The 72,089-nt window shown below is 34.6% G+C and overlaps 2 protein-coding genes across 4 annotated transcripts; both read right to left on the bottom strand.

The window, feature by feature from the left end:
* Nucleotides 1-31,002: 31,002 nt before the first annotated feature.
* Nucleotides 31,003-36,700, bottom strand: LOC127838120 (G2/M phase-specific E3 ubiquitin-protein ligase-like). Of its 3 annotated transcripts, XR_008029679.1 has the most exons (6): nucleotides 36,438-36,700; nucleotides 35,154-35,305; nucleotides 34,130-34,368; nucleotides 32,366-33,152; nucleotides 32,062-32,218; nucleotides 31,003-31,904 (listed from the first exon to the last, which is right to left on the bottom strand). XR_008029679.1 is itself a non-coding variant. In XM_052365693.1 (4 exons), the coding sequence occupies exons 1-4, from the start codon at nucleotides 36,594-36,596 to the stop codon at nucleotides 32,881-32,883; spliced, it is 822 nt and encodes a 273-aa protein (XP_052221653.1). In that variant the 5' UTR covers nucleotides 36,597-36,700; the 3' UTR covers nucleotides 32,283-32,880. The 3 variants fall into 3 exon arrangements, 1 of the variants encoding a protein (XP_052221653.1); XR_008029678.1 differs by having other exon boundaries at nucleotides 31,003-32,218; XM_052365693.1 differs by lacking the exons at nucleotides 31,003-31,904; nucleotides 32,062-32,218 and having other exon boundaries at nucleotides 32,283-33,152.
* Nucleotides 36,701-36,987: 287 nt separating this feature from the next.
* Nucleotides 36,988-47,722, bottom strand: LOC127838578 (uncharacterized). The gene is made up of 9 exons (XM_052366405.1): nucleotides 46,770-47,722; nucleotides 45,432-45,996; nucleotides 43,709-43,801; nucleotides 41,623-41,682; nucleotides 40,943-41,002; nucleotides 39,481-39,540; nucleotides 39,038-39,135; nucleotides 37,765-37,869; nucleotides 36,988-37,203 (listed from the first exon to the last, which is right to left on the bottom strand). The coding sequence occupies exons 2-9, from the start codon at nucleotides 45,726-45,728 to the stop codon at nucleotides 37,077-37,079; spliced, it is 900 nt and encodes a 299-aa protein (XP_052222365.1). The 5' UTR covers nucleotides 45,729-45,996; nucleotides 46,770-47,722; the 3' UTR covers nucleotides 36,988-37,076.
* Nucleotides 47,723-72,089: the final 24,367 nt, after the last annotated feature.

Below are 72,089 nucleotides of genomic sequence, written 5' to 3'. Positions count from 1 at the left end.
TTTTACACACATAAATGGCAGTCAAAAACGCACTTATAAAAAGCGCACGTTTAACGCACATAAAGCGCACATTTATCCACAAAAAGCGCACATTTTCTAGTTTGTTTGTTTTTGTTAAAAACTCACTCGGTCAGAAAAAGCGCACATAAAACGCAGTGCCAATACCGCCACGTTTAACACACGCAAAACGTACTTAAAACGTACATTTCACACACTTTTTTGAGAAGGGAGCTCTTGTTAATTGCTTGTTTGGTACAACATAACAAAAGAATACCCAACAAATGCCCATTTGTAAGAAAATTTGCCTACCGTCCAGCCCACCTCTGGTAAAATACATTTTACCATTTAATCTAGCCTGAATACTGCTTGCCGCGAAGGATTAGGTACTTCCCTTGAATCATTCTCAATACCCTCTTATGATCAGACCTCAATTTGACCTTGACATGATGTAGACTTTATATAATGTTTAAAAAAAAATGGGCACTTCTTGGTTGATATCACCAATACTGCTCACTAGAATGACTTGATACTGATACAGTTGTTGCCTTTGACTATACTGAATCCATTTTTGTCAGGCAACCTCGGTCTGACCTTGATCCTATGCAGACTCAATATCTCCTGTCAAGCATGCTGGGGAGGAGCATTTTCTTTGTTTAACTTAGCGTCCAGTTTCTCATTGAAAGAGGGGTGAACAAAAGTTGCATAACATGTAATTTTGAAGATCTTCCATGTTATTTTAATTAGATCTATTTAAATATTATTTCAAATTGTCGTCCTATTATTCTGCGATGTAATTAGAATAATTAAATTTTAGGGGTACGATACTGTCATTTCATGTCTATATTAACAGACTGGCCAGGTTTTCCTATCATAACAACAAACATGAAAATATTGCCAACTATTTCCGACTAGATGGAAATGGCCACTTATTCAGTGTTCTAAAAAGTTATCAAATTATTAATGAAAAGTTACGAAACAAATCTTCATGTCGCTTCAAATGAGTGACCCTGCTACCTAGTTCTACATTTTTAATAAATGTTCTGTTCAGGAAAACAAGATTATTACATCCAGTAGTAAAGAATATATCAAGAAGCCTGAACAAAGAATATATCAATAGGGGTCAGCAGCAAATAATATATGTATTTCTTTTATACTTTGTAGCAAAATATCAATTTTCTGCAGTAGAATATCACCGTGAAAATAACAAGAGCAATAGTGAAAATAACATTTTGTATATTTCGGTGAAAAAAGCATAAAAGAAACAGAAACTTTGTTCCAATCAGTGTAAGATCTATTTTATTTCACTTGTGATGATGTGAAAACAAATTTGTATGATCATTCGTAAAATGACAAACAATCTTACACAGATTTGAACAAATATCCTCTTTGTGTATTCTTAGTTATTCAATCTTCAATTAAATAACGTCAATGCGCATTCATGTTATTCTCTGTAAGAATCCTTAAAGCATTTTGATACACATTGATTCCAAAGTTGGGACAATTCCATTGACGAGGGCACTCTTGCGATAGTTGATGCAAACACTCTTCACTTATGAATGGGTGATCTGCCACAAAAAGGGAGTACGCCAGATGTCCATAATCGCAAAGGAAATGATCCTATCGTCCGAATTCTGTGTGTAGCCCAGGCTTCTCTCCAGATAAACAGTTTTTCGTTTATTTTATGCATATACACGAAATGAAGAGCATACAGGTGTACAGGATTCAAAACATCTAAAATATGTTCATCTTCCATGAAACCAAATAACGAGTAATAATGAAATAGAACCCCATCATGCACATCACGCCATAATCTCTCGATTCTTTGGTTGTGTGTGCTTTTCCCTGTAAGAATACCACGATCGCCCCGTTTCTCTTGCATGTATTCTGCTATTTGAATATTTTCCAAACCCATATCTGTTCGCACGCATCTTGGTGTACCGAACTTTCTTGTAGCTTCGACAAACACCTGCAGTAATGAATCAGATCTGTTATTGTCCAGACATCTTAATGCAGTCACAAGTCTACTGAATCCATCAATTCCTCCAAAGATTATAAAGCGACATCGGATAAGTTTATGATTTGTATCAACATGCCAAATGTGGTTAGGACATTGCACATGGTAACTACGCCGATGAAGTCTGCCTATTTTCCTTTCTTTCACCCAAACTTCATCATGTTTATGTAGAATGTCTCGAAGTCGGTATCGTTGTATCTGCAAAAAGAACAAACAGGGCACACTTTATTTCTATACTTATAGTCTTAGAGCATGGTAACGGGAAAAAGAATGTGCCGATTTTAACCCACATTTACATTAATTAACTTCCATTCTATTGAAATAAGTACATGTTTGGGGGAAATTCGTGTACACACTTAATCCTATTACTGAATAATAGTATTACTTTAATACAGATGGGGAAAGCTGCTTGTTAAACCAGTTATTCAATAAACCAAAAGGTTAAATAAACTAAACCGGTGGACAACTTTGAAAAATATTGCGTTGCCATTGGTCAAAATATAAATCCGAACACTAATTATAATAATAGCATTATTTTTATAATACAAAATGTTTCTTTTTCACGTTTCCAACGTATTTGTTGTGTATGTGATAAATAGAATATCCTATTCGTGTTGGTTAAACTGCATGAATCGCGTCAGAGGCTCATTTGCGACTGTTTAAACTCAACTCTTTAAGATGAAATAAATTAAATACTAAACCAACACCCATTTACCATCTATTGTATAGATTCAGTCTTAAAAAATCATCTAAACAGGGCACTGCCTCATTCTGAAAACTACCGTAATCCAATAGTGTTTTATCCTTGATCAAATAATTTACTAGGATTGTATGAAAACCCCCGTTTATAAAAAATGTTTGTAACAGATATAAACAATCTTTTGAAAAACACAAAAGCAGATCATCATTTGTAACACTTTGTGAATAGCTACATCTTATTCTAGAATTAATTAAAAGAAACTAAAATAAGTAAAATGTTGAGTACAATACTAAAACTCTCTATACTCGGTTTATGTACACAAGTAATTTTGGAACGGGATCTTGATTGACTGAACCTTGCAGAGCGTTTGATCTCGTGTATACTAACACGTAGGCCTTTCTGGTGTAGAATTGCAATCAGCATTCTTCTTCCAGTTTTTGGGAACTCCTCCAACGTTTGTTTTACAATATCTGTTAAGTCCTCGTCGCTTATATCTGAGAAAATGACTTTACTTAATTCAAATACACGCATTCGTCGATACAAGGTGCTTTCAGACACACCAAGCAACTAAGACATTTCTTTTATTGTAAATCCTATATTCAGGAGAACTTCTAAATTGTCTTTCGGAATATTATAAGAAGATACACCCCCATTTAATCCCTGAACAAGAAATGGTTTAGACGTTCCATACGGAAGGCAAGCTGTTCTCAGTCTCATAATGTCAGCCCTTTCATAAAGGCCTACACAACGCATATCATACAACGACATCTTGTTGATAATATCAGGAGTAATATTTTCCCTTTTGAAGGCTGGAGAAAGCATTTTAGTCCCAATTTATTTAAAATAGACTCCATTTCTGCGTTGCAGTCCGCCATTTTGTCCAATGAATATACGGAACAAATAAACACCAGTAAAGTATTTTTTATCAACAACAAGTCAAAACCACATCTGGACAAGATAGCACAACTGTTCGACATAATAGGACTGTATTTTGACAAGTCAGCACATGATTTTGACAAGATAGCACGACTGTTCGACATAATAGGACTGTATTTTGACAAGTCAGCACATGATTTTGACAAGATAGCACGACTGTTCGACATAACAGGACTGTATTTTGACAAGTCAGCACATGATTTTGACAAGATAGCACGACTGTTCGACATAATAGGACTGTATTTTGACAAGTCAGCACATGATTTTGACAAGATAGCACGACTGTTCGACATAATAGGACTGTTTTTTGACAAGTCAGCACATGCTTTTGACAAGATAGCACGACTGTCGACATAATAGGACTGTATTTTGAAAAGTCTGCACATGATTTTGACAAGATAACACGACTGTTTGACATGATAAGACTGTATTTTGACAAGTCAACACCACATATGGACAAGATAGCACGACTGTTCGACATAATAGGACTATATTTTGACAAGTCAGCACATGATTTTGACAAGATAGCACGACTGTTAGACATAATAGGACTGTATTTTGACAAGTCAGCACATGATTTTGACAAGATAGCACGACTGTTCGACATAATAGGACTATATTTTGACAAGTCAGCACATGATTTTGACAAGATAGCACGACTGTTCGACATAATAGGACTGTATTTTGACAAGTCAGCACATGATTTTGACAAGATAGCACGACTGTTCGACATAATAGGACTGTATTTTGACAAGTCAGCACATGATTTTGACAAGATAATATGACTGTTTGACATGATAAGACTGTATTTTGACAAGTCAACACCACATCTGGACAAGATAGCACGACTGTTCGACATAATAAGACTATATTTTGACAAGTCAGCACATGATTTTGACAAGATAGCACGACTGTTTGACATAATAGGACTGTATTTTGACAAGTCAGCACATGATTTTGACAAGATAGCACGACTGTTCGACATAATAGGCCTGTATTTTGACAAGTCAGCACATGATTTTGACAAGATAGCACGACTGTCGACATAATGGGACTGTATTTTGAAAAGTCTGCACATGATTTTGACAAGATAACACGACTGTTTGACATGATAAGACTATATTTTGACAAGTCAACACCACATATGGACAAGATAGCACGACTGTTCGACATAATAGGACTATATTTTGACAAGTCAGCTCATGATTTTGACAAGATAGCACGACTGTTAGACATAATAGGACTGTATTTTGACAAGTCAGCACATGGTTTTGACAAGATAGCACAACTGTTTGACATAATAGGACTATATTTTGACAAGTCAGCACATGATTTTGACAAGATAGCACGACTGTTCGACATAATAGGACTGTATTTCGACAAGTCAGCACATGATTCTGACAAGATAGCACGACTGTTCGACATAATAGGACTGTATTTTGACAAGTCAGCACATGATTTTGACAAGATAGCACGACTGTTCGACATAATAGGACTGTATTTTGACAAGTCAGCACATGATTTTGACAAGATAGCACGACTGTTCGACATAATAGGACTGTATTTTGACAAGTCAGCACATGATTTTGACAAGATAATATGACTGTTTGACATGATAAGACTGTATTTTGACAAGTCAACACCACATCTGGACAAGATAGCACGACTGTTCGACATAATAGGACTATATTTTGACAAGTCAGCACATGATTTTGACAAGATAGCACGACTGTTCGACATATTAGGACTTTATTTTGACAAGTCAGCACATGGTTTTGACAAGATAGCACGACTGTTCGACATAATAGGACTGTATTTTGACACGTAAGGACATGATTTTGACAATATAGCACGACTGTTCGACATAATAGGACTGTATTTTGACAAGTCAGCACATGATTTTGACAAGATAGCACGACTGTTCGACATAATAGGATTGTTTTTTGACAAGTCAGCACAAGCTTTTGACAAGATAGCACGACTGTTCGACATAATAGGACTGTATTTTGACAAGTCAGCACATGATTTTGACAAGATAGCACGACTGTTCGACATGATAGGACTGTATTTTGACAAGTCAGCACATGATTTTGACAAGATAGCACGACTGTTCGACATAATATAATAGGACTGTATTTTGACAAGTCAGCACATGATTTTGACAAGATAGCACGACTGTTCGACATAATAGGACTATATTTTGACAAGTCAGCACATGATTTTGACAAGATAGCACGACTGTTCGACATAATAGGACAGTATTTTGACAGGTCAGCACATGATTTTGACAAGGTCACACGACGGTTTGACATAATACGACACCTTCTTAAGAAGACAGAAAGAAATGTGACAACGTGAGACAGCTATGGCGTTCCATATTACTCCATACAAACCATTATAGTCATCCTATGTCATAACCACTAATAGTTTGGGGAGACTACTACTACAAGAGAAATTACACTGGTCCTTTTGTAAAGTACTGATCTAAAATTCCCTCTTATATGCTCTTGTGACTTTTGATTTCCGGAAAATGTTTATCCCGAAACATGCTAGTACTTCGAACAGGTTTCGACCATTTTCATGACAGAACTACTGACAAACTAACTTATGATTCTTATATACCAACCAACCTCCATCTCCACCTCAACAAAACCAACACCTATTTATAGTGGAGTTAAAAACATTATTCTTGCAATGGTCGCTTCGCATCTAAATAGCCAATATTTATGGGGAGTGGGGCAGTGTAAATAACAGTGGAAAACTTGAAGCGAAATTAAATCAGACAAAATACATGTACCATGACAAGGATGCTCTTAACCAAGTTAGTCTTTTGCGTTGTATCTTTTATTCAGATCAGACGCAAGCAGAAGGAAAGAATTCACCTTTGTATTGCTTAGTAACTCACACAATGGTAAATGTGATGTGCTACTCCGATAGCAATATAGAAAACAAAGTCATTCAGGGAAGTTATTTTTACTTAAGCAATAATAATACAAATACATCCACAGGGAAGTGATATATCTTGATAATGATTTAACAAAAACAAAAAGCAGAAAGTTTTTGTTTTATCTGATGCAAAGCTTTACACGAAAGAGATGTTAACAGCCACTCTCAACAATGCAATCTGAACTAGCATCCCACAGGAAACAAATTATCATCACCCTGCACGCACATGGTCGCTTTTGAACAGTTCTATCTCAAGCATCAGGAAATAAACATAAATACTTTTAGTCTGGTATTTGTATGACAAACGCACGTACATGTTGACTGACATACCAAAGAGGTTAGAAATAATCAGAACACCGTTTCAAAACCTGAGTACCGTTTCAGTGAAGCCTTGATCTAGTTAAGATTATGCAGTACATTCAGTGTGCCCTTAACTGTACAATAACAGAGCTGTGGAACAGAAGCTGGGCATGCGTAACAGCAGTCTTCAAATAGGTAAAAATGGATCAATTAGTAAAGAAATAGTAAGGAGTACTATTACTATTTGGGCAAATAATATATAAAGCGTTACAACGTAAAACATTAACTAAGCAATGAACATTTAAAGATAGGCATTACTTTTGCCTTATGACACGATTTTTAGAAGTTCTAAGCTATTCATATGTAATTTGGGGTTTCCTATTTTAGGCTACAATTAATTGTCCATCGGTACATTAATTCAAGTTTTTCCTGACAAGGAAGACCCAATTTCTATAACAGTTCTGCATGGCTGAGCAATAAACTGCTGTCCTAATAAATTTACCGAATCCGAAAGCTTGTTTTATACCGTGAACCAGAGTGTACACATTTCTTAAACAAATGCCACTGTAGTTAGTTAATTTACGCTTTATTGCACGAACAAGCATATGGATTATTGAAACGCTCTCGTGTCCCCCCCCCCCTCTCGCCTTTTCAGCGACCTGTTAAGATCACCTAAGTTATTTTAATTTTGTTATGCGGAATAGCAAAATGTTTTTGTTATTAGGTTCTTTTTCCTGCGTAACTCGTATGTTTGATGAATAAACAACTCATCGTTTTAAAGGGGCCGTTTCACAGATTTTGGCGTGTTTTGAAGTTGTTCAGTAAATGCTTTATATTGAAAAATGTAAAAATAGGGTATACAAATCTTCAGTAAAAAAAGAATACAATTAAAGAATTCTAAAAAAAGTAACCTTCAACGGGGCTCCAACCACTGACCCCTACCGACATGGAGCAAAAAACCCACCGCTCTATCCACTAGACCATCCGCTCTTGTACAATCTGCCTTGTATTTTTCACCTCATATATGCAATCCTCGTAGTATCAAAAAATACAACGACAACAACAAAATTCTCCAAATCATTCAATCGTTTCGCGTTGCAACGCTTTATTATTTTCAGGTTTTTAAATCGTCAAAAGATGCACATAAAGGATATTTTAGAGCATGGTTAATGTTCAGTATTACTGTTTCTTCACAAATATCATATTTTCAAGAACAATTTGCGAATCTGAATTTTGTTTCAATTATGTCAATTTACCAAAGCATGAAAAGGCCCCTTTAAGATGGGTGATAAGTTGGTTCATTTTTCCTAGTACCTTATTCTTTTTTCGAATAAGGAATAAGGAACTGTTCCTTATTCCTTATTCACGCGTAACATATTTGTTATAGGGTTAAAAAGAACAATAATGCTAACATTTTTTAAGTAAATCAAAACAAAATAACTCGAATACATTTACTTTATGTATAGCGTTACATATTCATGTTTCTTCTACGCGCTTGTATATGATTTCTTGTTTAAACCGAAGCGATATTTTCTAATTCGAATACTTACTTCACATCAACAAAACCTAAAGCATATACAATCATTTTACATGTATGTGATAAAATCAATCTTGTACATTTAAACATGTTTGTTTTATCGATAATCCAGTTCCTTGTTCGAGGCTGAATAAGGAAAAAGGAACCTGTTCCTTATTCCTTATTTAAGCCGAATAAGGAACTGGCATTTTCTTACTTAAACATCAATGAAATTGATCCAAAATTAACCACATATAAATAAACATATTATCTATATATTGGTTGTTTATGTAAATTTCTAATTGCAATACATTTCTACAAAGTTTTAAGTGATGATTATCAAGTTCCTTATTCAGTGTGAATAAGGAATAAGGGACTGGTTCCTTATTCCTTATTCAAATCGAATAAGGAACTGGAATTTTCTCACTATAAATTATAAGTCAAAATGAACCAACGAGACGAATAACTCAACGACAATTATCGTAAATGTATGTCGGGTGTAACACATATTTATTGTAGTACATTTCTCCTTTTTTTTATTTAATAATAACATAGTTCCTTATTCGGTTTGAATAAGGAATAAGGAACTGGTTCCTTATTACTTATTCATATCGAATAAGGAACGCGAATTTTTATACAAAACAAAATATTAAAATAAACAAAAGAGACCAATGAATCAATGAAAATCATTGTAAATGTAGGTTGGGTATCAAAAACATTAATTGCAGCACATCTCTATTAAGTTTCATTAAATGATAACATAGTTTCTTATTCGGATTGAAAAAGGAATAAGGAACTGGTTCCTTATTCCTTTTTCAAATTGAACAAGGAACTGGCATTTTCCTACTTAACAAACAATTTAAATGAACCAAAGAGGCCAATAAATCAATGAAAATAATTGTTTAATGTTGGTTGGGTATAAAAAACATTATTTGCAGTACATGACTAATAAGTTTCATTTAATGATAACATAGTTCCTTATTTGTAATTAAAAAGGAATAAGGAACTGGTTGACGCATTGAATTCGCTTTGCAAACTTAATCATATCCGCTTGTTACTGTTTAGGTATAAAAAAGGAATGGGATAGCTAAATCATGACTGGTATTCAGCTATCGGAAAATCTTCTCTAGAAGTTAGGGTCAGAAAAAAAATCAAGAACTGTAAAAGACATATAAATTTTTAAAAATCTTACATTAAAAAAAGCCAATAATGTTCAGTTTCAGTTTCAATAATATTTCAATTATAACGAATATATAGCTGTGCTATTCTAGAATGATCCAAATTTAAATATCCGAAGTTATGGCCTCTGAATAAGGAATTTGCGTAAAGTTAGTTCCTTATTCGGAAGCTTGTATTTCGAAAAATCACTTTCGGATGTGATATATTTAAGATGTAGTGTGGGTTATTTCAGCATGATAATGTTATATGGACGTATTCTGTCACATTTCTTTTTATATTCTATGTCACAATACACGCTGAAAACCAGTATTACGAATAGGATAATTAGGAAATGGTATTGCCTTTCTCAATCATAAATTAAAATTAACCAAATTATATAAAAATTCGATGAAAATCATGGTTTATGTAGGATTGAAGCTAAAAATAGTTATTGTAATATATTTCTACTTAGTATTATTTAATAATAACACAGTTCCTTATTCAGTGCGAATAAGGAATAAGGAACTTGTTCCTTATTCCTTATTCAAATCGAATAAGGAGCGATATCATTATATGAAACATAGTAGAAATGTACTGTAATTAATGTTTTTGATACCCAACCTAAATTAACAATGATTTTCATTGATTAATTGGTCTCTTTGGTTCATTTTAATAGTTTGTTTAGTATGAAAATGCCAGCTCCTTATTCGATTTGAATAAGGAATAAGAAACCAGTTCCTTATTCCTTTTTCGATTAGGTTATGATTAAATGAAACATAGTAGAGATGTACTGCAATTAATGTTGTTGATACCCAACCTAAATTTACAATGATTTTCATTGATTTTCATTGATTTTTTGGTCTCTTTGGTTCATTTTAATAGTTTGCTTAGTATGAACAAGCCAGTTCCTTATTCGATTTGAATAAGGAATAAGGGACCAGTTCCGTATTCCTTTTTCGATCCGAATAAGGAACTAGGTCATGATTAAATGAAACATTGTAGAGATGTACTGCAATTAATGTTTTTGATACCCAACCTAAATTTACAATGATTTTTTGGTCTCTTTGGTTCATTTTAATAGTTTGCTTAGTATGAAAAAGCCAGTTCCTTATTCGATTTGAATAAGGAATAAGGAACCAGTTCCTTATTCCTTTTTCGCACTGAAGAAGGAGCTGTGTGTTGATTATATAAAACTAGATAGAAACATATTGCATTAAATATTTGTTACTTCGAACCTACATAAACCATGATTTCCAGCAACATTTAATATTTATGGTTAATTTCAAATTATGTTTGAGTAAAGCAATACCATTTCCTTATTATTGTCTTCATAGTACTTGTTTTCAGCGTGTATCTTCACATAGAATATAAAAAGAAATCTGACAGAATACGTCCATTTAACATATTCAAGCTTGAATAACCCACACATCATCTAAAATATAACATATCCGAAAGTTATCGTCCGGAATACTGGCTTCCGAATAAGGAACTAACTTAAGGCTCAATTCCTTATTCAAAGGCCGTAATTTCGGATACTTTAGTTCGGATCATTTTAGAATAGCACAGTTTTATATTCGTTATTATTGGCTATTTTTTGTGTAAGATGTGTTACTTATATCTCTGGTACAGTTCTTGAAGTCTTATCTGACCCTGAACTTTTGTCAAGACTATATAATAGCCGAAAACTCAACATGTTTTAGATATCTTGTTCCGTTTTCATACGAAAACTGTTACGAAGGGATATGATTAAGAATGCAAAATGATTTCAACACGTCTGCATAAAAGAAAGACTTCACCGGAAGCAGCGGTCCAAGTGCCTCTATATGCCTGAAAAGTTTCATCGAAATGCCTCAATATTTTATTTTATTTTATAATTTAAACGAAAAAGCGCGCATCCTTGCTATAAAAATATGTTTTCATCTGATATATTTTTAGTGCGAATACGCGTTTTCTCGCTAATGCAGACCGACGGTACATTCGGCGACTTTCAACCTCGGCACAAGACGAATGCCGATGTTCCGGACAGAGTTGTCATCAGTGCGACGTCACTGATGTCACAATAAAGCGAGACTGAAACGGAAGCAACGGCCACGGCGTCTCTATTATACTTGAAAGTTTCATCGAAAATCCTCTGTAATTCGTTGTTGCTGTTGTTTTTTTTATAATTAAAAACCAAAACTTACATAGCTGTAAGTGGGTGGTTTTATTTCAATAGATTTTCTATCTCCGAAAGCGCGTTTCCTCGCTCTATGATGCCTACGTTACATCCGGGCACCTTCAACATTGGCGCACGATTAAAAGTCGTGAGAACCGACAAAATGGCACTTTTCTCGGTGGTTGTAAATGATATCTTTAGATATTGCAACTAGTTTCCTTATTCAGCCGCGAAAACGGCACTAGGTTATCATTACACAAGAATACTAAAAATATTTGTACTGTAATAAATACAGATTTTTTATTCCCACCCTACACATACAGTGATTTTCCTTAATTTATGCGTCTCTTAATTCATATTATTTTATTTGTTAAGTAGGAAAATACTAATGCCTTATTCGATCTGAATAAGAAATAAGGAACCAGTTCCTTATTCCTTTTTTAAACCGAATAAGGAACAAGGTTATCATTAAATGAAACATATTAGTGATGTACTGCAATTAATGTTTTTGATACCCAACCTAAATTTACAATGATTTTCATGCATTTATTGGTCTCTTTGGTTCAGTTTAATAGTTTGTTTAGTTTGAAAAAGCCAGTTCCTTATTCCTTATTCGCACTGAATAAGGAACTGTGTTATTATTAAACAAGAGCACCGCATAACGAGTGTCACGCTCGGCTGCGGATGCAGTTTTGAATAAATGAAAGCTTGTCAGAATTTTTTTTTATGGGTCACAGTGACCTTGACCTGTGACCTAGTGACCCAAAAATGGATGTGGCATGTAGAACTCATCAAGGTGCAGCTACATATGAATTTTCAAAGTTATAGATTGAAGCAATTTGATTTTAGAGCCAATGTTCAAAACCTTGACAAAATGTTAAGGTTTTAGCACGACGCGGACCGCGGACGACACGACGACGAACACGACACGTCGAGCTGGCTTTGATAATACATCGGGTTTTCTCCAAAAATAGCCGAGCAAATAATACTAGAAATATATTGCAATAAATATTTTTAACCTTGAACCTACATAAACTATTGATTTTTCATCGACATTTTAAATTATTTGGTTAATTTTAATTTATGTTTGAAAAAGTCACTACCATTTCCTAATTATCCTCTTCATAATACTTGTTTTCAGCGTGTATAGTTACATAGAATATAAAAAGAAATGTGACAGAATACATCCATAAAACATAATCATACTTTAATAACCCACACTTCATCTTTAATATAACATATCCGAATGTGATTTTTCGAAATACAGGCTTCCGAATAAGGAACTAACTTTATGCCAATTCCTTATTCAGAGGCCATAATTTCGGATATTTTAATTCGGATCATTCTAGAATAGCACAGCTATATATTCGTCGGTATTGGCTATTTTTAATGTAAGATTTTTTTTACTTATATGTCTGGTACAGTTCTTGAATTTTTTCTGACCCTAATTTCTAGAGAAGACTTTCCGATAGCTGAATACCAGTCATGATTTAGCTATCCCATTGTGTTCTTATACCTAAACAGTTACAAGGGCATATGATAAAGGATGCAGAGTGATTTCAAAGCGTTAACCAGTTCCTTATTCTTTTTTTCAATACGAATAAGGAACTATGTTATCATTAAATGAAACTTATTCGAGATATACTGTAAATTATGTTTGTTATACCCAACCTACATTAAAATGATTTTCATTGATTTATTGGTCTCTTTTGGTTCATTTTAATAGTTTGTTTAGTAGGACAATACAATTTCCTTATTCGATTTGAATAAGGAATAAGGAACCAGTTCCTTATTCTTTATTCAAACCGAATAAGGAACTATGTTCTTGTTAAATAAAACAAAGTAGAAGTGTACTGCAATTAATATTTGTTACATTTGAAATACATTAACAATAATTTTCGTTGAGCTATTCGTCGCGTTGGTTCATTTTTACATATAATTTATAGGAAGAAAATTCCAGTTCCTTATTCGATTTGGATAAGGAATAAGGAACCAGTTCCTTATTTCTTATTCACACTGATTAAGGAACTGGATAATCATCACTTAAAACTTAGTAGAAATGTATTGCAATTAAAATTTTACATAAACAGCTAATATATAAATAATATATTCATTTATATGTGGTTAATTTTGGATCTATTTCATTGATGTTTAAGTAAGACAATGCCAGTTCCTTATTCAGCATAAATAAGGAATAAGGAACTGGTTCCTTTTTCATTATTCAGCCTCGAATAAGGAACTGGATTATATATAAAAACAAACATGTTTATATGTACAAGATTGATTTTATCACATACATGTAAAATGATAGTATATACTTGAGGTTTTGTTGATGTGAAGTTAGTATTCGAATTAGAAATTATCGCTTCGGTTTAAACAACAAATCATTTGCAAGCGCGTAGAATATGTAACGTAATACATTAAGTAAAATGTATTCGAGTTATTTTGTTTTGATTTACTTAAAAAATGTTTGCATTATTGTTCTTTTAAACCCTATAACAAATATGTTTCGCGTAATAAAGAATAAGGAACAGTTCCTTATTCCTTATTCGAATAAGGAATAGGTACTAGGAAAAAGGAACCAACTTATCACCCATCCCATTAAGAGCGCTTCAAATAGTTGTCTTAACTAAAACTATACGACATGTTTATAAGACGTTTCATTTATACAAACTCAATGAATCTCAAGGTTTAAATAATTATTTTAAACGCCGATATTTGTTAAAATTACAAAAATAAATTTGAAAGTATTCATTGTATAACAATGATAAATATTTTTATTATATTTAAAATTTGTTGTCAGAGTTTAAATGCGGTGGAACAAAAGTATGTGTGCATGTAGCATGCCGAATATATCTTTATTCCTTACTACAAGTTACTTCACAACAACTTATCAGAAAACATTTTTAAAGATTTTCACTTTTTCTGTTTTCCTAAAAATGTTTTATGTAAAAGATACTTTTATTAAGAGTCCGCAAATGTCTACAAAGTTCATTGAAATGCATCCAAAACAAATCCCGGTATAATCATAAAGGCTAACGGTCTAAAGAATTTCTTTCTTTTCATGGGAAGCATGAGCGCCATTGGTACAAAGATGCGTATGTACAGAAAGTTAGATTTATTTCGGGAAAATATAAGAAATCATTTTCTTGCTTTTAATTAACCTTCAAACTATATTTATGATATGGAGGTAAGGTTCTGTTCTTGCCTGCACAACTTCATTTTAGTAGGCTTTAAACCATTGTCAAGTCCTAGTTTTGCGCAAAGTTACGTTTTTCCATCTATTTTTTATTTTGATCTTGACAAAGGCGCTTGATTCATTTTTTCACCACTCCATCAAACAATGTCACGTCTTTTAAGTAATTTCAAAATCCTTAAGGAAATAGTTATGACTATCTCCTGAATTATTGATAAATTCCTCTATGCATTGGAACTTAATGCCGACCGAGGTTATGCAATGGACAAAGTGTAAAGAGTGAAAATCGGGCTCATCATGCTCATCATATCTCCAAGGTTAAATAAAGTAGTGATGTAGTGTTTGACCCTACGTGATCAAGTTTCAAACTTGGCCGATATATCATCTATACATTTCCTTAACAAGTTTCATCAAGATTTGGACGCAAAGTTCGCTTCTAAAGTGTTTACAAGCTTTTCCTTTAATTAGGCCAGGTGACCCAGTTTCAAACTCAGTATAGATATCCTGATGATAACCGTTCTGAAAGGTTTCATAAAGAATGAACAATACATGTGGCCACTACAGTATTAAGAAGGTTAATAAGTTTCACGCACAACACAGGAAGAACGACAGACAAAAGATAATTACAAAAAACCACCAGATGGGCTAAAACGATTTGCATGTTTGTGACAATTACCGTTTTCACTCCGTCGAAAGAAAAAAAATCCCATATACGTGCCGTTTTTAACGTCTATAAGACAAGTTGTTTCTGGTCAACGTAATAACAAGTTAAACAGTTAAACAAGATTGTAAATGATTGTTCATAAAATATATAAATGTTTTGAAACATAAAATTGAAATCGTTGGTATTTCATAACCCAAATGACGAGTGTTTGCTTGACAACAACGTTCTTCATGCAGCGGTCGTTTAAAAATAAATAGTTATCTAAGTATGCACATAACATACGCGAAATGTGTTTTTGCCTTTCAAAGTTATCAACATTTCCATTATGAATAATCCGGCATGGACCCAGTCCGCTGGCATTGTTTAAAGCAGCAGTCTAAAATTTAAATTGAGATTGAACATTCTGAAAAGTATGTGTTTATTGCTATTGTATTTTTATTATTTGTGAACATACTGAATTGTTTTATTGGAAGTATTTACATAAATTAATTTTTTTTCTTTGTAAGCTCTTTCAATGAAAGGTTCGATTATAATTCTGTAAAATGAAAAACTGATATGTATCATATTGGATAATATGCGCTTATAATTTAAATGTTTAAAAACGCCTTAAAGAGTTCTCCGTAGATACATACACACGTTTTAATCAATACAAAACATACAAAGATAAACTTTTGTTTGGTTATCCAGTATTTAATTTTACCATACGTTATGAGCAAAGTATAGAGAACCTGTTTTGAAATAATGTAGAAGATAATGATTACACTGTTTATCGGTATTCATTTCTATTCAGTAATCTCTAAGAATTAAAAATGATTGTCTTAATATGAATGTTCAAATATATCAATGAGTAAGTTTGTTTCCACTCTTAATGGTACTATACGAATAATTTGAAGGATGTCGGAGGTGTAAATATATTAATTAATGATATGATTTTTTCAATCGTAACCAACGCGTGTATTCATAAGTCTCTTGAGCGTTTGGCTACCTATTCAAACATAAAAATCACATACTTTCTTTCATACGCACTGACTTTACTTAGTCGTTCAATTACTCAATCACTACTTCAATTAATAATTTAGTCATTCCTTTACTTAGCTTTTCGCTAACGCATTCAATTTATCACGCCCTAACTGTTTTTTTACTTCCACCTCTACCCAATTAAACAATCACTCACTTTTTAACTTCTCTTTTCACTTGCAATATTGCGTATATTCTTTTAATCATTGACTTACGTTTACTCTCATTTAGTAATTGTTTTCCTCATGCGATCCTCCACTCACTCCTTCATTCAAGCCATAACTTCTGTCCTTCTTTCATTGAACCGATTATTAAATAGTTCACTCACTTCTTTACCTAATACTCCCTTCTGCATTAAATGTTTCGCTAATTCCATTCATATAACTATGTAAGTTAATTGTTATGTCATTGTTTCAACAACTTAGTCACACATTCTTTTGCTCCCTTCTTTCAAAAGTCAGTAATTTCACTCGTGAATATAAGCATTCACTCTCTTCCTCTCTTACTAGCTACGCCTTTTGATAGAAGTGGCTTAATAAATAAGCATGCTTAGATATTTGTTCAATAAAACAGTTTATATTGATGTCAGATATTTTACCTATTCTGAGTGTTGAAAGATTAAAACGCCATTCATTATTGTTTTGAATTTTTTTCCATCTGACAGGAACAAGTAGGCTTAAAGAAAGCTACTGACAAATCACACGCATTCTTTTTTGCAATGAGCAAGCCGTGCGATATGCTATTTAATTAAATATGCAATAGCAGTGGTTTATTGAGATGTACTTCTGTATAAATCTATATCTTCAATATAAATCTAAATAGAAACATTACACCTGAAAGCAATTGATGCGAAGTATCAAATAGGGCTCCTTTTAACATTTACTATTTCGGCACCAGCATTACAATAGTTAGCTTGACTATTATCCCTCGACATAAAACGTTGTCCGTTATTCGTTTCACAAATGTTTAAATAAGCGATAGACATAAAACATATAAGCAAAGTAATTCAAAACCCCTTTATTCGATTGAAAGTTTCGAGAGTGGACACAAGAATGGATTTCTACCAACAATTGAATCAAAAGTAATTTGAATCATATCCATGTATTGGGAGAGACAATTGTGGAAACTGAAAAGTACACAAAAATCGTATGTGTAAAAGCGTTTTATGTTTTATGTATAAACATATGATCTAGAGTGTTTTTATCAGGAAACGAAATATTATTTTTCTGGTTATTTTCTCAAGATTATGTCACATGTATTAAAACAATCAATTCAACCAATTAAACAGATCTATGATGGCGTCATTGTCTATATCAAACCAAAACTTCGCTTTGTTTATATAAAGATAATCAAATACTTAAACCATTCATTCCGGATATGATATTGTGGTTACATTGCAAGTTTAATTGTTTATGGTAGATTTCGGATGGAAATATGTTCCATATGTTTTGGTTAGACAAACGAACTAATAATAACGAACACGCAGCGGCATTCAAAACACACAAACAGGAGAATTTTATTTTAGTTAAACACAGTCGGTTTTTCTTCCAAATAAAAAAACAATATATATATATATATATATATATATATATATATATATATATATATATATATATATATATATCAATAAAATGATAACTATTCCTACTAGAGACATTATCAAAACCTCATTCTATATAGACCTTCAAACGGTACCTACACAAGAGGACTAAATTTATAATGCACTGAACCTTTAAAATAATAAAATACAGGTAAGGAGGGGGGGGGGCACAATAGACATGTGCATTTCGTGTTGTAATTGCAACACGTGTGCGTTTATTAAAGTGATATTATGGGCATCTAACAGTATGTACGATTTGAACCTAAATTTAGTTTTAGTGCAGATTCGTTCATACGACACAAAGACACAATTTTGTTTTAAGGATCATTTCGGCTTACAGGACTGGGTGGGTCACGAAACAATATCGAATATAAAATATATTTTTATAAACAGCTGGTAGCAAGATGAAATGCTGATAATTGATCAGTAACCACATTTTAACTACCTCTTTTGACCTGTTTATTTTTTTCAGCTCAATTCAACAGTGCAAAATGCCCATAATATCACTTTAATGTTGTTATCGCAATTTTTAGATTGTTGTCAAATGTTCAATGAGGCCCCTTTAGTGAAATTAAAAGCAATGAATGAGCACTTAGGGTCACATGGTACACCGTTATTTTCACGTGCTGCATCATCCATGTCCTCGTTTGTTTTAAGTATCTGCATTTGGAATGTTTCTCAGTAATTATTTCATCTCCGCTTGACGATAAGATTGGCTATTTTCGAGGCTTTCTGTCCCGTGTCAGTTTGTCTGTCGGTCTCTTTTTTTGTCTCTTATACGGACTTTAACTTCCCGATATATGGAAGAATTCCGAAATAACTTGGCACAAATCTTCACCTACATGAGGCGTTACAACTACAGCGTAGCTCATTTCAAGGTTAAGGTCTTACTTTTAGTACATATATTTACAAAACACTGGGCCTTATTGTAAAAAACGTCAGTATGCGGACTGCAACATCCCTATGCATTGAACGATTTTAAATTACTAGGAGCTATTTGAGGCGGTGCGTCACGCACAACAAACTTGAATTTGACGTGAAGGATTTCAAGACAATGTGCACATTTATATAAGGTGACGTGCCACGAGCAAAAGCCAAGTGGCTACCTTTATGATCAAGGTTAAACCTCACTGAGTAATTTACTATCAAAATACTAGCGGTAACTCTGCATAACTTGAATATGTGTTGAATTGATTTAATTTACAGTTTACGATTTTCATCCGTAAGAGACGGTTTGTCGTGTTAACAGCTTAACACATTTCTACCTTCAAGGTCACTGTCAACAATCATAAGAAAGCGCTTCATTTTCCACATATGGCTTTTATAAACTGCAAGTCACTCTTTCACTAAATATTTTGAAAAGTACTTGGCACCAATGGTTACGATTATGGGACCACACTCAAGAACAATATGGCCATTTGCAAGGTTGATGATACTTAAAGTTAAACGATCAAACTTCGACACAACTTTTAGAAAAAATGATTGTTCATTACTAAAATATATAATAAATGAATAGAAAATAGTATGGTACACAGTTTTAACTAAACGCAACGGTTTACGGCGCACAAGAACCACATGGCATACTTGAAACCCATACTTAAAGATTAGATATATAGAAATGCAGCATTGATTGTTTAGGCTCTAGGTCGGTATCAAAGCAGTATTTCGGGGTACAAATCGCTGCCAGTATAGTGGGTGAGGTATAAAGAGAACGTATACTGCCTTGCTACATGAGCTAGCTTTTATACCGATGTGGTAAAGGGTCTGCATTGCAACCGGGAGCTCCAAGGTTCAATCATCATTATTAGCGGGGATTCTTCTACCTGGGTTACATCGGCGCCAACGTAAAATATACCACCTATGGTTGTTTTTGTACGACGTCTCACAGATGAAATAGTAGAATGAAATTTGGGAAGAATAAAAAAAACGGAGGAGATGTATGTAGAAGGGTGACGTTAAATGATAACTTAAACTGACTCACTTTATGAGCTAGCTTATATAGCGATGGGGTAGAGTGTCTGTGTGCCTTGTTACCGGGAGGTCCCAGGTTCAATCGCCATTTAGAGCTGGGATTTCTCTAGCTGGGTTATACCAGATAGAGTTCTAGTTGATTATGCGTTTTCAAATGGTTGTTCTACACGTGTTCTTGAAAAGTAAGGCAACAGCTAGGTCAATTTTACATTGCTCCATTCAAAAAAATTACCACACTCCAAAATGGAGGTAAAATTTAGCACCTGGCGATCGTAACTGTTGCACCATAGTGCGTGTGAATATGCATTCATAATTAATTGTGTCATGATGTTAATGCTTCCATAAGCTCAGTTTGTGCAGTAATGGGCACTAAAATCGAGGATTCCGGCAAAATAATAGAATCAACTTCTGAACCAGTTTGACAGTTTTGAAGTAATTAAGATATCTAAGAGTTGTGATTAAGAATTTTTCTATTACCGCTTATAACTATTTATTTGAATCAAAAGTAATAATCACGAAATCAATGTAGTTTGAACAATGTGTTTATCTCACATAGCAAAATGTAAAATATTAAAAATAAATATATAACATAAATGAATAAAATCTATAAAAACGTTTGTATAAATAACTGTATGAAATAAATGTAAACAATGTATAAAAAATACATATTTTCCTTTTATCAATGCGAAACAAAGTTTAAAGGAAACAATAATCATAACATGTATTTAACATATTATATGTTGTACGATTCAAATGGAAAAACATCATTCATTAATTTGGTCAGCCAATTATTAGGTGAGTGCTGGATAAAGATAAAGTTTATCATAAATGACACGAGTAATCTTGTTATAGGCTTCGCATAAACACATCGCATAGTTTATCCAATACTCACCTAAAACCCTTTTGGCATTCCACCAAAAATGTTCCATTAACGTATATAATGTAGAAGGAAGCTATAAAGAGTGTCCTGAACACTTTATTTCTATGCTCCACATGCAATTCATTAAATGTCAGTAAGTAAACACACTTTATTGCACCTCCCGAGAATCTATTTAAAACTTCAAGGACAAAAAATAAAATTGAAATGTGACCTATGAAAATTGCAAACCCTTTGCCCAATATTCCCATTAAATCTTCGAACTGTTGTTGAGAGAAATACACATCTTTTATTGATTCGATTAAATGTACAACAAAAGTGAATAAACATGTAAGTAAGGGTTGATCGTCTACACGTACATGTACCAAAATCAATCCTTCAACTAGAAGCCTCGTAGGTGTTTTAGTCATTGCAGTAATATTGCCAAAAAAGTTGCGAACTTGTGCTGACACTTGTCTTCCTGTTTTCAAGTATGTTGCCAACGTTTCGCAGTTATTCCAGACGATATCATAACCTTTTTTTCCCACCATTTGTTGGGCACGTTCGATAGTTTCGTCTTCTGGAAGAGTGTGTGATTGATAATTTATTTGATAAAGTTTTCCGGAAAGTATTGAAGTGTCCCGATCCTCAGCGACAACATATAGATTTTTACTTTCTTATAATGAACAATATCGGCTTTTAAATTAGTAAAATCCAAATCCACGATGATAGCATGATGCCAATAGAAATAACGAAACCAAGCTATATGGTCGCCTCTTCTTAATTGTGAAAAATTGTGCATTTGTATTCTCTGGCGAGTTGTCTGAATATGATCATCATTTTGATTATACATTCTTAAAGCGAATAACACATTGTATTGCGATTGTTACATCCGTTTCACAAATATTCTATATTCACAACAAATAAAGCCTGTTCTTCTCTTCACCATACTATACCATTCTGGAAAGTTTAATATCCTTCATTTATATACTTATTTAGATTGTTAAAAAAACATATAGTATAGTTCAAGGAGCACATTCAACATCTCGATAGTTGAATATTCATTTCTCAACTAGTTTACACCTGACTAGTCCACTGTTTTGGGAACCCACTCAAATACTACACAAAAATTAGAATCAAAATAGGCTGGTTTCACGTACGCGATGCATGTAGTCATTTATATTCGTATTATAGGTTAACTATTGTGCATAAGACGGTACACGTGCCTATATTATTTATATTAAATTTATTTTACCAACAATCTACTCGTATTTTCAACTTATAGCTTTTATATTGTTTATTCATTATACAAAATTGAAAACATAAATTTTATGTATTGTCTAACAACTGTTCTTTCAGCGTCGTGGTTGTGTACGTCGCCACCTGACCGGATACTTGTGACGTCAACATTCTAAAGAAGCAATTTTTCCACATCCGGAAAGATAATGTTATCTGTCTATTATTTAATGACATTAAAAGGATATTGTACGTAATTAAACTGTTTGTACACCGTGGTCAGTCACAGCTCAAACGGGGATTGGAACATATCGAACATAAGGTCTGACTTGTTATTTTTGCAGTACAAGTGCCATGAGTTTTTATCGAGTACATTGGGGATATTTTATTTTGTCATCACTAGACAGACGGACGGACGGACGGACGGACAGACGGACAAGGCTTTTACTCAGGCTGGCTGGCTTGCTGGCCTGCTCTGGCTGGCTCTGGTTGGGCCTTTCTGGCTCTGACGGACGTTGCTGGCTCTGACGGGCGTTGCTGGCTCTTGCTGGCTATTGCTTGCTCTGGCTGGCTCTGGCTTCCATTGGCTGGCTCTGGCTGGCATTGGCTGGCTCTGACTGACTCTAGCTGGCTCTAGCTGGCTCTGGCTGGCTCTAGTTTGTTGTGGTTGGTTCTGGTTGGCTCTGGCTTCCCTGGCTGGCGCTGGGTGGCTCTTGTTGGTTCTGTTTGGTTTTGGTTGGTTCTGGCTGGCTCTTATTGGCTCTGATTGGCTCTGGCATATTGCTCAAATAAATTACGCGGTGTATATTATTTTTTCACATGCCATACCCTGTTTCCCATGTAATAACCATTACATAATATTTTTATCTTACACATGTGTAATATACTTTTTAAGCGTTTTCATTGGCTTAGTTTTCGTTTATTGACCAATCGCATTTTGTTATTTTGCTGAAATGACGTCGCAACGTCAAATGACGTCACGAAATGTAAACAACATTCAGGATTTATCATTATGTTTGCGTGAATATTTCTTTAATTTGCTCATTTAAAAGCATGGGATAAAAAAGATCTGACACTCGTTGCCATATCAAACTTTATTTTATTCAACTCGTCCAGGAAAATCGTTAGTAAGCTCGCTAAAGGCTCGCTTACTAACAAAATTCCTGAACTCGTTTAATAAAATAGGGTATGATATGACAACTCATGCCAGATATTATATGTACAGTATGCAGTTAAGACTAATAACGCTTAAATCGATCGATATGAATAAAAGATTGCACATTGGAAATAGTTCCAGATAAAGTCATAAATAACATCATTTAAGCACAAATTTAATCAATTGACAGTATTTATAGTCGGGTAAATACAGATGTGGCGAAATCTCAAAAAACTATACTTGTCCACGGACAACAATTTAGGAAATTTAACTTGTCCGTTGCTGAACTACAATTGTCCGTTAAACTTAATGTTTATATAAATTATAAACGCATTTATTGTTATACCTACACATGTACCATTCTAATCAGATAAAATAGTGGCCAGTTTCTTAGAAAACTGATGATTACAACGGTGTAATCCTCGTGGAAATTGTGCATTTCATGCGTAATATTGTCAAAACATTTTTCATCACGTTAAGCGTTTTAACAAAGACTCGTTGAATTAATTACACACAACTGTAAACGTTTTGTTTTATTCTCAAATGAGCATAAGTAAATGTGTAATCCGACAAACACTTCTGAATTTTAATGACAGCCATTTTCATATGCAACGTAACTATCCGGCAATGCTCGAATTTGTATGAAATAACATGAGAAAAAATGATGCTAGAATTTAGCCAACATTTGGTATGGGAAGGTATAAAACCCGGAAATGTCCGGAAAACCCGGAATTATTTTAGGTAAAACCCGAAAAAGGTAAAAATTGTTATAAATGCATTATTATTCGTCCGATATGAATTATAATGGTACCGTTGGAAAGAAGAGCCTCCAAAGCTTTTAACGATGTAAACGTATTGTATGGCAGGGTCGGGGTCGGTCTTTAAATTGCGGTCAAAGTCCGTCTATTTTTAGTTTTTTTTTTCGCACACAAAAATGCCTAATGGAAAACCCGGAAAAGGTAAAAGTGGTTTAGAGGAAACAGTTTTATTAATTCGATATTAATTATAATGGTACCTTTGTAAAGAGGATCCTGATAAGTGCCTACGAATTATTTTGATTTTTATCTTATATTGAGGGTAAATAGTATATATGATGGCTTTTGTTGTCGTGAGAGCTATTAGGAAAAGACAGCGGGTGGTTTGACTATTTTCCCTCATGATCTTATTTCTGGAGTTAACTTATTATTTTATTAAAAACATGCGACGTTGTTTTTGTGTCATTTCATTGTGCCTTAGAAAGTTACAGTTATGTTGCTCTGGTGAACATACAACCATTGAGTAGTTGAATAGTTTAATCAAATTAAGTGTATTCTCTTTTATTGTAGTTTGATTGAAATTGTCATGCAATTAGGTTAATTAGTGTTTTGCTTTTGAAGTTTTTTTTTTCTTTTGGCAAAGTGTAATGTTTCGGCGACCTTAAACCGGGTCTAAACCTCAGGCTATGCGTTGCTTTGCATTGGCCATGTTAATGCGGTGACCTCAGTGTGTGTCGTGTTTTTTGTCTTGTGTCTAATTAAATTGCAATTGGCCACATGCCTTAAATGACCGGCCTTGTTTTGACGATACAATAATTTCCTGCAGATGCAACTTGATATTAACGTTATGTATAATTGATATTGGACTCGAATCTGTTAGTTCATCCATAACACACAATTATTAAACAGCGTACATTCATCAGCATAATTCGCTAAACGTAATATGAAGCGATGTATCTTATTACAATTTTCAAAACCCTATTGTGTGTGTTTCCAAAATAATCGTACATTATGATAGTATGACGATATTTTGTACAATCCTGACAGACGCGTGAACTCATTATATTTGCGTATTGCCCTCTTTTCGTTATTATTGATGAAAACACTGAGCTTCATATCACGTTCGGTTATCTCTAGCGCCACCTCTGTTTGGAGTTGTATTATTTATTGAGTCAACTATACTTCCAAGATGGTACTTGTAACCGATAGTAAAAATGAAGATAAGTAAGTTTATATGTCTTCGACGATATCACAAGTCCCTTAAATGTAACATGTAGAAAACAGCAATTAAGATTAAAGAAACCTCAGCTAATGTAATTTACGTCATGCACAACACGTGTAAAACATTGCCCAATTACCGGGGTCTTTGTGCCGATGTCGTTTGAACCGATAACGAACACAACGACCTGTAATGATGGTTTAATGTACAATGAACAGGATTTGATGTGAATAAAATATAATATATCCCTTTCCGTATATACAAGAGAAATTGAGAAAAATAAGTTTCAGTCTCGTGAAAATGTGACATTTTAATGATTTTATTTCGTGCGGACAAAGCGTATGAAGATCCTTATCGCGCATGCATACCACCGCTTTAGTTTTACATGAAATTGGTGGGGTTATCACAGGGGAGGGGCGGAGGCGGGCACAAATCTTGACCAAAGCGTGACCAAACGATCGTTATTTGGGCATTCATAACGTTGAATATAAGTGACACGAGTGTGGTGCTTTATGAAAATTTCGGTTTGGGGACTCAAAAAATGTATTTGAAAATCTTAACAAGTATTATCAAAGTACGGAATCCGGCTAGAGCCATAAATAATCTCGTCCTCCTTTCATTACGGGCGATAGAACAAGTAATATCAAGAAACATGATGGTTATAATGACGTTTCTATGGTGTTTATTTTTTTCAATATCAAATATGTGTCACTATGAGTTGTGTATTGGCTGCAGCGAATCTACCGTGTATCTCATTTCTGGATAAGATCTTATCAGCAGCTAGGCCAGTGTTGACCAATTCTCAATGAATTAACTAATAAGGATCTTGTGTATTCATTTTTGATACAGTGTATTCATGGCTCAAATCTCATTATTGCTGGTATGACACACCGTACTTTGTACGACTAAACAATTTATATGAAAATAAATCCAGAAACAGAAACTTAAGTGAAATGGCGAGTTGATACGGATTAAACTGTATATAGTTCAATATAAGTATTTACAAATATACACAATCGATCTTTAAAAAAATAACATGTTTTTTTTTATTCCGTAGTATTGTTCTGATATTCTAGATGTGTTTAGAACATGATCATATTTGCAAAACATTTACAGGGATATTTTTATGAGATATAGAATAACATTATCACTTACAAGCGGGTTTAAAAATTGCCTCGATCAAAATTACATTCTCAACCTTATTCAACATATAAATTATTGTGTTCTTTATTAATTAGGAAACATACATGCATTCCTAAATGAAAACTTTATTTTTAATATACATTCTGTTTTTGACGGTAATAGCCGTTTTACTGCGACAGTGAATTGTTAGCATGAATTAGCTTTACACATAAGTATATAGCCTCTGTATGGGGGAATTAGTTAGAGTCCGACAGATTCCTGTACAATTGAGGTTAATAGAGGCAAATATTACAAGGGCCAGAACTTCCTAAATAATAGGCAATATATAACTTCCGGCATTAACGTACAACTGCATGTCGCCCTGAAGAATGTCCATGAGTATAAATGAAAATCCATTGAAATAATAAGAGGATATGCGTTCACAAGAAATTATTCTTATACTAAGTATATTGCAAAAATAATCCAAGGGTCATTATTTCAGTTTAACGGTAAGCGATATTAAAATTTCCGAATAAAAGACGGGAGAGCTTATGTCCGACCCTATGATATTGACGGGAGGGTTTTTATCCGGATGCTACGGTGGCATAAAGGGGACATAGGAAATATTTTATTTAACAGTCTCTATGACGTGCGCACGTCATAGCTATGACGTGCGCACGTCATAGAGTGGCATAAAGGAAATATTTTTTAACAGTCTCTTTGATGTGCGCACGTCGTAGCTATGACGTGCGCACGTAATAGCTATGACGTGCGCACGCGATAGATATGACGTGCGCACGCGATAGCTATGACGTGCGCACGCGATAGCTATGACGTGCGCACGTCATAGCTGACCAATGATAATACGCATCAGATCAGCCATTGATTATCAAAAAATGGAAATACTATGGGATTTGTTTGAAAAGGGTTTGAAAAACTGGGAAATTCAGCATGTATTGAGAATGGACTATGGTGTTCAAATAAGTATTCGCCATTTGAAAAGAAAATTAATTGAATTAGGACTAAAAAGAAGACAGTATTCAAACATGGCTAGCGTAACTCATTTTATACAAAACGAACTTCTTCAATCCGGTCAACTGCATGGATATCGTATGATGGCCGCCAGATGTAAAGAAAGTGGTTTGAATGTACGAATGGAAGATGTGCGTATCATTTTATTACACTTGGACCCAGTAGGCGTGTCTCTGAGGAGATCAAGAAGTATCCGCAGGCGTGCATATTATGCTGCTGGTCCAAACTTCATTTGGCACTTTGATGGCTACGATAAACTAAAGCCGTTTGGACTCTGTATAAGCGGGTGCATATGTGGCTTCTCCAGACGTTTGATTCGGCTGAATGTGTATCATACAAATAATAACCCCAGGGTTATCGGAGGGTACTATCTCGAGGCTGTAAAAATACATGATGGATGTCCTCGTTTTGTTCGTGGAGATTACGGGACAGAGAATGAACACGTCCGAAATTTTCAAACATTTTTCAGACGCGATTCTCCTGATCACGATAGAGCTTATATAGATGGAGCCAGTACAGCAAATCAAAGAATCGAAAATTGGTGGGGTTACCTGAGACGACACCATATGCAATACTGGATCGAACAGTTAAGAGACCTACAGGATATTGACAGTTTCAGCGGAGACTTTCTGGACAGAAGCTTAGTCCAGTTTTGTTTCCTTGCATTAATTCAGGTAAAAATCCAATATTACACATACTCCTTAGGAAAAAGAAAGTTGTCAGGTTCCAGTGAATTGACATACCCTATCTTTTACCACCCAACCCCATACATTATTCTGGAGTGCAGACACACATTTTGATGCCCCCCCCAAAAAAAAAATCAAATACAAATAAAAAATAAATAAATAAAATAAAAATAAAATAATAATAAAATAAAATAAATAAATAAAAATAAGCCGATGAACCGACACATTCTCTTTTTTTGAAGGGGGAGGGGGATTGGGGCGGGGACTTGTCATCGGAACCAGACGACTTTTTAGTACAACGATCATCACGTTCAATTGCTAAAATAATACACGCGACATTCAACGAGACCCGCATTGCACTTTTTTACTAATCGTCAAATTTAACGTCTTTTTTATTTCCAATATTTGATATTTAATTCCCTTCCATTTAAATGCTCCCAACTATATTCGTTCATGAGACTACATAAATTTATTTAAGTTATCTAATATAAATCCATGCATTTTCTTGAGAGGCCTTAATATTTCATTTCAAAAATGTATATAGAAATATTGTAATTGTTTATATAACGTGGAAAACGATTTGTTAAAAAATGTCCTACTAGATGTGTACCAAAAAGAAAGTGCCCGCATGTCGAACAAGTTTAAAGATGTTAGTTTGTGCTTTGATTTATTTAAACTAAGGCTATACAATTTACAAAAAGTACTGCCCACAGTACAAGTTTTAGTTGGATCAGTCAGCAGTTAGATTTGTCCGTCTTTCTGTCTGTCCGTATGTGGATCCGTCCAGTCCTTTCTTATGTTATAATTCCCCTTCTTCGTAACACCGCCGATATTAAATTTAGCAAACATTTCTTGGAGTAAATATTATCATGCCTTCTATAACATTAAACAAATTTCATTTTCACAATGCAATCATAATGTTGATCCATACATTAAAATATATTTTATTTAAAAACAACAAGAACAAGATACATAGTTTCGGCATACAGTATGGTTAACGATAAGGACTATTTTTGGTTGAGACGTTGAACATTGTCTTCACAGCACAATTTATATTGATCATGGATTTGGCTATTCTTACACGGAACCAGGATTCGAAGCAGCACTGCAATTCACCACAATATAGCTATGCAAAATATGTACTCCCTTCTGATATTTCTTTAATATAATCTATATATTTTACGTTACAGGACGAACTTGACCGGGCCTTTCAAATGGGGAACAATCACCACATTAGACGTTCGTCTAATAGTAACGTGCCATTTGGTCGACCAGAACAAATGTACCGCTTTCCGTCATTGTGGAGTGCTGAGAATCACATTGTAGCGGTTACGGAGATTGATATGGCAGCATGTTGCAGAGAATCAGAATTCAGATCAGTAATTCCTTGCGATGAAGATGTATATAAAGTGTGCGTGGCTCTCATGAAAGAACACAATCTTTCACCCGCAAAAACCTGCGTTGAGGCTACAGATTTATATTTGTTTATGAGACGAGAAATAGTGTCGATGTTATGAGTGCCACACGCACTTTATAATTATACATCTTCATCGCAAGGGACACCGTTGTTACATCATTTCCTCTGAAAATGATTGGTTGACTTCAAACAAACTAGGCAAACGCGTGCGACAAGTGCCTTAGTTGACTCTGGCTGAAAATCAGGTCCGGTGCGTCTAGTTCAATATCAAAATGATTCATAGATAATTATGCAAATATTGGCCTCATACAAACGTCTGTGTACATACGTGTCCTCGTCCTATCACATCAACTTGAGGGTACTATGTAAAAGGTCGTGGCAAGTAGAAGTTCTTGTAGAAAACATTTTCTTTTCCCATTAAACATAAGTGCTTCTACCAATAACCTCAAATTTTGACATGCTCATGCACTTTGAGGTCACCATGTCAAAGGTCAACATTAACCATTGTCATAAAATGAGTGCTTCCTCCAAACCGCCTCAAAATTTCACATGTATATGTACATTGGTTCTGTATTCACATTGTCATAAAATGAAAGTATTTGAGTAGTGTATTACGTATTTTGAAAACGTTTCTTGTTCATTTATGTACCATCTGTGTTGTATTTCAAATAAAATAAAATATGTGAAAGTAATCATGTTGCCACATAAAGAAGTTTATCCACCAGACATTCATTTTTTTCGATACATCGACTATACACGTCCTAAGCAAAATAGGGCAATTCTGATAATTTCGGATTCTATATTGTTATCACATTTCATTTAGTGAATTCTTGCACGATATACTTTACATTTTACCAAAGCAATTTTCAATGTGAGTTTGGTTGGTGGTCACCATACCGGACAAGTGGGATTTCCTCCGGGCACTCCGGCTCCCCCCACCCCGATACAAAACCACATCAAAAATTGAAAATATTTCAGTAACCACTAAATAGCAAGACACTGCACCTATAATTCAAAAACTCATCCCAACTTTCTTGCGTCTATTGAACAAAGTAAGTAGGAGTGCTTGGACACACTCCGGGTCCTCACATAATGCTGCCTCAGGCGCGGGAGGACTTCATAAACTTCGAAATACACACATAATTAGGAGTTTGCTAAGAGCTTCGCCGATCTTGGTTCCTATTATTTACAAGATTACAAAGGAGTCATGCAAGTGACTACTCTAACCAAGATTCAGTGGCTTCAGATGAGACACTTCGGGATCTAACAAACTCTTGTTTTCGAAGAAAAATGTTATATTAAAATGAACAGATCATTGGCAACACTGAATTCCAGCAATGGACATTTGCATTTTTAAAGATTTTTATTTTTTATAACAATAAATCACAGACTGAATCACATACTTAAACATGAACTAAATAACTAATTTTATCCAATTAGATTTAAGTACAAACATAAACCAACTTAACATTAATTCTGAAACAATTATAGGGTCAGAGCGCAGTCATGTACTTGACACACTACGATAGGTGTTTGTCAGAGAACTTCTTTGTTGACTGAAAACAGCAATAATTAAAACGTACATATGCAAAGCCAAAAGGGACTTGGCCATCAGGAAGATTAGGAACAACAAAATTCGTAACTTAAAAAATCGGTGTCTTCGAAAAAACTAGAGATTTATTTTTCTTCATTTTGTAAGGGGAATAACTGAATCATTTGTTAGTCAAGAATTAAAACTTAAATCAATTAATTTTTAATGACGGTGACAAACTATTCCTAATTTGATTTTAATATCTTTAAGAGTGCTTAAGTTATTGACTTTGATAAAAAACACAAACTATACAAAACAAGAACAAATTGTCACAATATAAACAAAATTAATGTAAAAGCTTTTACAAGACCATAAACTGGCTGTGATAATATCTCATGTTTTGTTCCTTAAACAGAAAAAAATGTTGTTTTTTAATGATTTTCTGTATGCACTCACATTAAAGCAAGCCTTTATTGTCATCTAGTAAATAACCAATAATTTATCAATTTAACATGCATGCCCCCAACACACAAGTTTGGACAAATCCACCAAAATGGTCTCACTTTAGTGAGAATCTTAAAACATACATACATACATGTGCATGTGTGCATAAAAAATGTAAATAATAATAAAACAAGAAATATGTCTACACGACACGGATCTTTGTCACTGCATTAAAGCATAACCTGAATGTTTAAAACGCACTAAGTGACCCCGTGACCTAGTTTTTGACCCGGCATGACCCATGTTTCAACTTGGCCTAGAGATCATCTAGAGACAACTTCTGACCATGTTTGGTGAAGATCGGATACAAAGTACTTAAATTATTGAGCAGAAACAATGCTGAATGTTTCAAACGCATTAAGTGACACCGTGACCTAGTTTTTTACCCGGCATGACCCATGTTTCAACTTGGTCTAGAGATCATCTAGAGACAACTTCTGACCACGTTTGGTGAAGATCGGACGAAAACTACTTGAATTATTGAGCAGAAACCATGCTGAATGTTTCAAACGCACTTAGTGACACCGTGACCTAGTTTTTGACCCGGCATGACCCATGTTTCAACTTTGCCTAGAGATCATCTAGAGACCACGTTTGGTGAAGATCGGACGAAAACTAATTGAATTATTGAGCAGAAACCATGCTGAATGTTTCAAACGCACTAAGTGACCCAGTGACCTAGTTTTTGACCCGGCATGACCCATGTTTCAACTTGGTCCAGAGATCATCTAGAGACAACTTCTGACCACGTTTGGTGACGATCGGATGAAAACTACTTGAAATATTGAGCAGAAACCATGCTGAATGTTTCAAACGCACTAAGTGACACCTTGACCTAGTTTTTGACCCAGCATGATCCATCTATAAACTTGGCCTAGAGATCATCTTCTGACCACGTTTGGTGAAGGTCGAATGAAAACTACTTGACTTATTAAGCGGAAACCTTGCTGAATGTTTAAAACGCACTACGTGACCCTGTGACCTAGTTTTTGATCCGGCATGACCCTTCTTCGAACTAGGCCTAGACATCATCTAGATACAACTTCTGACCTATTGGTGAAGATCAGATGAAAACTACTTGATTTATTGAGTGGAAACTACTCCGGACGGACTTACGAACGGTGCGATTTTAATATGCCTCCAGACCATAGGTTCTGGGGGCATAAAAAGAATCCGAGTATGTTTTTTGTACTTTAACCTTTTTTTATAGCAATTTTCATATTAAAAAAAAATCCCATCGACTCATTAACACTCTTCAATAGAAGGGTAGATAAGTTCTCGGGTGTCTGTCCTCTAGGCAGCCACAAGTCCAGAGAACATGTCGATGCATATGGAAGACGGGTCACTCCGTCTTCTTGCATATAGAAATGTATCTCAATCGGCTTTTGAAAGCCACAGGGGGGAATGCTGGCCGCTCCGGAAATGAACGACAGCAATTCTGCCATGGTTGTGGGAACAATTCCATCTGAATTATAAATTGTTATGTGTTAAATATTAATCAAGGCATGCAACATGCATTGTAACATTATATAACTAGTTCTAAACAGCCGTATGTTTTTACATTGTTCACATTCACTGTCTCTCACCGCCAGATAATCCTGTATTACGCTTGTTAATGAAGGCAAACATTTGTATTTGTATACTTTTTCTGTCTTAAAACGGCACCAAAACATAAACCATCACATCAGAAGATATAATCAGATTTACTTTTAATTAAGCTCGGGCATCCCTTTTATGCACTTAAAATAACTATGCTTTTGAAAGATTTTCAAGAAAAGTGTCATTAATGTGAATATATCAGTGTCTTTTTTAACTTAACATTATTTTAAATTATCCAGACCTTTCAAACCAACGTGAAATTCATTTTTCAAATCTGTTTTTAATTTCATTTGGAAACATATTTACTTTGTAAAATATTAATGAAACTAAATGTCATAACATGAAATATTTCTACTGACTTGTTTCACAACATATCTTAAGATTAAAAAAAACACGTCAATGTTGCAATTGCACAATCTTATCTATAGCATTGGCAGTTTGACAAGAATTATAAAGCATTTTTGTTCAGCAACAATACTTGATCCAAAGTAAATGCAAAATTCTAGCTGTGATACTACACATTGAGAACCCTGTAAATTTTGGCGACTCAGTGCCAAATACTTTTGAAGCTATGAAGAGATAACATTTACTGAAGGACGGACAGGCAAACAAAGGAGAATCTATTACACCTCAATAAACTGGAGGCACAAATGAAAATTATGTCAAAATAGATGTTGTAAAGGGTTAAGTTTATTATTAAATGTGTTTCAACTGATTCTGAAAACGATAGTTCCATGGCACTTGTTTTGCATGTAGATATGAAAGAATGTTTAATCAAACTGCGCGCCTGTGTATCAGTAAATGCTATTGATAATTGACTTTACCACCAATAAAAAAGATAACCTTCAATGTCCTGCAAAAAGAGCTCCCATGCGTAGACAGTTTCATCTTCAGACGTCCTGGCATTAGATCCGAGTTCACTGAAATCATACCGAATGATTCTGTCCATCTCCTGTTTCATTAGAGGTTTAGGAAGATTGCAAAACAGCGGTTGGAATACACTTACATGTTTTGTTACCATCCCCCACATGCTGCATACGTCATCCATGCCATTCTTAAATTGGGCAATCTCGGATGATGTTCTGTAATTGAAACAAACAGTTTTTGCTATTAATTTGTTTGAACAAGTTTTATGTATTTTGATACAATGCAATGCTGCTGCAGCTTCTGGAGTTTCACTTCTTTATATAAATCAACGTTAGAAATAAATATGTTGTTTGATTTGTAACAGTTATCACATAGATTATTGGACAAGTTTGTTATATATATTGCACATGGGATTTTACCTTGTAATCTAGGCTTTTGATATTTTTGATCGCTTGGGTTTTAATAATCCTTCATTTTTCTTATTTAAAGGTTGTTTTTTTATCATATGTATATTTTTGATATTGTTTTTTTCTTAAAATCTATGGCATGTGTGCATAAAAGCCATTTAATTAAGCGGAATGTTGTGAAGCCTTGATTGAGTTTTTCGCTTACAGATTTGGTCCGAGTTTAGAAAATTTGAAAAAAGTCAACATTTGCAAGTGTTCATAGAAAATGAATAGTTAGTGTTTTTGGTGAAACAATTCCCTATAGTTATTATTTTAAAGGAATAGACATGACAAGCACCTAAAATCATCTATACCAAGACAAACCTGGTAAAGTGTGTACATAAAATCACTTTAATCACAGCAGAATTTGAGTTTATTCCTATATATAAACTTACAGTTTCATTTCCAGTACAGTGCATTTTGCTTTTAAAATGTTTCTAATCATATTTGTAGATTTTGCAGAAATTTTATATTTTATCCCCTTTTGTAAACACGTTTTTCTTTAATATGAGAAGCTAGAGTTGATATGTAAAAAACTGGCAGAAGCTAGTTACCTATAAAAGACGTGGTACTTTATAACCATCTCCTTCATGGACTCCTTGTCCGCCACGGCCATTCTATAAGGGTTGATCCCTCTGTCAGCCAGCCAGTCCCCGAACTTTGCCAAGAACTGATCCCTTTTCTGAACGTCGGTGATTTTCTCCAACTGAAAAATACAATATATTGTAAAAATAGTACATCTTTGTTAGCCTTCCTCCCTAAAATTTATAAAACTTAAATTCGTTGGCAAGACTTCTTTTTTGTTGGTTATAAAATTTGATGTTCAACAATTTGGGCCTAATTTAATGTTCCCAATTCCAAATGTGGACTCAACATGCTCCCAATTGATTGCGCCATATATGGGTGACAACTTGCTGATAATTGACTACATTTCCAATCCATATTCCTTACTGCAAAAACTAAAGTATAAATATAACCATAAGCGTAGTTTTCTTGCATATCCAGATAAAATACATTTCCACAGATGACCTCTCGCTTATGTTACAACATTACAACAATTATTTTTAATCATTCATTGTTCTCTTGTTATTAAACTGAAAACATGAATGTCAATTAATGTATGTTGAAAAAGTGCTTTTACTGTGTTGGTTGATGCTCAAGAGTAAATCGCTTGATTTGAGCTTGCTAGCTGTTGTAAATACAACTTACATCTTGGCCATTGTTGATCTTCAGTTTACCTGCTCTCTTTGTCAGCGTACAGACACCAGTATTATTCTTGGATATTAAATATCTACAGGTTAAAGTAACATTACTAATCAAAATCAATGACAATTTCGTACAATATTTCGTAAAATAAACTTCCAACAATTCCACCAATTAAAAAACAGTGTTCCTTATGGCAATTGCCGAAATTTCAACGCCAGATGTGGTCTGATCAAATAGATGTTGGCTAAGATACAAAATGCTCGTTGGTTTTCCATTTTAATTTCCCGCAACAATATCTACTCATACGACACATGAACACTAACATGGTGTTCGTGTGTCGTAAAAATATATATATTCGCGGGAAATTCAAATGGAATTAATTGTGGTCCGAAATAAATAAAAACGAGCATTTTGTATCTACAAAAATCTATGTAATCATACCACATCTAGCGTTGAAATTGTGGCTATAGCTATATGGAACACTGATTGTTTAGGTGTTAACTTTATTTTACGAAATACTTAACGAAATTTTCGTTGATTTTGAGCGTAATAGAGACTTTAAAATAAATTCAACACAGTGCCTGTAAACACGATGGCTGTTTTAATTTATTTACTTAATTTAATATAATTACCATTTCAAGACATTCCTTAATATCGGGGTCCGTGATTTCATCAGGAGCAGTTGTCTCCCCTTCACGACCCGTCATCATTGCAAAAAGCTGCTTATTCAAGCAGTGAAAACCTGGTCCGTCCTGAGCGAGTGACATAGCCAACAGCCTTCCCACAATCATGTATTGCCCCTTTTCCACAAGTTGAAGATCATGTCTGAAAACCTTTGCTCCATCTGGTCCTTCAAAAAATTTCGAACCTCCCAGCTCTGCTATTGCCAATCTGCAAATATGTATACCTTGATTGTTCCTGTTCTAGAACTACACTGGTTCTGTTCAAGTAATAATTGGAATTGAATAGGCTTTGTGCCTGTAGTGTACTAAAACTGAACTGGTTTTGTATTGAGTTATACAAGTTTAGTACACGTTCTGTAATAGTTATGTACTGTTAATGCACAATTACTGATTGAATGTTCTAGTTTTACTACAGTATTTTATTTAAGTTTGTGTTAAATAATACATGACATCTTTTTTAATGTTAGACATGTGATGATATAATGAAGCATACCGGAAAAATTCCCTTCTTGGTCCACCATGGTCCTCACCAATCTCCCCGGAAAACTTGACAAACAATTTATTCTGAAGCTTGACCGTCTTCTTTTCTTAAAGTCGTATGGCACTATCTAACGGCTTGGAACGGGAGATCACACAGTTTGTGTGGTCATCTTTGATGTATCGGTTCCGAAACTCTTGTAAAATATCAGCCACAGACGGCTCTGTGGAATCATCGCTGAATGTAAAATAAAAGTTGAGGTTAATTATATTGTAATATTTTAACAACAGCTGTCCCTATTGTTCAGCATTGATAGTATACTGTACATTTTGTGTCTGTCACCGCATCTAATTACCACGAAGACATATTTGAAGCAATGGTAATAACGTTGTACATGATGCAGCTGGAGTTACAAATCGTGTGCACTCCACTCATTGTCTCCTCTTTATTACCCTACATACATAAACATGGTTTGAAGCCTATACCTCTACTACTATTGAGAAATAGCCAGACAGGGAAACCTTTTGGGAATTGGCATGACGTGACAATGAAGTAAGAGGGAAAGTAAGATGGAAAGAGACCGGACATTGTGTAAAGCATGGCGCGACTTAATGTGATGACATGCGTGATTCCTAATTAAAAATCCCCAAAACTTAACAAAGACGGGCAGATACAACTACAGCTTTGTCACAAGGGTGACTAACAATAACCCCACACCGCTTTGTCACAGGCATAGCAGCTATGCCCATGGTTTAGTTCAAGGGCACATAACTCTCAGGAACAGGTTACATGTTTCACCTTATGGTACTTGGTATCTGGTGCTGCATTGACTCTAGTAAAGCGCTCTGTATTTCCTCGCCCTCGCTGTCTAGAATCTCGATCTCTGTTATGATGCTTTGGCACCTGCATTATAAAAACATTTTCAATCTCAGTTAATGAAATCTCCAGTCAAGCAATCTTAACCCTTGCACCAATTTTTGTTTTTCATAATGACAAAGGCCAAAACTCCAAACAACTTAGGGGCGTAGCTTCCTTCAGGCACTATAGGCACCTGCCTATACATTTTTTTAAATCCAAGCTTTACCCCTAAAAATGTATAGTTCACGTTTGAAAAACTACCAGCAAGACAAGACTTCAATGTATCTCACGAAAAACGTTTGATTTTTCTGCTGTATGTTTCCTCATGCTTATATAACACAGTATTTAAATGTAGAAAAAGCAGGGCCTTATTTATGCAGTACACTTAAATACCCTTGTTTAGCTTTATAGTGTGGTTAATTGGTCTTCATGGGTGATTTCCCAGTGTAGTAATAGTAAGAATCCTGATTAATTGTATTTATATATAATAAGTACATCTATTAGTAAATATTCCAAACATGTATTACAGGTCGCCGTGGCGTAATGGATATGGTGTCCGCCTAGCGATTGGGAGGTCATGGGTTCGATCCCCACTGTTAGAGCGTTCTTTAGATCTCCCCCATAGACACCAAGTACTGGTAATAGTCCCAGGAAACGGACTCGAGCGCATTTCAAATAAGTCTTAGGCTTTCTATGCAATCGAGCTAAAATGAATAGATTTAAACTAAACTAAACATGTAAAACTGAAATAGCTTGGATAGAATTGCATGTTTTAAATGGTTTGTGACTGGGCCAGCTAGCTCAGTTTGTAAAGCGCTGGACTATAAATCCGAAGATCGCAGCTTTGATCAAAATAACTTGTGTGGGGATTTACCGGTAACATGAAATCCTTTCTACGGTCATTATCCCTTTTCCTCATATTCAAGTAGGACAGTTGTCAGTAACTGCTGTAAGTGTGTGCACTTAGTACTGGTAAACAATCTTACACAGGAAAGTAAGAGAAGGTTAACTGACCGCTATGATATAACTGGAATAATGTTGAACACAGCGAACAATCCAACTAAACAAACAAATGTTTTATTGTTGACATAAAGCTGTATTGCCAAATATTTCATCACATTTACTGCGGATAGTTCTAATAATTTCAATTTCATTTGATGTTATAAGGAAGTACAGTTTACTTAAGCTGTAAAGATGTAATCTTATTGCATACGTCAATCCTGCACTATGACTGCCGGAAACTGTTGTTGTTGCTGTAGTTCCCGATCGTCGCCGTAAACTTAGACCGTAGGACCTCGGATTGAAATTCACCTACGAACTGTCATTCAAAACAGGGTTTGGAGATTTATTTACAAATGAGTAATCATTTGATAATTGGGATATACACATTATATAGCATGCATATGAGAAATAAGCAGATAAAGCGTGCCAAATTATTCATGTCACTTACTGTAAGTGGAATTAAGAATTTTAGCCTGAATCTTATGCATTTGTGAAAAACAAATAGCACCTTTGTATAAATTTATATTAATATTTAGTCCCTCATTTTTCTGACTCCATGAATAATATTTGCTCATAATTTCATTCTTAAATTTGTGGATGGTTTTTATCTCCATAAATAACAACTTTTAGTCAAATACTTAGTGGTGGTCATACCTCAGGATCAGGTGAAGCAAGGTTGAAAGATTCTGGTGTTGACCATGTAGTATTGGTGGTCTAAACAGATGACATTATATAATTGAACATTTTTCATTTCAAATCATGTTTTAAGAATTGAGAGGTTTACATATAATATTGTAATCAACTTTAAAATCCATCACAGAGGAATTTTCTTGAAATGTTCTTGCTTTAAAATGAATTCAGGAAATCACACTTTTGAGTAAATACCTACATTTGACATATGCATTTATCAAATACTAGCAAGATGCCCGTCATTTGAACTTTAACCTTTAATGTGACCTGAAACTTTGCCCAAAGGTCGCCCAATTTGCATGTGACATGACTTCTCCATATGGTGGACATTTCAAGTAAATTATTTTATAAATGCCAAATGAATGATGTTACATTTCACACAATCTGTTATTTGTCAAAATTGGACATTTTCGAGTTTCGTTTTAGACCTGACCTTTGACTTTACCTTTGAGCTAAGGAGAAAGTTGTTACACATGACACGCCATCTCTACATGGTAAACATTTGCGTTAAATAAATTTTAAATTGCAAAATGAATGCTGAAGTTGTAGTCCTAACAATCTGTTTTATGTCCAAATTTAACATTTGACCTTTAAGTGTGATCTTTACCTTTAAGGTAATTAGACCTTTTTACACATGACACGCCATGTCCACATTGAGTTTGTAGTAAATCATCAAAAAAATTATGATGAAAGATGAAGTTACAGACAGGACAAGCATTTATAGCCAAACTGAGACTTTGACTTTTAAGAATGACATTGACCTTCGAGTTAGGGAGACGGTTTTTAATTGTGACACGTCTATTTGTGGTGGACATTTGCGGTCAGTTATTTTGAAATCGCATGTTGAATGATGTAGTTACAGCCAACACAAGCTATTTAATGGCCAAATTTGACCTTTGACCTATTAATATGACCTTGATCTTTGAAGTAGAGATGGTGGTCATTTGTGGTAAGTTATTTTAAAATTGCAAAATGAATGACGTTACAGTCTGGACTAGCTTTGTTTTGGCCTAATTTAACATTTAACCTCCAAGTGTGAGCTTTACTTCTGAGGTAGGGTGACAAGCGACATGTCGTCTCCTCATGGTGAACATTTATTATAAGTTATGTTAAAATTGCATAATAAAGGAAAAAGTTACATTCCGGTCTGAACATTATGGCTAAATTTGACCTTTAATCTCTAAGTTGTACCTTGACTTTTGAGATTGGGTGACAGATGTAACACGCGACACGTTGTCTTATGATGGTTAACATTTGTGGTTATTTTAAAATTGCACTATGAAAGACAAAGTTACAGTCAAGCTTGCACCACACACGCATGTACACTCTACCAATGTGATTGCTATATCGAGCTTTCTTCTAGCAGGCTCGACAAAAAACCATGATAATTGAGTAATTCGTAATGACAGGCATCAACATTTTATACCTCAGAATCTGGAGAAGAGAGGGTGAACGCTGCCTGTGTGGACCCTGTAAACTCGCTGGTCTAAACAGGAGAAACAAGAGATTTGTCACAGATATGACGAATACACTGCCCCTTTGAAACAGGAAATGTTGATATTGTTAATATTGTTTATCCTGTAATTTTAAGCAATCTGAATGCGGCAAACACAATTTAAAATGGACAGATAGACCTTTAACAGTTAAGTGGGCCTTTGACCGTGGAGATAGACAAGTCCAGCCAATGATGGCAATATTCCTGGCAAGTAATTACAAAAGCCTATGATGAATGACAAAATTACAGCCTGGAAACGCAAAACAATCCAAAATTATTACCATTGAACTTGAAGTGTGACTTTGACCTATATAGCGCCAAATATTCAGTGGGGCTATGACTACATGTTAATTTAATATTTAACAAAACCGATAATGCTTTAAGAAATTGGGAGGCTTTCAAATGACATTGTGATCAGACGTTAAAATACCTTCATATACATGTACACATATTCCTATTCACATCTTTCACAGAGAGAACTTTCTTTAAATGTTTTTGCTAAAGATGAAATCAAGAAATCTCTTGAATATTTGTGAATATGCTCATATTTGGCATGTACATTTATGTAATGTTTGAGTGGTTAATAATCACATGGCCAAGTGTTTTGTTACCTCAGACTCTGGAGAAGCAAGGGTGAAAGCGGCTTGTGTGGACACTGCAAACTCGCCAGTCTAAAAAGAAAAAACTTTATAATTAGACATGTCATTTTACGTGACCCAAGCTTTAATCATTACTTTATGTCAAATTTCGTATTGTATGTTTTATCTTGTATAGACAAGTAGAAAAAATGACTAGCAGATTAATTTCCCTCCCGATACTTATTCTTGAGTTTCACTATTTTATTATACATAATAAAGCCATTTCAAATGTATGTAATAGAAAATTGAAAGATTTGCATTTGACATTAAAATCAGATTATGATAGATACAGTTTAAACTAACGGATTTTTTTACACAAAAGGAGATGTAGGTCTCCTCCCATACAACAAAAATTAAATCTTTCAAAAAACTATAAACATGTTTAATATTTTGACCTTCAAAAGTGACCCTGACCCTTTTTTGGCAAAGCCAGTGGATGGGTTCTGCAAATTGGTTCTATGATGTGAATATTTGAGCAAGGTTTAAAAAAAACCTTCAACTTGGATATTGGATCTAAACAGTGGTTCTGCATGACACCTTAAGGTGAAGGATTGAGCAAAGCTTCAAGAAATTTGTTTAATTGGGATGTATGAATTAAAGAGGAGTCAAAATGCTTTGATATTCATGTATGACCTTAAACTTAATCTGCTGATGCATGGGTTCTGGACAATGAATTCATATAGTGACAGTTTGTGCCAAGATATTCCAAAATTGCTGCTCGATTACTCAGATGAAGGCAAACAGGGTTTGTGACAGTTACACTAATATACGTAAGTCTATATTATTCAATCGTCAGAGGTGGATAACAAAACAAGAAGGACAAGATGGTCATAGATTGAACAAATAGCCGCTGTAACTATGGGACAATTTTTTTTTACCCCAAGGCATGATTTAAAAAAAAACTTCACAATTTCTAGAGGACAAATATAGAATGTTTAATATCAAATATTACATCTGTAGTCTAATTTGTTTCACAGACGAAAACCTTAAGTAATTTTGCAAAATAAGTCTACATGTGGCCAGAGTTGAACAAACATAGTAATACATGTAGACCATTTTACAATTTTTCATACCAAGTATTACACCTATGTGCCTTGTCATTAAGAGAAGCATTTTAATTATTTTGCTAAAAAAGTATATATTAAACAATTGACCCCTTGGGTGTGGCTAGTTTTGACTCCAGGGGCATGATTTGAACAAACATAGCATCAGACGACTTATCTGATGTCACCAAACATAGCATCAGACGACTTATCTGATGTCACAAACCAATTATCAAAGCTCTGAGCCCTGTAGTTTCAGAAAATAAAATGTTTTAATTTATTCAGTGCCAATTTTGACTCTAGGGTCATGATAAGAAAAACTTTGCTGAGGGTCACTACATTATGTTTTATGCCAAAAATATAAGACCTTTTGGCTATGAAATTTTACAGAAGATTTGTAACGTTTTTTTTTGCTGGTGAACATAAATTGTGTGGCCTCCGGAGTATGGCAATTTTTCACTCCAGCTAGGGGCATGATTTGAAAAAAACTTTGTTGAAGACCAAAAATAAAATATTAAACCTCTGAGATAGCAGTTTCAGATGATAAGATTAAAAAAAAACACACTATTTTAAGTTCTGGTGAAATACATATGCAATAGAATAGAACAATCTAAACAACTTTGAAAGAGGATAAGTATCACTCCTATGTAGTTTTGTATGGCGGCATAAATGGGACACAGGATTTTTTTTATTTAACTATAGCTATGCGCACGCCATAGTTATGACGTGCCCATGCCATAGCTTTGGCGTGCACACGTCATAGAAATAGTTAAATAAAATATTTCCTATGTTATATTATTTAACTATTTTTATGACATGCGCACGTCATAGTTATGACGTGTGCACGTCATACAGACTGTTAAATAAAATATTGCCTTTGTCCCCTTTATGCCACCGTAGGTTTGTGAAAATCAGCCAAGCGATTTACCATTTTGTTTGGAGAAAGTTAACACCCACACACCCACTGACAACAGACAAACGTGCTCAGATGGGCCAAACATAACAATGCAACTTACCAAGTATTTTCCCATCATATATGGTAAACTTTCACTGTCAGATAATGTCCCACATTCTTGAACACTTGATGACAACCCAGGCGATCCAGGACCCTGAAACAATAAATAACAAGAAATGTGTCCATATGGCATGGATGCCCCACATTCCTCTCTTCTTGACTAAACTCCACTTGTCAAAAACAATCTGTTTTATGGTCAAACATGACTTTTTACCACTAAGTGGGGCATTGACCTTTAAGGTAAGGAGGCGGGTGTTACATACAACACCCCCTGTTATGATGGTTGACATTGACATTAAATTCCATCAAAATGACCCTTTATGACTTTATATAAATTTCTCACCAATATTTAAACAATTCATGAAAACTATAACCACACATTTATATTTAATCAATTTGTGAATGATGTTCTCCAGCCATTGCTAAACAGTAAACTGTAGTGTGCGAGTTAATTCTAAACAAGATATGTGTTTGTCAGAAACACTATGTCCCCTTCTGCTCCGCTTTGAAGCTATATATTTGACCTTTGACCTTGAAGGATGACCTTGACCTTTCACCACTCAAAATATGCAGCTCTATGAGATACACATGCATGCCAAATATGAAGTTGCTATCAGCAATATTGCCAAAGTTATAGCAAAATGTTAAAGTTGGGGCAAACAAACACACCAACCAACAGACAGGGCAAAAACAATATGTCCCCCACTATAGAGGGTGGGGGACATAAAAACACGGCTATTGTCAAGCAATATTGTCCCCTACCGGCTCCACCATTGTCAGAAATTCCACCCTTTTCAGATTTTTTTTTGTTGCCATAGAATTCACAGTTTTTGATGTAGGAACGAAATGAAATGACGTGCATAATGTCCATATTGCCATCTATTTATGTTGCAAGTTTCATGAAAAATTATTAAGAACTTTTAAAGTTATCACAGGATCCAGAAAACCACCATTTTCAGCAGTATTTCTAGTCTATTTGTTGCCATAGCAACCAGAATTTTTGACGTAGGCACAAAATGAAATGACGTGCATAATGTACATATTGCCATCTATCAATGTTCCATGTGACGGACGGACGGACTGACAGACGGAGCGCAAACCGTAAGTCCCCTCTGGTGAAATCGGTAGGGGACAATAAATACAATCTAGGATATTCTCACCGATTCGATTGAGTCATATTATCTGTGCAATGTTATTTAAAATCTTAATCACTTAATTCAGCCCAAAACACAGCAACACAACAAATATTCATACACATTGCAATTAAATTCCTAAACAATCGCGTTCTAGTTTGTAAACAACTAAACTGAATTACATAGGAATGACGCAATTGCATTTTCTAAAAGTCAACACTGCAGCATCTGAATTTAAATTAAAGACGGTTAATAAACTAACATGTGTTCAGCATTTTTCTAATCGTTTTAAGATATAACAATGACTTGAAGTGATGGGAATAATAAGATAACAATTTTAAGCTTACATTTAACTAAAGTGGTTACACAATGCAATTCAGTATAACCTGGTAAAATATAACACATGGTACTAAGGCGCCGGGAAGTATTGAGTTTATCCGGTCCGTTATGAAAACAAACATAGGGATCGCTTAAGCTCAACCTATTTTCATTTTCTAAGCCTCACCGGATAAACTTTTTCCATCCCAGCATCAACCATGTATTCTCTATAACTTCAGTATAGGCAAACTGATTCATGACTTCTATCAATACCTTTTCTGTCTTCTTCTTCGTATACATATACACCCTGAGGATCTTTAATTTTGATGCTATGTACAGATCATTGATGTTCATTTCTTTATCTATCGTCGTGCCCTGGAAGTTTCTTATTTCAATATCAAATTCTTCTACGGATCCAAGTTTCGAATTGCCGAAAGGAAAACAGGTTTCCTTAGCATGCTCCAATAGTGTTTGTACTACAAGTGTTTTATTAATGATCAAGTGTCGAACGCCTCCTCCACCTGTTTGTCTAACTTGTTTAAAGTCCTTTGACTTTTCATTGAAATTCATCCAGCCAAGTTCGACCCTTTTTGTTGTTCTTTCGGCTGATAAATTTCCTGGTTTGAAACTGCCAGGTTTAAAGCCTGGTCTGTTTACTTTTTTGACATTTACTCTTCCATTTTGAGCGCAATTCCGTTAACGCATATGAGACTTCAGCAGCTGCTGCACTAGACTGTTGACTGCTACAAAATGCATGAACGGCAACTCTATCCCCATATGCAGGTAAATATGTCTGTAATGTATGTTCTACCATAAGAAGAATTACACTGCAGTCAATCTACAAAAGCACAAAGCAAGTGTGTGATTTATTTCAATTTTTAAATAATTACAATGTATTTAATTCTGTCAATATTAATAAATACAAACATCTGGAAAGTTTGACAAATGCCATTGCATTTAACTGTGATACCTACAATAACTCCCTTGACCCTTATAATGTTAACAATTATGTTAATCAAGGGGACCTAAAGCCCAAGTGTTGCTCATCTGGGCAATAGGTCCCTGAGATATAGGATTTGAGAAATGTATAGTTCCTTTAGAGAATGTTATATGCTCTGGGTCTTTAAATTCTGAACGAGAAGATTAAAAATTCATTATAAAAATGTATGTTTAGATTTTAACTGATAAGTACATTAAAATATGAACCTTGAGGTCATTGTTTTGCCATTTATTTTAGAGGTCTATCTGCTTTCATACTATAGTTCCGAAAAGTTTTCTTCAGATTGTACATATTAAGTAAATGGAAACTGGTTACCATAAATGGTCCAGCATGGCCATGGGACAGGTTTTTTAGAGTTAAGAAAACTAATGCTTTATGAAAAACATTTAAGTTCTATTCCTAAGGATCTGTTATAGAGACGTCTAAGCTCTAGGCCTTGTAGGCCTTGTAGTTCTGGAGAAGAAAATATACAAAGTTATGCTTTATGGTTTCAGAGAAAAATATTTGTTAGTTTCTTATATGGATGTCACATGGCAGACTGAAAAAACTGACAACACGGAATCAAGTGACTAGTGCATTATGCAAAAATAGTCAATGTGGTGCAAATGTACCTTGTCGTCAACAAATCTTTGAATAACAGTTGATGCAATGCCTCTTTGATGCAGGAACTCTTTGAGTTCTTCAGACATTCTGCTGAAAATAAAATACATTATAAATCTATGATCATGTTTTATCACTAAAATATATATATTGCCAATGTTGTTTTCCTCCTTCTCTCATCCAAACTTTCTTCTTATAATGTTTGGAAAAAAAATCTTTGCGTTCAGCTTTAAATCACTTTGAAACCGTTTCTAAAATGTTGAAAGAAACCTTGTGATTTTACATATGATAACTTGATATCATTGAGGTAAACTTTCGCTTACCACCCAAGGGGTTGCTGAAAAAATTATTATAAATGGGACATTATCATTTTAATTTGTGCACATAGTTGTAGAAACTGTTAAGTCTGCTTGCTCTCTTTCAACAAACAATAATTGTCAATTTCAAAAGTTCTTATATTAATACTGTTTTTGCAATATTGGTTTATAAACCTTTCTTTTGGTAGGAAATTCAGAAAGGAAGCAGCATCAGCGATCCCTGTAAAATATACAATGTACATTTTCAAACACAATATTTTGTTTAAAAAAAAAGAGAAGAATACCTGTACAGTAAAAAAACACTTAAATAATTCATGTGAAATTATTATTTATACAATTTTCAAGTCCATGGGTGTCATAGTAAGACTTCACATTTTTCTGATATTACCAACAGATAAGCAGGTTTCACGTTTACGCTGTAAACATATCTAATTATTGAATGATTTTTCCAGGAACCCAAACATAAATTATTGCCCGTTTCATCCCATGGACGCAGTAAACATTGCAGCATAAATGAGTTAACACTAACTTAACAAGAGCTGTCAGAAGTCAGCGCGCTCGACTATTCAAAGTGCTTGACAGTATAACCTAAGCCATCATGGGGAAATTGTTCATTTCAATAAGGTCAAGGTAATATTATATATATATATATATATATATATATATATATAAACAAGAGTGCCAACTGTCACAAGATACGCCCTTTTGAAAATGATAAATCCTTGAAATGCACTAAGTGACCTCCTGACCTAGTTTTTGACCGGGCATGATCCATATGACAACTTAACCTAGATATTGTCTAGATACAACTTCTGACTAAGTTTGGTGAAGATCAGTTGAAAACTATCTGAATTAGAGAGCGGACACTGCTGTGGACGCCGCCGTCCGCCGCCCGCCCGCCAAGGGTGAAACTATAGTACGTCACATTTTGAAAAAAACGGGCATATAAAAAGGGATGGTTGGACGGTATTTCAAAAATAAAACATGCATGCCCCCCATATGGGCTGTCCGATGTACTGGCAGCCATTTTGTGAATACGACTTTTGTCACTGTGACCTTGACTTTTGACCTAGTGACCTGAAAATCAATAGGGGTCATCTGCAAGTCACGATCAATGTACCTGTGAAGTGTCATGATCCTAGGCAAAAGCGTTCTTGAGTTATCATCCGAAAATTATTTTACTATTACGGGACATCGTGACCTTGACCTTTGACCTAGTGATCTCAAAATCAATAGAGGTCATCTGCAAGTCATGATCAATCTACCCATGAAGTTTCATGATCCTCGGCGTATGCGTTCTTGAGTTATCATCCGGAAACCATTTTACTATTTCGGGTCACCGTGACCTTGACCTTTGACCTAGTGACCTCAAAATCAATAGGGGTCATCTGCGAGTCATTATCAATGTACCTATGAAGTTTCATGATCCTAGGCCCAAGCGTTCTTGAGTTATCGTCTGACAACCACCTGGTGGACGGACGGACGGACCGACCGACCGACATGAGCAAAGCAATATACCCCCTCTTCTTCGAAGGGGGGCATAATAATAAAAATATATATTTGTTGTTTTGTTTATACCATGTTTAAAAAAACAACAATCTTTTTATGTAGGGGGTTGTGGTGGGGTTGTGGTGGAGAGGGTATAATGTGGGGTGTGGTCATTTATTTGGGGAGATTCTGGGCTGGGGCGTGGGTTATGGTTTGGGTGGAGTCCATTGTGGCTTGTCAGTTAAGTGTTGTTTTGTCAAAGTATGAATCAAATCTGATCATAAATAAAGAAGTTATGGCAATTTCAGCAAAATTTAATAATTGAACCTTGAGAGTCAATGTAATTCAAAGGACAAGTTCAAATTCAACTCGCCAGGTATAGTACCCTCATGATAATAAGAAAGAACTTGAAGTTTGAAAGCAATAGCTACACGCCAGGAATGTGGATATTTTGATAACAGATGGCACTTCGATACCAGATAACAACAAAAGCCACGCGCGAGTGTGGAGTTCTTCAGCTTTTTTGCATTTATGTTTTCAGACACGTAACATTGTTTGGTCGATTAGTGGTATAGTACTTTGTATTGCGGAGCAAGAAAGTTTAGGACAAAAACAGTGGATTATAAAAAAAGAGATAAAATTTCATCGATAATCGCCATGAATTCGATTATCAGTACGTATTTCATAAAAATAAAAATACTTGGAAATAAATCAAGAACGTGCCAACTAATCGAAATAAAAGATCAATATGTCCATTCATGTTACAACATGTTAACTTTTAGTTGAATAACGTATTTGAGGAAATTCAAATGTTTTAAGAGTCGGATGCCAAATTTTCATGACACTTCTTTTACAAATCATCTGAAAGACAATGGCACTTCGATTCCAGATAACTCGACACTTTTTACCAGATATAACAAACTCTTTCAGTGAATCAGAAATGCAGAATTCGCTGTGGAATACTGCTACAGTAAGCAGACAATAAATAAAAATGACATAACTGACGTAAATTAAAAACGAATTACTGAAACATGTTCTTATCCCTTTGGAATATGATTATAAAAGGGAAAGAGAAGTGTAAAGCTCAATAAAAAGGGAGTTTTCCAATCTCTTATAAATTTTGTGGCTATGCATTAGTATCTTCTTCATGGTGCGATGATGAGGTGTAAAGGATTTTATGAGGTGTATTGGCGGCTTAAAGACCTTGCTTCCCTTATCTAGCGTCCTGCTATAAGTTCAATTGAACACAGTCGTGTTGATCTACATGATCCGTTGTATTTTCAATTCTCTTAATCGCAATTTACCACTTAAAAACTAGTTTATTATTAAGACAATTATTTTCGGTCGTCACTTGAATTATATTTCTTCAGAAAAAAGCATCTGAATCTTATTTAAAATTTGCACTTATAATATTAATTATATAAATTAAAAGTAATTTTTGAAAACGAACAACGCTATTGGTTATATTTTACATGTGTATGTAATTACGTTATGCATAGCTTCCCAATGTGTCGGGCTTGATAGTGCAAATTGATTCGTGCTTCAAAATGTTTGGTTATAATAGCCATAATGTACATTAATGCATTTCAGGTAGAATAAAAAAAATCGGTTATCAGAGTGCCCACATTCTATACATAGATGGTGACGTCACTACGTTATTGTCACCTCTATACTAAGACGCATCACATTCCCCTGGTTTGGGGAATAATGCTTCCGCCAAAGTAGTTCTGCGTAGGAATGAACATGTTAATAGTGAAAGAAAAATCGTTTTTTATTGTGTGTTTAAAGCGGAATGTTGTTTAAAGAAATGTTATTTAATTATATTTGAATGTGATATTGAATCTCTATTAAGACTGATAGCGATTAACAGAAGCACGATTACCTACTTTCGCTTTCACTTTTCACTCGTAAAAGAAGTGCTACCCACAATTCCTTTCGCGTTAGTACACAGGTCAATAACACCGGTGTGTACATAATGGAGTGCCCAATTTGTTGAAAGTCTCTGTTATCCGAAGTGCCCTATATCGGGAATCAAAGTATCCGCAACTTCGTGAATACCACCTATTATAGCATGCTCTTTCTTCGTTTTTATTTCATTCAATACTATCAAAATTTCAGTATTTGAAGCACAGTGATTACTCTACATGCTGGAATATCAAACAATTTCTTGCAATATTTCTAAGTAGTTTTATTTGGTTGAAATGTTTACTGTTCATCCAGTTTATGCTGTTTTGCGACCGAATTTTCTATTTTTTGGGGGAAAATCTACCATTCTTCCGTGATGTTTTTCTTTGCAATAGAAAAGGATACACCATTTATAAACTCGACCATGTGCCTTGTCTTAAAAAACTAATCTCTATGATATAACTTAAAAGACCCTGATGAACTGACCTCTCGCGCGTGGCTTTTGTTGTTATCTGGTATCGAAGTGCCATCTGTTATCAAAGTATCCGCATACCCAGCGTGAGCAATATACTTTAGAAGTAAAGTGGATCGAAACACAAAGTTTAGCAAAATATTCAATGTTACTAAGTCAACAACTTTTCCTGTACAGTCCCTATATGATAGTTAGATAGATAGCGAGTGTTCCAATTCTGAAAGCAATAGCTATGATAGTTCAGAAGTAAAATGGACCAAAACACAAAAGTTAGTAGAGCTATTTTTAATCATTTAACAAGAGACGAAACTGTGATATAGACATGTCATTAAATGCGCAAGAAATTTTAATATAAGAGCGCATAGAATCTGATAGATTCTTAAATATTCAGCAAAAATATTCATAGCTCAAAAGGTTACTAAATCTGGTGAGTGGTGTCAACCAAAAACAGGTACAGTAAACTCGCCAATAGGGGGTCACTATCGTGTATTTCATGAAAAAGTATAATCGATCAAAAACAATTGTTGCATAGTGTGTCCCTTGGATAAATGTACAATTTTACAAATTTGTGAAAAGATGCTCCAACTGTTGATCTGACAGGGGAGATAATGCTGTAAACAGTGATCCTTTATTGGCTACAGTGAGTGCTTTTATGTACATCATTGTATTATAGGAAATGTTTATTTATTTTCAATGAAACCTTTTTTAATCTGAAATATGGTTACATGACAGCGTTATAAACTGTTTATTTTACAGTTTTTTCGATCATATGATATTTTTTCATTTTCGTACTTTCAATGGTCATTTTGACAAAAAATCAGAAGTGTACTGCGGCAAAATAATAATACAGAAAAAAGGTATGATAGCATTTATTTTTATTTCTTGTCATATATACACAAAAGTCAAAAGGACGATTTCTAATGCAGATATTTAACGTTTTTGGCATGTGATGATTCTACATTGGCAAGTTGATAGTATAAACGTTCAAATCTTGATAAACCTCGGCTTCCGGAATGTAGACACCTGACCATTACAGTAATAGCAGAAATTCAATTAATTTCTAATACGATACAGAAATCAAGTTCTTTTTATAGTTAATAAAAACAGAACTTACTTCTAACCATTTTGTACTGAAAATGGCGTTATTTATCAAAGGGAATTAACTGTCTCTATATTTGTAGTTATTATAGTTAAGGCTCAATCCCCGAAGATTGTGGGTGTAAATGGCGTAACCTTGTAAAATGAATGTACTGACTACTAGTACTACTAGAAGTAAAACTTTTTAACTAGTCTACTGTAAAGTTGAGTCAACAACCTCTTTAATCCTTACAAAATAAGATAAATCCATAATTATAATAATCAGATATCAAATAAATCTGCCTGATTGCCCTATATTAATTAGGCTTAAATGACTTATTATCAGAAAGATAGCTTACCTATCTTGAAATCTTGAAAGGTTGGCTGCAAGTGATTTGTATAATTCGTTATAAAAACACACCATGTGCTCTGCACCGCTTGTTACAAAATTGCTGACATTGCGACAAATTTCATTGGTCGCACGCGCCACCTTTTGAGACCTGATACCATTTATGATTGGTCAGCTATGACGTGCGCACGTCATAGCTTTGACGTGCGCACGCCATAGCTATGACGTGCGCACGCCATAGCTATGACGTGGGCACGCCATAGCTATGACGTGCGCACGTCATAGAAAAAGTTAAATAAGATATTTCCTCTGTCGCCTTTATGCCGCCGTAGGATGCCGTATATCCCTATTATATGCGTGTAAAGTGATAATGTCAAAAGAAAAGCGTGTTGCACGAAAATCGACTTTAAATACTCCAAACTAAATTTTAGGGTCGGCAAGAAAAAAAACGCATGGTCGGGTTACCGGAAACAATTTTACGCTTAAAAACTGTACCTTTAAAACAGAAAATGTCATAATTTGGTAGGGAAATCAAACAACTTATACCAACCTACAGCGCACATCTGATATTGAAAAAATACTTTTGCATATTTTAGGAACGTTATACATTTTCCTTCACAACGATATTATTTTAATTCAAGTCGGTAGAAAATATTGCTTTCATAATTACTTTTATCTTTTCCGAATTTTACGCAAAACATAATTAGGCATTAGAAATCATAAAACTTTACCAACTTTGGACGCTAACAAGAGTGCTAATTTAATATTGTAAAACATTATTGTTGCATGTTTTACAAACCTTAGAGGGCCTCTCTACTAGGATACCGTTATAATTAATATGGAAAAAATAATAAAGCTTTTATAATCACTTAAACATAGGTTTTCCTTAAATGTCGGTATCTCTGTTTTTTTGTATTATATATTGTGAAATGCGCATTTTTCAGCTGATTCGTTTGATATAATTATCATGACGCTATGTTAAAAAATTAAAATTTTAGTAGGAAAACATGTACAGCACATGCGCAATTTTCTGGATGGACGGACTTTTTGACGTTACGTCATAGCATATTTTGATAATAACATGAATATAATATTGACACATCATTTAAATGTTATTAACCTATACAATTACAACTATTAATGTAACACTTGATCAATATCAAATTTCGTATTTTGCATGGTTTGTTTTTGAATACACGTTTAAAAACAACACATAAAATAAGTTGTAAATAAAATTAGTTTAACACAAGACAAACACATACCATATCTCCAGGTTAATTTCAAAACTGTGTTGACTACCATTACTACGAAAGTACAAGTTTTTAAATGAAATAACGAAAGAATCCTGAACTTCTTCCATTTAGCTTTTGTTTTGACATTTTTATTATCTTATATTTATTCAAACCAAGTTATACATGAACAGCACACTCGTCTTTAAATACTACTTGTATGCATACGCTGCCCTGTATCTTTTTGAGCAACAGTATTTAAAAGTATTTTATTAAAATAATAGACTTGCAAAATCAGCATAGTTGTTGATAACCTGTCATCAGGCTAACGGAGTTCACATTTTGCAAATGCATTTTGTGTTTTGACCTTTTTGGTCAGTCATCCTGGTTATTCACAATATCATGAGGCGTTAATGACACAAAGGTTGCATTATATCAAACCATTCAGAACAGTAGTATTATGTTATAACGTATTGGGTTGTTGGTTACATGGTTAACACGTACTACAGTATTTTTAAAATGTTATCAACGCCATTGATAAGAAATGAAGCATTAGGAAGACTAGCAAGCACTGATTAACAAAGTATAAAAATGAAGTGTCTTGAAACATTACACGTGTTTATATTTGCGTACACAACCGGATTTATAAGCGGGATATTGTGAGTAAAACGCCGAAATATATTGCTGACATAATTATTTTGTTTACCAAATATCTCCGCTCAATATTTACGCCATTGCCAAACGCGTCCAATTGTGTCGTATCATATGATCAATTGTTCAAGTTATCTTCTTTGTGAGGGAAAACTATTTATTTTCCTGTTTACGTGTTATTTGGTGTTTTATCTCAACATAATCTTCAGGTCTTTACATCCATGTCAGTTGGAGTTGAATGAATTTTCTTCCTGTCCAATTGTGTCGTATCATATGATCAATTGTTCAAGTTTTCTTCTTTGTCAGGGAAAACTATTTTTTCATGTTTAAGTGTTATTTGGTGTTTTATCTCAACATAATATTCCGGTCTTTACATCCATGTCAGTTGAATTTGAATGAATTTTCTTCCTGTCTTTTTTAGTTTCGGGTTTTAATTATAAAATTGGAAAACCAATCAAGCACACGCGAGTAAGTTGTACTTCAGAAAGTAGTGTGATTTTGCTTTAAATGTATAATATTGCTTCAAAAGCTCACCTGAAAATACGTCATGATGTTATAAGTCAGTCGTAATTGTATGTAGTGAGTTCTACCATTCAACTCGGTTAAAACCACAGCGGTGTTTTAAAACAGTATTTCAATATATAATTTTCATTTTTGCAGATGAAATAAGCCAGGAAATGTAATGTTCCAATTATACGTTATATATATGTTTTTATACATAATGACTATTTTACCGTCTTTGTTCAACTTTAATATAAAGTGTAGTTGATTTAAACGGAACACTTCACCCAATCAACGGGACTGTACGTAATCCAACTCGGCTTTCGGCTTTTCACGTCCGAACGTCCCGACGTTTGTGAGTCTAGAAATTTAGTTAGGTAGGAGCGATGTGACACACTCTGGGTTTTCCGGACATTTCCGGGTTTTATACCTCCCCTTTGGTATTAATAATGCATTTTAAAATTTAAGACGAACGTTCAACATTTAGGTAAAAAATGAACGAGCAAACCAGTCTGTACACTGCCTATTAAACAGACGGGCCGAATGTTGAAAATGCGGCATGCTAGCCTCCTGGTATCTTATCATGCTTATAGAATAAGCGAGACCACTGTGCAGGAGAGTGCCCATATTTTAGCTTGATTGCTCCGCAAATAGCACTGACAATGTTATCGGGTGTCAACATCCGGTTTTGTAAAACTTAATAACGGCTTTAATACAATTCTTTTTGTATTTCTGAACCCGACTGGTTGTCCACGGACAACTTAATGGAAAAAAAATCAGTTGCCCGGACAAGTAAATGTACGACTCGGGCAACTCGGACATTTGATTTCGCCACCCCTGGTAAATATATGAAAATATATTCCACCCACCCCCCCCCCCTAGAAATAAAAATTCTACAAAAGGTATTTTAACTGATACTGGTAGGGTAGAATGTCCTTTATAACCTATCAAAAGTTTACCAAAATCGGACCACTGAAAAGTTGTTGTATTTTAAAGATGGCGTCAAAGATTGCCACCAAAACCGTTAATAATAACGATAATGTAACTATCCTTTTCGTTATATAGGAATAATTAAATAATGTTTGCTATATCGGATAATATTGGAAGTTAATAAACAAGAATGATATTTACAAAGGTATTCTGGTTCAACAATAGTGTATGTTAAGTTCAAATACATATTTGAAACAAAAACAAAACAATTAGACTTAATAAGAAAATTACACTTCAATACTGACTATAATTTCACACTGTATTGTCCAGTCCGGAATTGACTTGCGGTGACCTCCATTTTAGCATTAATCGGTTGCCTTTGTACATAAGCTTCGTTATATTGCATTCGCGGTATTTGCCTTATTAAGTTTTCGTGATCAATATGCCTGACTGCAAATTTACCAGCGCGTTCGATATTATTGTTGTGTTCATGGCTTACCGTCTTCAGGCAAGACGAGTAGGGAAAACAAACAGATACTGTTGGCGATAATATTACGTTTCGTGAGTTTGCGGACGTTTTAAAATAGATGTTTCGGAAAACCCAATATGTTACTATGTTGACGTTAGCAGGGATTTTGAACGAACCCTCATGAGAAAATAAATATGTTTCTCATTGGCAGGAAAAGAACACAATAAAACTTCGCATTGGAATAAATATCATCATTTTTAAAAACGTGTATAAAATGCAATGATTATTCGTTAATGTTAGCCATACACAACCGCATTAATTGCAAATAACCATTCAGTTTTATGAGAAGTGTGCATTATTGAGTGAGTAAATTTTTGTAACATTTGTTCAATGAAATAAAAAAATTCTACATAAGCAATATATTTGCAAACATTTAAACGTGTTTTTTTGTTTAATTGGATTTTCGCCATTTTAAGGGTATTTATTTAAACTCATAACAATGTTCAACCTTTACGTATTGATGGAGTAGCGATTTTGGAAGATAAGGCAATAACAAATAAGCATGATATATTCAGTCGGTTGGTCAATGAGCATATTTCGCTTAATATGTGTGTACCCTTGACCCATCAACCTTTGGAATCTCACGCGAAGAAGCATTTGTCTTTTGTTTTTTTATAATTATCGGGCCTTGTCGATAGCAATATTAAAACGGTTTATATGGATATGTTGTAATATGCTTTTTGCTTTTATTATACGTCAATATTGACCTCAGGTTGAATTATTCATTGTTTTCGAATAATATTTTGTTTGCAGCGGTCACCGCAGCAAAAAACATAATACTAACAGTACACGTTATGTTAATATTTGCGGCTTAGACAATTGCTTTTGTCCAAATAAAATATCAAAAATGTAATCTTCAATATTCTGATCAGGTTTTCAATTATTTACATAATATAGACAGCCGGAAATATTTCAAATTGTTTATCAGTGTTCACGTAAATCACTTAGACTGCATTGGATTGATCAACCTCCTGTAAAAACAAAGTTCTGAATGAGTTGGTATTATTTTATTACGTTATACACATCGAAAACATGGTTAAAAATAAAACACATATTGTTTATTTTCTCATCAAATGTAATTTTCATTTTATATTATAATAAACGAGTGTACACAACAAATCTAATACGCGTTACAAGTACGTGGCATTTAGAAGAAAACACACAAACACATTTAAATATGATGATCATTCATATTTAAACATTGAATGAAAACTTTGCGATTATACATATAAAAAGATGATGTATTATTACACAATGTTTTGTTAAAGGTAGTAATAAAGTAATAATGGCTGTGTACATTAACTGTGTTATTTTGTTTAAGGATATGAAAATTATAATTTTCAATAGGAGAACTAAGCTTGAAATAATTGCGAACATTTGCATGTGGACAATCTGTTTGACTAATTTAAAAACTATAACTTCATACATACGTTTGAAATATAACGATCATTGTCGTTTATCAGCCTCCTTTACTCCACCCTTGTTTTCGTTCTTTTACCGGTAAGGATTATAGTGTCTTTCTAAATGTTTTCCTACTTATATATTTATAATATTTGAACTATATATCAAGGATATATTAATTGAGTGTACAATTAATCTCATATATTCGTATTAAGGTACGTAATTTTTACGTAATTCAGATCGGATCATCCAATCTTAATTATAAGAAGCATAATGTATTTCTCTAATCAGTTTGTTTGATAACTACACAAAGAAATATTGTAAACAGCAAACAGTGCTGAAGGACATAATGTATGACAATCCTCAGTTTTTTTAACAACCATGCAAAACAATCTTGTAAATAACACGTAGTGCTGAGTCCTATAAGATGTCCGATGGTAATCGTAAAGCAATTTACAAAAAAATGCAGTCTGTATCCTGCCAAATGTGCTTCATAAAAATACTCAACGAAGTACAAAAGACAAATGATTATAATAAAAATAGAACATTCTTCGAAAATGTAATCAACGAAGTTTGTTATTGTTAGAAATAGTTGACGGTAATTATCTGCATGTCGTTTCATTCGTGTAAAAAATCTAATTCCTAAAAAAACACATTCTAAAAGAAAAATGTCTAACTTTGATTCCATATTAAGAACGGCAACTCCTATGAGAATGAACAATGACAAACACAAAGCTTCCATGCCGACGGTGATCCAATTTTCAAACACTAACTGTTGGTAATCACTTGAAAAGTTGTTCTTTAATAACTTGTATCTTGGGGTTGCACGTATGTCCAGGGCTTTACCGGCTTGAGGTTCATTGGTGATTCTGTGGAGACGTCTTAACTTGGATGGATGTTTTATTGTAGATATATTAGAACCTAGATCACTTGCATCTTTGGCGTATTGTACGACGTCTGCCGTGCCCGTGTTATTATTTATCTCGTTCTTTTTATTAGAAACTGTCATTATCGATGTTAAACATAAAAACAAAACATATAATATGTTATGAATTAGTCAAATCTTTGTTAACTTCTACCATTACTTAATTTTCATGATTATTATCATCCATGTCACCACACTTGTGTATTTTGCATTTGGCTAAAAAGCAATTGTAATGCTTAAAAGCGAATAGCTATTGTTGTTGTTATTGATTTTAACAACCTCAGCCAGTCTCCAGTGTGTGTGAGTATAACTGTCTTTGCCATGTTTTGTGGTCGCCTGTTTTTATTTCATGTAGATTAATTCTTTCCCGGCTTTGTTTATCTCTGCTTTTTGTATTATCATGTTTGGTCTGTATCACTTGAATATCTCAATTTAGAATTATCACGTATATTTTCAAAATGTCTGTCCTCTGTCAACGGCGGCGTATTGTCGGTGACTGCTTATATATGTATTACAAGACGTATACATTTTATACATTATCCGACAAATACAAACATTTTATTTCCTGTTAAGCTTCATAAAACGTTAACTGAACAAACACAATCACAACAAAAATCAACACATTTGAAGACGTCATATAATGGGATCCCAATGTCGATATAAATCTGACGTTATAAGATTGGATCCCAATGTCGATAAAGATATTATTGGGTTTTTCTATACTGGGGTTTCCACTGGCAAAAACCCAAATAACACCACTATATATGGAACCCCATAGCTGCCATAACATGGCAACGTATATTACATGACTATATTTAACATTATATAATGTTGATCTTACATTATATGATGTTACTTTGGCATTATACGTTAATAGTTAATGATAGTATGATGATAATTGACAATATTATGATGCTCACGGTCAATTATATGATGCTCACGGTCCATTATATGATGCTCCCGGTGCATTATATGACGCTCACTGTACATTATATGATGTTCAATGCCCCTTATATGATGCCCATTGAGCATTATATGATGCACACTGCACATTATATAAGGATTAGTGTTCATTATATGATGCACACTGTACATTATATGATGATTAGTGCCCATTATATGCTGCTCACTGTATATTATATGATGCTCAATCTCGATTATATGATGCTTATTGTCCATTATATGATGCTCACTGTTCACTATATTATGCTCACTCTCCATTATATCATGCTCACTCTCCATTATATGATGCTCACTCTCCATTATATGATGCACACTCTCCATTATATAATGCTCACTTTCCATAATATGATGCTCACTCTGCATTTTATGATGCTCATTTTCCATTATATGATGCTCAAAATCAATTATATGATGCTCATTGTTCATTATACCATGGTCACTGTCATTATATTATGCTGATGGTCCATTATATGATGATCATTGTACATTATATGATGTTTCCTGTCCATTATATGATTATCATTGTGCATTATATGATTCTCACTGTTCATTATATGATAATCATTGTTAAAGTAAAAATTACTACTCAAAATCAACGAAAATTTCGTACATTATTTCGTAAAATAAAGCTAAACAATTAAAAATCATTGTTCCTTATGGCAATTGCCGAAATTTCAACACCAGATGTGGTCTGTTAAAATACATGTTTGTGGATACAAAATGCTCGTTTTTTACTATGGTTTTAACATGGTACCATTTTAGTGTTCGTGTGTCGTATCAATAGATATATTCGCAGGCAAATTAGCATGGAATTTATTGTGGTCACAAATAAATAAAAACGAGCATGTTGTATCTACAAAAATCTATGTAATCAAACCACATCTAGCGTTGACATTGTGGCTATTGCTATAAGGAACACCGATTGTTTAGTGTAAACTTTATTTTACGAAATACTTTACGAAATTTTCGTTGATTTTGAGCGTTATAGAGACTTTAAATATATGATTCATTATGATGTCTGGTCCGTTTGTTATATTTTTGTACTAGTTCGTTATTGTATGCTCGTTATTTATTGGCGTCGCACTGGAGTGCGGCGATTAGTATGTAATGCATTTTTTTCGCTTATGGGAGGAGAAGTTATTTTACGGATCAATGTATATATTTTTATTTTAAGAATATCTTGCATAGTGGTGATTTTTTGTGTAAATTAGTGTAAACAAGACAAGTATTGATGCAAAGCATCAAAGGGCGTCGGGAAATTCAATGTAAAAGGCACTCAATGAAGTTACATGGAACGATTAGTTTTCTACTGTAAGAATTAGTATATTGGCCGATTATTTTAAACAAAATAGAAAAAGATTGTATAACCATTATCTATTATTTTGTGTTATAACCCCCAAATAACCATTATTTATGATGTTGTGTTATAACCCCTAAATAACCATTATCTATGATTTTGTGTTGTAACCCCCAAATATTTCATAGTTCATTTTATTTACATTGGTTTCCTTTTTTTACTGGCATCCGTGTGCAGTTTTCATTAATGGAACAGAACTGTGTAGGTTTTAAAAAATCTGCTTCATCTTGTAAGCGTAATTTCATATTTTTCTCAACTTCAAGGAGAGATGATTCTGAACTTATTCTTACGTTGCTCATTTACGATAGGGGTTGAGTACTCATTGATATGAAAACACTGTAAAAGTTTAAAAAAAAAATTGAATGAAAACTGTAAATTGCATAAAGAAGCTGCATTTCACAATACTTTGAAATTCAGTAAAAGATCATAATAGATTTATTGCTCCGATATTCATCATTTTCAATAGGGTTCGAGTAAAACTGATATAAAAACACTTAACAAGTTTGGAAAGATTCAGACGAAAGTTGTGAAATCTTTTAAACAAGTGGAAATTGTTTATTTTAGCAAATTTATTAGAAAAAAATTCTTGACTTATTGTCCCGAGGTTTCTCATTTTAAATGAGGTAAAAATGCTCATTGATATGAAACACTGTAAGTTTGGAAAGAATCTGATGAAAAATGTTGACATAATCACCTAACCAAGCAGTTTTTCACTTTTATTTTTAAATTCAAAGAGACATAATTCTGGACTTATAGTCCGATATTGCTCTTATAGAGTTTGGGTTGGGTGCTCATCGATTAAAAAAACCTGTGCAAGTTTGGGAACAATCGTATGAAAATTAAGGACTTCGAACAACGATTTCAAAATTTCTCAAATTCTAAGGAAGATAACTATGGACGTAATGGTCGAATAATGCTAAAGGGCCCATACTACCTGGATAGTAATACGTGTCGCGCTTCGCGCTCTATATGTGGTTCTTAAAAAAAACTCCGAGGAGTGCTTGACTCTAGGGAAACGGGTTGCTGGGACACAGCTCCTCCTTGATAAGCGGCTGCTTCCTTTATCGCAACTCATTGTTACAATCAATAATACGTGTCGCGCTTCGCTCTCTATATGTGGTAGGGATAGTACTTAGGGCCTATGATAGACAACCATAAAAATACATGGATAATAGATGTGTTGTTTGCATTTATTTGTTAATATAAAACACGTGTATTTTTTATAAAATATTTAAGTGATGTTAGAAATTTTAATTAACGTTGTCACCACGTTGCATCCATTAATTTTAATAAAAATGTCCGATTGCAGTAAAATGGATTTAAAATGTCTACATAAAATAAAACTTTATTATATTTATTAATATGACTGAAAAAATTGTCAGCCGCCGAACTGTTCCGTTCGTGCCGGAACCCGGGATTGAACCAGGGGCCTTTAGTAACTGTTGCGTAAACAACTTCAGTCTAACGCTCTCCCAACTGAGCTATTCCGGCTTACATTCACTTATATACTGCTATTTGGTGAAGTTGTGTATAGCTTTGGTATTATATGTCTATTAATAAACTAATACATTGTACGTTTTCGTACCAGTACGCCTTCCAATAAACTTGCTTGCGCGATAGGTCGTCAAATATCGTACTACATTGATTCTCCACTAAATAAGTAAATAAGAAAAACCACAAAATAAATATATTTTGATTATGTTTTGTTTTTATACAAAACATCATTTGTTTTTAAACAAAACCAGAAAGTTTCGCGTATTTGCCCAGTCCCTGTGATCTTTCCCCTGTTATCAGTTGTGGATCAGTTATTAATTAAAACAATTAGCTTTGCATTATTGGCAATAAATGTTGTAATAAATGTAATAGGCACAAATGCAGTATTTATTTACACAAAAAATCACCACTATGCAAGATATTCTTAAAACAAAAATATATACATTGATCCGTAAAATAACTTCTCCTCCCATAAGCGAAAAAAATGCATTACATATATAGTCGCCGCACTCCAGTGCGACGCCAATAAGTACCGCATGTGTGCCTATTTCATTTATTTCAACATTTATTGCCAATAATGCAAAGCTAATTGTTTTAATTAATAACTGATCACAGGGCAAATACGCGAAACTTTCTGGTTTTGTATAAAAACAAAACATAATCAAAATATATTTATTTTGTGTTTTTTCTAACAATAGCGCAGAATTTTGCTGTTCGAGTTTTGGTTAACGCGTATTTTCTTCAATTTTACAAGACGACAGCGATTACACGGTTCATTGCTTTATTGATAACCGTTACACTGAAGTAGGTGCTTAGTGAGATCGGGAATAGTCGGTCGATATCGCCGTATTCGGAAAGCGTTTCGGCTATAAGCGATATCTACGGTAAAGTCCGAGAATTATACTAAATACACGAAATAAATTTGTATTGTTTTATTTAAGAGTTAAATTTGCTTATCTCTTTTAAGATTTAATAACTATACAATACAAATATAAGTTAAATTAATTCGTTGCATAAAATATTTGTGTTCGTCACGGTTGTTGACATTTTCTTAACACAATGAAAGTGCGAAATTAAAGCGAGCGATTTGCAAAATCGAAAACAAGGCAAACACCGATCGACAACGTTGTGTTCGATAACAATTATTCATTTACCGAGCTCTGCGATGGCGATTGATGTGAAAATGACTCACGTAAAACTATTCGCATTTGCTAAATGGCGTGAAAAGAGTAAGCAGAAGTGGGTGGGGGATGGAAGAAGATTGCTTGACTCGTTGAGCTGGAGGTTTTGCTAAACAAATTACAGTATGGTCAGTTTTGTAATCTGTGTCCCATTCCTGTTACAATATATAACATTGTTGGCGAACTACAAAATGGCATCAGTGGTTATTTGTACGTTGTTTGTGAAAACCTTGACTGTAGAAAAGTCAACCGTGTTGCTTATGGAAAGCAGTACCATCTCAAGATCAGGGGAATGCCATGCTTTGACGTAAATACCAAGCTTGGAACAGGTATGCATGTCTTCATTTTTCAACCTGCCATTTCTATCAATGTTTAATCATTGTACAATTGCCATTGATCTTTGGACTTCTTACACATTTTCAGACCCTTTAAAATTCCAAGTGTCATTCCCAGTGAATATTTGTTTATCGTGTAATATATAAGGAAACATTCCGGTGTCCATCATATTCAGTTTTCAAATTTAGTTTCGCATTTGTGTTGTAAATCCAGTTGATTGCTCATTCATGTTATTTTAAAATGTTATGATGACACGAATGGATTCTATGAAAATAGATTGTGACGTCATTATTAAGTAACTTCGGCCTTATTTCGTTTTCATGTTCTTATCATTTTCAATTCCTGTTCAGCAATGAAAGTCAGTTTGGGCAGGCCGGTGAAGGTAAATAACTTCCTAACCACTCTAAACATAACGCTTATTGCATATAGAAACCTTAAGAAGATGGAGGCTCGTGCTGGGGAGGCCATCAAGAAAATCTCAACTTCGTCGTCTAACAAGGCTGCCATTGATGCTTATGAGAAAGAAATGGAGTAAGTGTAAAAACTAACTTTTAATACAATGTTATTGACTATTCTGGTGCCAAATTTTAGTATTTTTTCTCATCAAATGTCTTCTTATTTCATATTCCAGATGAACATGAAACATATTAATAATAATTGTTTTATAAAAGGCACCGTGTTCATAGTTTGGTAAAATGATTTTTTTTAAGAGTTTTGGTTACAACCCCAGGGCAGGCACATTATTAAAAATATTTGTGATTGTTATTATAAATATTAAAAATCATTCCAAATATTACAATTTTTTAAAATAAATTCATTACTTTTAGTAATAAATCTTATGAAGGAGTATAGGTATATTAAAATTCTGAGCTATTCATATAAATGGTGAATTCTTTTCACAAGCGATAATTTGAGTTCAACGACTTGTCAATATGTAATGTGCTTGATGTGCTGAAAGTTGATTTTTCTCATAACCAACGATCATATAATGTGTCAGAATGAAACTTATAGGGAAATTACAAAATTCATGAAATAAGCATTGTGTGAATTTAATTTTGTATTTCAGTTCGAGGTACAGTAATGCCTGATATTACTCAGATTGCTGCTGTGCATTTGAAGACGGGTTTTAAGTTCTCGACATATGTGAAGACAACAGTGCCAATTTCTTCCGAAGCTCAGAAAGTGATTGGCATCACTGTTGATGATCCTGGCTGTAACCGTCAGGATTGCAGAAGCTGTGATAACTCAGTGCAATAACCCCTCCAGAACCAGATACAACTACACAAGAACAATAAATAAATTTATTTACAACATTAAAATAAACTATTTACAATATGATATGACTATCAAAAGAAATAAACCAACAAATTATCAAAGTTAATGGCCAGTTAACGTAGTTCAACTGTAGATATTAGATGTAGTGGTGGAGCACTACTGAGTGTCTCGACCTGAACCTATGTCTAGCCGTCAATGACCAGAACCGGAACTGAGTACCGATGTTATTGTTCTGCGACGTAGCAAACTTCGAGCTGTATCAAGCCCGAAAGTAGAGTGCAGATAACCCGAGCTGTATCAAGCCCGGAAATAGACTGTAGATACCCGAGCTGTATCAAGCCCGGAAGTAGACTGTAGATACCCGAGATGTATCGAGCCCGGAAGTAGTCTGTAGATACCCGAGCAGACGATGCCCAGAAGAAGACTGCGATACCCGAGCTGTATCAAGCCCGGAAGTAGTGTTCTGTCGAACACCGAGCAGACGATGCCCGGAAGTAGAACGTTGTCAAACGCCGAGCAGACGATGCCCAGAAGTAGAACGTACTGATGACGTTTACGTGACCGGCCGTAAACCGGTGCGAACGGTTCCCCGTATTTCCGCCTTATAACGAGTTGTCGTCGGTAATGTCAACGAGTATGACGCCCTGTAGACTTGCAGATGCTCATGTAGCACTGGCGTAACGCTAACGGTGCGTTGACGACCTGATGTCTGCCATGCCAAACGACTACCCACATTGAAACGGCTAAAATAAATGACATTAGTAAATACTTTGCCATTAACGACTGTCTTACAACCATACCATATAAATATATATAGTAAAATGGCATACAATGTATCACAAACTTGTTTACTTCCATAAATGCACAAGTTTCTTATAAAAAATTGCTACTCGCTTGAATGCATATATTAAGGTTCATGTAAAGTGTAAAAAGGCTTATTTTTCACATAGGAATATTTAAATAAATATTATGGCAAATAATTCAATTTATATGTCAATAGACTTGTAAATACTAGTAAAACAGATCAGTAAATGCTAATAAAAAAATATTATGCAAAATGTTGCTTTTGAAGAAATATACAGCGCACCCATGAAATTATCAAAATAACAAACGGAGTTAAATTAAACAAATTCCTTTGGTCAAAATATTGTATACACTGAATGTTAGGTACTACAAATGAAAAGTCCACACAACACACACCAACAATCCTAAAAAATAAAAATAAAAACATAAAAGAATGTCAAAAGTTAACAAAATAATTGGGAACTACTTTTAGTATGGTGGACTTTCCAGTGAACCTTTATTGTCAAATTAACTTATTTACTCGCAATACAGTACTCATTATAGTCACGAAATGACACAAATACAAAAAAGAAACTATATTACCAAAAGGCATAAACGTGTATTGTTAATTTGAAATATATAAGACTCGGAAAGACGACTAATTTGCTACCTTTAAAAAAAATTACAACATGTTTATGTCCCTGCTCGAACACAATACCCGTTCGTCAAACATGTGGGGCATAAAACATCCGGTTTAAAGGAAGTCTACATAACAATATTTTAATTAACGATCTAGGCATAATATTTATGGGATCGGAAAAATGAATTATACAAATGTTGGGCACACGTACATATTAAACCAAGTGAACATTTACCTTTCTATAAAAAACCTTGTCATCGATCAAAAATGCATTTGTTATTGTCTTGTCATGTGTACCTGTTCAGCTAGCCATTATTTGCCGGAATTATATTCGAAAAATATTTCTTTTCAGTTTCGACAATTTATAAAATATTACCGATCCATTTGTTCTTAAGTTTTTATAATTTGTTTATGAGGTATTTTCAAGTTATCTAATCAAATAAATATAATATGAAAGCAATATTTAATAAATTCGTAAATGCGGATCAATACAAACTGCTGACAAATATGGACGACAGATGAAATTAAATCGGGAGAAGACTTAAATGTATCATGATTCTATTGAATTAGTGAATTTCATGTAATCGTCATTGTTATGGAGATAATAGGAAAAGGATATAGTTTCATGAAATATATTTCATAACATCATAACTCCTCTTGATCGCATGCTATGCACTTGGAAACTTAGACTTTTTCCAAAATCTATAAATAGCAACTCATGGTATAAACATGTTCATTTTGAAATTCGCATAGTGTCGTTGTGGGGCTTTATTGACGCAATTCAATGGTAGTAGTACCTTTAATATAACTAGCAAATACTGTTGGTGGTTTTATTTGGTTCATGTGTGTTCTTTTTAATGGATTTGAGAATTTGCCATATATATTGAATAATTTTTCCTAATAATGACATTATTACTAAGAATTGTGATTTTCTTTCTTGAAAATGTATACATATGTAGAATATATAATTATTTAAACCATATGTGAATTTCATTTATTTATTTTGGGTATTACTGATCATTTTTATATTTTTAAATTCTTCAATGTGGGTTCATTTTGGCACTTAAGATGAACCTTAAATGCACGGTGTGCCAAAAAGTTGTACACATAATACTCAATTCACCAACTAACATCTAAATGTTTAATATGATACTCCACCGTTAATGTGTAATATTGAATTAAATCAAACTCTAATGGTTTGTTAAATCAATTTATGCATAAATCGTCTACACACAATACATGCTATAAAGACATAAACCAAGTCATTACTATACATGCCTCGCGTATCTAGGATTATGTACACAAGCAAACAACTACACAGGTAATGCAAGTTTCCGCTTTTGACAACTATTTAAAAAATTTAAACACAACTTCGGCGTTTACTTGTAAAAATGCAAACAACAATCTACTTTATTCCTATAAGAATAAATTGTTATAATTAAAATAAACTTCGGCGTTTACTTGTAAAAATGCAAACAACAATCTACTTTATTCCTATAAGAATAAATTGCAATATTTAAATAAAACAACAATTTATTTCACCTACCAAAAACAAGTATCAAAAATGTAATTGAAAATAAAATAACTTACCCAAATGCCGTATATCATGGACACTTACGTTCCAGCTAGTGCTCTAGTCTCAAAGCTGTAACTGTCCGTGTATGTCAAATAGTCTGTCGATTTATACGTGTAACCGCCCAGCAGCGTTTACCGAAAAATCGAGGTACATGCTCTCCATGAACTCAAACTGAACAACTTTTCTTCACTGACCAATAAAAGTAAACATAAATCGATCATGTACACATCACCCGATATCGTACGACTAAAAGCGTAATTTACTGAGGCCCGTAAGTCCAACTTTACAGAAAAACATAATAATTTACAAAAATATTAAGATCGAAGTTTCTTAAAACTTAACGTATTTAAACGTGTTTTGGCTTAAAATGTATCTTGTACTACACTGAATAATGTGGTTAACAAAAACTTGCTTTAAACCCCTATAATAACCATCAAACTGAAAAATCTGAAAAGTTACATAACTAGACAAATGTAAAGTTCTATACAAATGAGGCCCGATAATTAACATAAAATAACATAGAAATGGGTTAAATTCTGGTCCATGTATATGGGCGTGGGTTCAAATCCCACTTCTGACACCAAAAAAAAAGGAAACTTTTCCTTACCTCGTCCTAATGGGCACTCCATTTGAACATCCATAACACCATCTCCAGACTCCATCGAATCATCTCCATCCATGACTGCAACCGACACGATCGACAAGATACCTTTATCTTCTACACAACTAACCTGAGACGTCTCTCGCTCGTAATATCTCTTCAACATATTTGCATGGAATGTCTTCACCTTATTCCCCATCTTAACTTTATAATCGAGTCCGTTTCCCATGTGATCATCAATGGTGAATGGTCCCTTCCACTGCAAAAGAAGTTTGTTTTTGTTAACAGGTAGCAATATCAATACCTTGTCACCACTCTTAAACACCCGGCGCTTGGTTCTCGTGTTGAAGTTTCGCCGCTGCTTAATCTTTGCCTTGCTAAGTTGATCCTGTGCCAAACGGCATATCTCTTCTAGTCTTTCCTGCAATTCAATGACATACTGGTATGTAGTTTTTACTTCAGCGTCGGCAACCTCTCCAGTCCACTAACCTTGCATCCATACAGCAATTCAAACGGCGAGTAGCCCAAACTCTCTTGTGGCACCTCTCGGAAAGCAAACAATACTACATTCAAATACTTATCCCAGTCTCTTGAACGTTCGGCACACATCTTCTTAAGCACCTGCTTAAGAGTACCGTTGAACTTCTCGACCAGTCTATTACACATAGGATGGTAAGGTGTAGTAGTTAGATGACGAACTGATAATAGTCTACTCACTTCCTTCATCAAGCCTGAAGTAAACTGACTGCCTAGATCTGTCAACATCTCTTCCGGTAGGCCAAGTCGGCTGTACATATCAACCAAAGCCTCCGCAACACGCTCCGTCTCGATGTTTGGTAAGGCCACTGCTTCTGGATACCTAGTAGCATAGTCAACCATAACTAGGATATACCTATTCTTCCGGTCTGTGACAGGGTGAATTGGTCCAACTATGTCGATGGCAACCCGCTTGAAAGGTGTGTCAATGCGAGGCATCTCACCAAGTGGCACCTTCGGAACACGTCCCTTGGGGATAGTACGTTGACAAACGTCACATGAACGACAATACCTAGTTGTGTCTGCCATAAGTCCTGGCCAATAAAATTCATAAGTAACCCGATCTGAGGTCTTTCTTATTCCTAAATGTCCGGCCATTAATGATTCATGTGAAATCTGCAATACGCCTTCTCTACATTTCTTTGGCACAACTAACTGGCTTACCTCCTTTCCCTTTGGGTACGTATACTTGCGGTACAACAGTCCGTTTTTGTAGACAAAAGTAACCCTTCCGCCGTTCTTGCATAATTTCACCTGTCCATCACGTGTTGTTTTATGAACTGACTTCAATGTGGTATCCTCTGCCTGCAACCGCAAAAACTCATCCCTTGAAACATCCAATATACTATCAGGCACTTTCAACTTACGATAAGGTCTCTCTTCCTGTTGTCGTTGAGCTCTTGTTTGCACTACCTCCACCGGGTCTTGCACTTCCGTTGGATCCTTGACGCCCTTTATGTTTCCTAGAACTAAGGGATATAACGGTTTTTCCATCACATTCGCTAATACTTGGCCTGCGTAATATGGTGTGTCAACATCCACCAACGCTTCCTTACAGTAACGCTGAGTACCATCAATGAACTTTACCACGCGTTGCTCGCCAGTATAATGTGAATCCTTAACAAGATCAGAGCTAACGATGACGCAATTAGCACCAGTATCCATAAGTACAGTCACCTCAGTACCGTTAACCTTACCCAGTTGCGTAGGAAAATTCAGTTTTAAATTTTGGTTTTGTGAACTAGCCACTGTATCGTAAGAAAAACTGACGTTGTGATTCTCACCCTCACGACCTCTACCTCTGCTACGGCCTCTACCTCTATATCCTTGGCCACGACCACCACGACCTCGGTCCTCCCTTCGGGCTGGCAAAAATGTGTTTGAGTCGGACCCCTTGGAGAATCCCATCTCGGCACTCTGTTGCTGCGGATTTACATCAGCCTCACACATTGCTGCAATACTTTTCCATTGTGGCCGTTTCCTGCAGTCAAAAGTACGGTGATTTCCATGGCAATATGAACATTTTACCGTATAAACACTAGAATTTCCCAAAGATTTCAGCTTTGCTGGTGTATATTGACGCCCTTATTCATTGTCAGATCGGTTGCGTCTGTCCTGTTGCACACCCGGACTGTCTCGTGCAACCACGTTGTGACTGCCGCCACGAGATTCCGCAAACAAGTCTGCCTTTACCACCATCTCGCTACTATCTGTGATAGACTTTGATTTCAAGAACAGATACAATTCCTTCTGGCTTATACCTAATAGTTGATCACGCACCAAACAATCTATTACCCCTTCATAGGTTTGCTTTACATGACCAAGTTCCATTCATCGTTCAAGATAATTACGGGATCTTCTAATAAACTTCACAAATGTCTCACCCCTTTCTGGTTTAAAACTTCCAAACCTCTTTCGGAATCCTTATTCCGTTAACTCAAAGCGCTTAAGTAGTGCAGTCTTCAACAGATCGTAATTAGATGCATCATCACTCGGAAATCGACAGTAAACATCAAGAGCTTTCTCTTTCAACAATGTACTAAGATGCAAACACCACATCGCCTTATCAAGCTTATGAGATTCATCATATCGTTCAAAACGGGACAAGTAACTGTCCATATTGTCATTCTTTTCATCAAAATTAGGTAACTTTGGAACCTTTACCTTTAAAGACGATAGAAATTGGATCTTACTGTCCTCAGTCGTTGAGTATTGCCGAAGTTCCATTTCCCTCGTATGTTCCAATTCACGCATCTTTACCTCATACTCACGGCGCTCCCTTTCAGCCTGCAGCTCAGCCTCACGACAATTTTCCTCAGCCTGCAGATCAGCCTCACGGCGCTCCCAATCAGCCTCACGACGGTTTTCCTCAGCCTGCAGATCAGCCTCACGGCGCTCCCTCTCAGCCTCACGACGGTTTCCTCAGCCTGAAGCTCAGCCTCACGGCGCTCCCGCTCAGCCTTCAGCTCAGCATCACTGCGCTCCCGCTCAGCCTCATGCTCAGCCTGTCTTTTTTCCCTTTCTTTATCCTGTTCCTCCTTAACAAACTGCCGTAATTCCTCATCTTTGTATCCCAACTCTTTTCCAATATCTGTCAACTCCTTTAATGTAGACATAATTGCAACACACAATAACACAACAAAAATAAATAAATACTACACACTAGAATTGTACAAAGCACCACTTAGGTACTAGTATACCCACCTAGTACACGTACACACTATTCATTAAAACACTTACTATACAAGTAACACAATGCAACGATTATCACCCAACACTATACACACCCGAAGAAATTCACTGAAGTTCAATGTG

Source organism: Dreissena polymorpha, chromosome 7, assembly GCF_020536995.1.
Source record: "Dreissena polymorpha isolate Duluth1 chromosome 7, UMN_Dpol_1.0, whole genome shotgun sequence".
NCBI lineage: Eukaryota > Metazoa > Mollusca > Bivalvia > Myida > Dreissenidae > Dreissena > Dreissena polymorpha.
This window is presented reverse-complemented; position numbering and strand designations above follow the sequence as displayed.

Excerpts from the sequence above, each read along its gene's own strand:
- LOC127838120 (XM_052365693.1), bottom strand. The coding sequence starts at position 36,596 with ATGATTGTGGGAAGGCTGTTGGCTATGTCACTCGCTCAGGACGGACCA. Across the intron at positions 34,369-35,153 it reads AAGTACCACGTCTTTTATAG|AACATCATCCGAGATTGCCC; the intron begins GTAACTAGCTTC and ends TTTCAATTACAG. Across the intron at positions 33,153-34,129 it reads CTTTTTGCAGGACATTGAAG|ATGGAATTGTTCCCACAACC; the intron begins GTTATCTTTTTT and ends TTTATAATTCAG.
- LOC127838578 (XM_052366405.1), bottom strand. The coding sequence starts at position 45,728 with ATGAATTTCAATGAAAAGTCAAAGGACTTTAAACAAGTTAGACAAACA. Across the intron at positions 43,802-45,431 it reads CGAAGAAGAAGACAGAAAAG|GGTCCTGGATCGCCTGGGTT; the intron begins GTATTGATAGAA and ends TTATTGTTTCAG. Across the intron at positions 39,136-39,480 it reads TTGCTTCACCTGATCCTGAG|GTGAATTTCAATCCGAGGTC; the intron begins GTATGACCACCA and ends GACAGTTCGTAG.